Source organism: Nicotiana tabacum, chromosome 7, assembly GCF_000715075.1.
Source record: "Nicotiana tabacum cultivar K326 chromosome 7, ASM71507v2, whole genome shotgun sequence".
NCBI lineage: Eukaryota > Viridiplantae > Streptophyta > Magnoliopsida > Solanales > Solanaceae > Nicotiana > Nicotiana tabacum.
Window position 1 is genome coordinate 114590717 of NC_134086.1, and position 65757 is coordinate 114656473.

The following is a 65757-nucleotide window of genomic DNA, read 5'->3' on the forward strand; positions in this document are numbered from 1 at the left end:
AAACCTTCGGGCACCGCGAGGCGACGGGAGCAGAGAAACCAAAATGAGAGAGTTTGTTTAGTAAAAACTCGCAAAGAGTGCTATCAAGCGACGACAGGAAGAGAAATGAGAGAGGTCGACTAGCGAAAACCCGCAAAGGGCGCTGTTGGCCGAAAGGGTGACTCCACCTCAAGAAGTTTTGGCATGTCCCACCGGTTGGAAAACGCAGATCCGTTTTGGTTCAGGGGAAATGCAAGTTCATTGAAGGTCAGGCGTCCAGCCCAAAAAGCATGTCATGTCCATTTAAAGTCAGCATTTGTTTCCCTCAGATAAGTGTTTCTTGTCCCGAAAGGGACACTTCTCTGCTAAAAATTTGCTTTCTCCGCTTCTTTATTTTTATTTTTCTTCAAATCCCTTTCATTCTTAACCCCAGGTCCCAGATATACTGGAAAAGATAGGTGGCAGGTCTGGCTTCGCGGAGTTCCGTCTCACGAAGGAAAATACCTCGTTTCATTGGTACATTTGTCCAAACCTGATGGATCATGATGTTGTCTGCATTTGGAGTTAAAGTCACAAAAAAAAAGAAAAAGGGAGAGAAGAAAAAAATTTCCCCAGCATAGCCTACCCCAAACAAATCCCCGTCAAGTCCGCCTTGTACAAATCCCGCAGAGTTTCCCTTTGTACAAATCCCCACAAAGGATCCACTTTGTAAATATTCCCCAAAGAGTCTGCCCCAGCGAAATCCCCACAGATTTTCCCTCTTGTACAGATCCCCACAGGGTCTCCCTTTGTTAATAATATAAAAAAAAAAAAGAGGATTTCCCCAACAAATCCCCAGCAAGTCCCTTTGTAAAGATTCCCCAGCAAGCTTACCCCAACAAATCCTGGAAAGCCCGTTTTGCAACAAATCCCCAGCAAGTCCCCGTTGTACAAATCCCCACAGAGTTTCCCCTTGTACAAATCCCCACAGAGTCTCCCCAATAAAATCCCCGTTTGAAATCCCCAAGCAAAACCGGATGGAAAAACCATAGCCTTACAAGGCAAATCATCACAGAATCTGGAAACGCAAGCCTGAGTAGTCCAAAAGGTTTTTTGCCATTCGAATCCAATCAATGGCGGAATTTCTCAACAGAAATAAGGACGCAGCAAAGCAACTGGAACAATCAAGGTCACCGAACCAACCGCCATTTCCAAGCTAACGATTGTTCTTTGTTTGAAAAGTTGAAACAGGTATGATCTAAGACAACCGTGCAAGAAGCAGGTGTCACCCAAAGAAGAAAAAATGAGTACAAGAAACAGTTTGGCAATAAGGAATCCACTCGAAAGGTAAGTTTCCACGAAATTCTCTTTTATCTTTTACTAGAACAAGAAAATTCAAAAAAAAAAACCGGTCAGTTAATATCCTCGAACTTTCTCCCTTTAGTCAGCATTGGGGTTTTAAACCCTGAACTGAACTCTTTCCTTTAGTCAGCATTAGGGTTTTAAACCCTAAACTGAACTCTTTCCTTTAGTCGGCATTAGGGTTTTAAACCCTAAACTGAACTTTTTCCATTCAGTCAGCATTAAGGTTTTAAACCCTTAAAGTGAACTCTTTCCTTTAGTCAGCATTAGGGTTTTAAACCCTAAACTGAACTCTTTTCCATTCAGTCAGCATTAGGGTTTTAAACCCTGAACTGAACTCTTTCCTTTAGTCAGCATTAGGGTTTTAAACCCTAAATTGAACTTTTCCATTCAGTCAACATTAGGGTTTTAAACCTTAAACTGAACTTTGCCATTCAGTCAGCTTTAGGGTTTTAAACCCTAAACTGAACTTTTCCTTTAGTCAGCATTAAGGTTTTAAACCCTAAACTGAACTTTTCCTTTAGTCAGCATTAGGATTTTAAACCCTAAACTGAACTCTTTTCCATTCAGTCAGCATTAGGGTTTTAAACCCTGAACTGAACTCTTTCCTTTAGTCAGCATTAAGGTTTTAAACCCTAAACTGAACTCTTTTCCATTCAGTCAGCATTAGGGTTTTAAACCCTGAACTGAACTTTTCCTTTAGTCAGCATTAAGGTTTTAAACCCTAAACTGAACTTTTCCTTTAGTCAGCATTAGGATTTTAAACCCTAAACTGAACTCTTTTCCATTCAGTCAGCATTAGGGTTTTAAACCCTGAACTGAACTCTTTCCTTTAGTCAGCATTAAGGTTTTAAACCCTAAACTGAACTCTTTTCCATTCAGTCAGCATTAGGGTTTTAAACCCTGAACTGAACTCTTTCCTTTAGTCAGCATTAGGGTTTTAAACCCTAAACTGAACTTTTCCTTTAGTCAGCATTAGGGTTTTAAACCCTAAACTGAACTTTTTCCATTCAGTCAGCATTAGGGTTTTAAACCTAAACTAAACTTTCCCTTTAGTCAGCATTAGGGTTTTAAACCCTAAACTGAACTCTTTCCTTTAGTCAGCATTAGGGTTTTTAAACCCTAAACTGAACTTTTCCTTTAGTCAGCATTAGGGTTTTAAACCCTAAACTGAACTCTCCCCTTTAGTCAGCATTAGGGTTTTTAAACCCTAAACTGAACTCTTTTCCTTTAGTCAGCATTAGGGTTTTAAACCCTAAACTGAACTCTCCCCTTTTAGTCAGCATTAGGGCTCCAACCCTAAACTGAACTTGTCCCCAGTTAGTCGGCATTAGGGTTTCAGCTCTAAACTGAACTTTTCCCCAGCTAGTCAGCCTTAGGGCCCCAACCCTGAACTGAACTATTTCCATTCCGCCAGTACTAGGGTTCCAACCCTTAACTGAGCATTTGTCTGTCAGCCAGCATTAGGGCTCCAACCCTGAACTGAGCACTTGTACCTTATGGCAATATTAGGGATCCAATCCTGGAGTTGCATTTTGTAGACCAGAATTTTCCAATCCATTCATCAACTCTATAAACTTCCTGGCAACTGACTCACGAAATTTTCCTAGTAGAACTGGGGCAGAAAATTTCGTTCGTTTGTTTTTCCCCGTAGGTCTGACCTCGAGACACACGGATCGAGACAATCCACGAGACGAGTCTCAACTCAGAATAAAAGAAGAAAAAGACAAAAAGAAGATGTTCCGAGATATTCGGAAAGGCGAAGGGCGGATCGCTCAAAGGTTTGATCAAGGTCCCGAGTTCTACCAATCCCGTCTTACTCATAAACAGGCGCCTACAACTTGCAAGCATCAAGATTCGGATCGAAGTCTATAAGCAAAATCAGCTAAGACCCAAGATCAAGTTGCAAAAGAATCATAGATAGGAATCTTGTAACTAGCGGTTGACATGCATACATAGTTCGTTCAGTTTTAATTTTCCTTTGTTTGTAATAAGGGAGTCGGTAAGCAATAGCGACAACAGCAACAGCAGTAACAGCAAGCATTGCAGTCCCATGGTAGTCCCAGCTACCAAAGCTTCCCGAACTACATTGACCTGATTCCTGTTTAGCCCAGGATATGTAGGAAATCTTTGAAGCGAAGATTCGGTCAAATCTTTCAAAATGTGCTTCACACGGAGTATTCCAATAGGCAAAAGTCGCTCATATCCGCTCACTTTATCTTTGCACGAAAACTCTTCGTGTTTCCGAACAAAGAGGGGCAGCTGTGAGCACGTGATTTTTGTTTACGCGACAATCACTCCAAAAAGAAATAAAAATAATGGCAAATGGTCTTGCTGTACAAGTTTTGGATTTTACGTGGCGTTCTTGTTAGTTATTTGTGATCTTGTTCGTTTTTATCAAACAAAATACAAAAAATGTGCATCGGGTATAGTTGGACCATAATCCGGTTATTTAAAGGAAAATCACAAAATATGCATCTTTTGTCCTATTTGCTGCCTTAGCGTGATTTTACCTACTTTAAATATTTTTAATATGTGTGTAATAATTACATTAAGTGTTAATTAATGGTGTTTAATTTTTATTTAATTAGGTTTTGTGTTTAAAAATTAGAAATAAAATAAAAGGGAGCAATTTGTTTTAAATAAATTTGGGCTGGTTCCCCATTTTAAAATTTGAGGCCCAAACGAGCAGCCCAAGCCACCGGTCCAGCAGACCCATCTCCAGGCCTCCAAACGACGTAGTTTGACACCAAAACTACGTCGTTTCAGTTGGGCAACTCATCTCAGCCGTTCAAGCAACCCTGATCTAACAGCCCTCATCATATCCCCCGTACCCACAAAATAAACCCGACCCGTTCTACCCGAACCAACCCTGACCCTTACTAAGCCAAACGACACCGTTTCGTTTAAACCTTTAGATCCAGGCCGTTGATCTCGATTGATCTAACGGCTGAGATCAAGCCATCCACCCCATATATAAACTTTCATCTCATACCCCACCCCCTATCCAAACACCCCTCCTTCGTCCTCATCCCCTCTATAGACCCCAAAACCTTAGGAACCCTAGCCGCCCCCTTTCCCCTCACCATTAATCCCGGCGACATGGACGCCGGTGACCCCCACCTTAACACCATAGGACCGCCTCAACACCCTGAACATAGATCTGTTGTCCTTTTGTCTCGAATCCCCTCCCACCTTCTCGAATCTTCATTTGAAGATTCGAGTCGGACCTCGACTTACACCGATCTACCCCAGTTTCACACCAGACAGTCCCCGGACCTCCCTTGTGACCAAACCATGCTTGGTTTGGTCCGAATCTAACCAGGGAAACCTAGATCCCAAATCTACCCTTAGGAACCCTAGAAGTCCTGATGCCTGGTCTGTGTCCGTTTGAACTAAATGATTAGGGTCTAATGGACCTTAATCTAAGTGTTCTCAGTTGATAACACTTCGATTAAAGTCCGTTCAACCCCAAGAAAGGTCTATTCAAATCCGAGCTAAGGCTTTCTGATTTTTCAAGGCTTTAAGGTAAGTTTGTTTTTCTTTTTTTCTTTATCAGTTCGTATGTTTGTTGTAGTTAGATGTTTGTTCAGTACCCCAAATGTTTGTTTGATTTTATTTTTTGAATTTTTGGTCCACTGCCCTGTCCACCTTGCCCGGACCTCTGTATTTGGTCAAGTCTTTCTTCATTCACTGATAATGTGTGTGTATGTAAACTGTATAATCGACTGAATTGAAATTGGTTGAGTAATCAATTCCCAAGGTCATCTTTGTTTTGACAGTGCAGTCTGAACCCTTTGTGCAATACTGTTTGATTCCAATCCTTGGTTGTTGATTGTATATGTTATAATTAGTATAGTCGATTCGATACATGTCGTCGAATAGTTTCAGCTGTTTGAATGATAACAATTTGATTTGTTTTCCTGCTAAACTTTGTTTGAATCAAATTAAGAATCGAGTATAGGTACTTATAGTTGTTGTATTTGAGTCAGAAATGTAAGGATTTGGTTTGTTTAGTTGCAGTCTGAATTGATGGCATGTGCACTTGTGCACAACATGTGCATTAAGGCTGTTTTTAAAGATTAAAATAGTTTGACAGCATATGCTGTCAGGTTATATTCTTGCTGCCCATGTCTGCTTTTAGTTTAATAAAATGATAAAGGGGACTGTCAGGGAATGTCATGGGAGGGGTTTTATTTTAAGTAGTTGAGTGGAAAGAAAACAGACCACATGGGAGAGGCTTCTGATTGCTTAACAGGCTGTTAAATGGTTGCTGCTAGGCTTATAAAACAGGCAGAACTTCCATTAGTGGAGAGGGAGGACTGGATTTGGAGACTGACTTTTTAGACAGACATATTCAAAAAAAAATACATAGAGAGAAATAGAGAGACATACACACATTGAGAGAAAAACACAGATAGATAGAGAGGTCAAGAGATAGAAAACATACAGACAACGATCAGGAACTGTTTCCTCCTATTATTGTTTGGGTTTCATTTGTTCAACCTGTTCAATCAATTCTGATTTCTTCCAAGTCTCAACTAAGTTTACTGGTTGTGGTTTGCATTGGTTTGTTTTCCTGGACTTGGTCTGTCTTGGAGCTCTATTTCTACTGCACTGCTTGCTGCTGTTATTTTGTTACTGCTTTTTCCATCGGCTATAGTTGCATCTTGCACTGGGATTTGTCCTGTTGTTATCTGCTGTTACTGCTGTTGTTTGGTGTATGCTATTATTGCTCTACTGACTCTCCTGCTTCTTCATTGTAAGCATTTCCCAGGTACACATTTCGACCCCCACATTGGTGTAACTGATTGTAACAATGAAAAGCATGAATTGAAAGATCTGAAGGAATTATAATCATCTGATGTTTTACTTACAGTCTTTTGTAAATGTTGTTAAGTTGTGTAAATTTTAGTTTGTAGTTCAATAGAAAATACATTAGCAAGTTTGTATTTAATTGAAGCTTATGTTGATCTATACCACGATATGCGATTCGTTTAATGGTATACGGGATGTAACTATAATTCATGGCATATGCAACCATTAGCATGATTGTTAATTCAAACTCGTTCTTCAGCATGTTTTGAATATGTAGGGTGGACGGTTCGCTTCAATTTTGCAAAAAATACAATACAGTTTTAGATTCTCGAGTTTCAACTTCATTAGGCAGTTTATAGGATGAGTTTCAAATATCATTAGTAGCATCCTCTAATAAGTGGTTTTAATTAATCCTGTTTAAATGAGTTAAATTTAATTCAAGGAGCGCTTGTAGTTAGTTGTAGCGTTTCATCAATCTTGTATGTAACTTTCATCAAATTAAAAGCATGTTCCATGAGGTCTAACATCCTTCATTTTGTAAATAATCAATCAGATAACTAATAAGAGGCCGAGATTAGCCAAGCATGCAATTCAATCAGCATACATTTTCTTTCTTCTATTTTTAGAGACGAACGTAATAGAAATGTAGTCACTTTAGGATATCCCTTCTAAAATAATGAGATGAGCCTCGCCAAATAAAAATGCACACTGCGGGGCCCTCAAAAATTGATCATAATAAATACTTAGATTTTGGGATGGATTGTTTAGTGAATTTCACTGCCTTCCCCAAAGATAATAACGCGTTAGACTCTTTAGGCGCGGCTTAATTAAATTACATTCTTAAATTCGGGTGCGCATTTATGTGACCCAAATTCATATCTCAACGAAGTCGAAATGTGTTAACAACTACGGGTGCATTGATTGTGACGTGGTTCGAGATGCATTTTCGCGACGTTGCAATTCTATAAAAATAAATGATGGTAATAAAAGCGGTTTAAACTTAATAAAAGCACGTAAGTCATAACATGTATTTAAATCAGATATTTAGCCATTATAACAATTTAAGCGACCGTGCTAGAACCACGGGATTCGAGGGTGCCTAATACCTTCCCTCGGGTCAACAGAATTCCTTACTTAGAATTTCTGGTTCGCAGAATTCATTTGGAAAAGTCGAAAATTTCCTCGATTTGGGATTCAAGATAAACCAGTGACTTGGGACACCAAAAGCCAAACCTTTCCCAAGTGGCGACTCTGAATTAAATAAATAATCTCATTTCGAATATTGTCACTTAAATTGGAAAAACTCCCTCGCGCATCTTAACCATTCGGGGCGGGCACGTAAAAAGGAGGTGTGACAAAGCACATAAAAGATCTTCAAAGCAGTAAGCATAAACTTCAATTTGTCCTTCCATTTTGTAAAATTTGCACCATCGAATCGATCAAGACGGACAAAGTACTGGTTCATGAGTTTGATTGTATTAGTATCCATGAAAATTAACACAAACCAAGTTCCTTTTAATTCCTTTGATGTCAACAACAACGAAACTAAAAGGAACAATGGTGTTCGAAACCGACGAATTCAAAACGTAACAGAGAACTATGTCTTTCTAACAGTGATGAAAAAACTCAATAACTAAGAAGAATTTCCTATTGTGCATAACAGAAAAAATGTCCAAAATATCGCTTTTAGATTGTTAAAAAATATGAATAATGACCACAAATTAGAAGGCTCGAAACACATACGGAACGTTTTCCTAAAAGCGATATTTGCACCATCTCCTCTGCGAGATTGCTATGGGATTATTGGCAAATAGCTTTAGTGAATATGACAAGCCTATGAATTTTCACACTAAACAAACAGTGGAGAAATTCTATTGGAAAGCAAGAACTATGAAACTTGATCTTTAGAATAGGAAGTTGGAGAAGAAAAAGTATTTTGCCGAAGATTGTAAAAGAAAAAAGTCTTGTGAAATTTTTATCTTTTTTTTGTATCTTTTTGAAAATAATACCAACTGTTTAAATAGAAGAAGCAGTTGCAGATGCAGGAAACAGATACACCCTTCCAACAAAAGATACACCCTCTCGTTTAAATTTCTATAATTTAAAATTTAAAATATTAATAATAATTATATCTAAACAATAAATTCTAACAGTGATTACTGGGGCGGATTAGTTCATAATGGTGGTTAGTGTTAGGGGTTGGTGATGATGATTGTGAGGTGAAGGCTGGTGATTGTAATTGTTTGATTATAGTGGCTAAAGTGATGGTAAATCACATGAACATGATGAACATCTTATTCGTTGAGATATTTTTATTTTTACTTTAATACTATGTGTTGAGGAAATCATAACGATATTGAGTAAAATATAACATGATCAATTAATGAGCCTTGTCATATATATGTATAAAATTTATTTTCTGTAATCATATCCAATAATCTATCTTTCTTTGTCTATGTTGATATGGTCAAACTTGTTGTATTCGAATTATACTAACTACATACATCCTACCTACATAATGCAGCTATTCTTGTCTGATTATTAAGTCATAAATCTTCTTATATAACACAACACATGGCTATAGTTAATAATGAGAGGATTTTAAAAAAAAAAAAAAGAACCAGAGGACTAATGCTTTACGTAAAAAATTAACGGTGGATTGTTCTCGTTATGATATAAACAGTAGCTTTTGGCATGTAGAAGTAACGCGAGTTAGGAACTGTATGGATGTTGGTTTAATTAATTTGGAATCATGGGTTGGGGATAGGATAAAAGTGATATTTGATATATTTGGGACCATCTAAAAGCTTTCAGAACATGAAGGACGAAACGGAAAACTACAAAACCTTGTGGATGAAAATTGTAATAACTAAACTATAAGAAGCAATAAATCGGTAACTGTGATTTATAATCGCAATTGCTAAGTACAGTCTATAGGTCGCATTTACTAAACGCGTTTCATAATTCGCACTCCCAATACAAGTGTAAGCACCATTCGGCAAACGACAAATGATCACACGTGATTTATGTTTTATGCACGGCTTCGGGCTTCTTGTTTGGGCTCACAACAATTGGTCCCCGGTTTAACACTTTGTTTGGATGATTGTTCACCATCGTTTCATAATGTATTGTATTATATTGTGTCGTATTGTATTGTATCGTTTTATAAATACAATAAATTATATTATTTGTTATTGTTAAATAATATTTTACTGTTCGATTTGACTGTACCGTATTGTACTGTAATTGATATGTTTACTAAAATATCCTCAATTATTTAAATATTAAATTTATCAAAAATTATGTATAAAAATCATTTAAAACACAATAAATCGTAGAACAAAGGAGCAAGACAAAAGAATATAAAATAAATGAGCACATCTAGTTAGAATTGAGTTAAAAGTAAATTAGAAGAAAAAATAAAATAAAAGGCGACAAACACCTTTAACGTTTCTGAAAAAAAACAAAGTAAGTTGTAGGGCGAAGATTTGAAATTAAAATAGGAAAAGATATAAAGAATAAAATAAAATTGTGGAATAATAAGTTTGGAAAGAATCAAAAGAAGCATTCTTTTGCAACAACGATACAATACTACAACGGGTAACAACATCCAAACAAGCTGCTCTCCCGTCAAAGCTCTGCAGTCTGTGCTATATTAATACTGTACCCTGCTCATTGTTAAATCGTCCTTCCATCGCCATTGTTATTTCTTTCTCCCGCCTATTTTCTTCACAACATCTGAACTATAAGTTTCAGATATGGCACCGAAGAAGAAGAAACCTCAATCATCCTCATCCAAAGGCAAAGCTTCTTCTTCTTCCACTGGTCCCAAATTGCAAATATCTGCCGAGAACGAGAACCGGCTCCGACGGCTGCTGCTTAATTCCAGCCGGTCTACACAATCTCCAGCTCCAATTCCGGCAGAGGATGCTCTCTCTAAAGCACAGAAGGCCAAGAAACTTCGTTCTATTTACGAAAAGCTCTCTTGCGAGGGCTTTTCCGACGATCAAATCGAACGCGCTTTATCCGCTCTCAAGGTACTAATAAAAAAAAAGTCTCCACTCACTAAATTGAGTACTTAAATTCTCCTTTTTAACCTGTCAATTTCTCAAAGAAAAAAAAATGTAAACTCTATTTGGCAAAATATTGATTTCAAGTGTTTGAATTAATAATTGTTTGTATATGATTACGAAGGAGAGAGCTACGTTTGAAGCTGCTTTAGATTGGCTATGCTTGAATTTGCGAGGGAATGAGCTTCCTCTGAAGTTTTCCAGTGGTACTTCTCAATTGAATGAAGGTAGTATTGATGAGAAATTTTATGTTTAATTTCCAGAATTGGCAAGTGAGGAAAAGTGTTAGGATATAGAAAGTTAAGACATGGTCGTACATGCATTTTGGCAGGTTCTGTTGGTGTCATATCAACTGCTCGAGAAGATTGGGTTCCTTCAGCAGATTCATCTGTGGCAGAAGTTAAAGATGAGAGAAAGCCTGAAGTTTCAGTTGTGCCGAAGGGTCGAAGTGATAGTGAGTCTCTACGTACAGTCGAACGTGCACAAGCAGATTGGATCCGTCAGTATATGGAACAACAGGAAGAGGTATTTCTACTTGAAACTTCTAGTTCAACAAAGAGGTATGTAGGTTATGCAGTGAAACTACTGCAGTTTATCTGATTTCAGGTTTTGTGAATTTTTCTGATTACAGGAAACTAAAAGGTAACTGAGAGAGGTTCTGTAGGGGAGTGCGTATGCCTAGTTAACTACTGCATGCCTTACACTTTTACTTATTGTTTGGTTCGGCAGCTAGCTGTTGTCTTAGAAAAACTTAACTAAGGATGTAATTGTGTCTGCAGTGAACCCTCCTACATAAGGTGCATTGACATTATCTTTCCACAAAAAGACAGAGACTTTTTACAGTTGATACAAGCAATTGTGTCTGGCTTAAGTCACCTTTTTCCAATCAATGCACCGTGTAGTGTAGGATATGGCGGCTGGACGCTGTCCAATTCTCTTAATCCCATCTGGATCAGTCATCAGAAATAAATTACTCAATCTTTTAATCTTAAAGTGCCCAATATTATAAATATAAAAACCACTGAAATTCGAAGTATTTAACTCTGAGTCCATACAATCTTCTTTTACTATGAATTTGCAGGATGAAGCTGAAAGTTGGGAATCTGGTTTGTTTGACGATGGTTCCCTAGAGCAGGTAAATCTCATGGAAACTTTTTTCATGTTTTAACCCTAATAGAGCATTAGTTCACATGATATGTGTTACATCCTCTTTAGTCATGACTATGTGATGATGTAAGGTTTCCTTTCCATTGTCCAGTTCATTGTTATTATGTTTAGGCTTTAGATTGGGCTGGTGGGTGGAGTAGATATATGGTCTACATTCTCTGAAGGCTCGTACTGCTATTTCTCTTGCGGGAATGACCTGTTAATTTTAAAGTTGAATCTAGATATAGTAACAGGTATTTCCTTCAAGCATTTATCCTTTTTTCGTGTTGTAGCAAACTGAATTTTGTCTATTTTAGTGATGCAGAGTAGATATAAGGTCTAGATCCCTCAAGGACACTTAAATGAAAAATCTGAAAAGCATGCTATTGTCCTTGATTCATGTTTTGTTGGTCAACAGGCCTCGCGAAAAAGGCGTAGTATTGAGTCTATTGTCCAAGAATTTCATAATGCAAGGCTGGAAGCTATTCATGCAAAAGAGCGTGGTGACAAAAAGAGCCATGAACAAGCTAGCCGAACCATTCGGAAGATCAAGCAGGAGATATCTGCTCTAGGTGGGAAAGATTTCTATATTGGGCTTTCATTCCATTACATTAGCAAGGTTGACTTACGAAATTTACTATAGGACTACCGGATGATATCCTGGAATCTGCACATGAAAGTGCTTCCGACCATGCAGTGTTGGACACATCTTCAGAGAAGCTTGATGTTGATAATGTTCCTTCACACAATTTCAGAACGTCAACTACTCATGAACAGGAGATCGGAATTGATGAAAAGGTGGCTGTCAATAGCAGTTCCAATGAGTTCACTGAAAACAATCCATCAAGTGGTCCTATAGATGATAAGGTGGCTCCAGGAGGAGAAGCAGAAGACGTAGAGCTTGGTGATTTCTTATTTGAAGAAGTTTCCTCTGCTGATGTGTCATCTACGATACTAGAACTGCAGAAGAAAGAAAAGATGAGAGAATTATGTAGTCAGAAAAACTTAGAGAAGTTAGAAGGTATATGGAAAAAGGTAAAAGTTTGGTACCTGATCTTATGAGTTAGTTATAAACTTTTCACTGTAGACTGTAGTCTAGACCTCTTTAGTAAAACCTAAAGATGAAGAAGATTTAGAGCTCCTCGTTTCATATAAAGGAGGATACAACAGGATAAAGATGCCTAGTCAATAGTGTAATCTAATAGTTGTAATCTAAATTGGGTGACCTCTTCTCGGCGGAAGGAAGTATGTTTTCATTGTTTTCCTTTTCTATGTAATTACTTTGGCAGAAGAAGGTGTAATTGCCCCTAAGTTCATAGCTTTTGAAAGAACTGATAATGTTATTGCACCCGAGGGTGTGGCCTGACTCTCAATGAGGTGGATTTTCACCTTGGAGACTAGGGTTCGAATTCTAGCCAACACCAAAAACACTAGTTGATATCTTCCAATTTGCCTAAGCCTTGGTGGGTTGAGTTACCCGGTATCCTGTGTTGGTGGGACGTAGGAGATACATGGTGGAATAGTCGAGGTGCACCGAAGCTAGTCCAATTACCACCGTTATCCTAGAAAAAAAACTAAACAAAAAGAAAAAGGAAAAACTGGTAGTGTTATAAAGGTAAACTGATGTTGGTACGAAGGTTAATCTTGGATGAACCTGAGCGGACCTGGCCTGCAGCCTGAAATTAAATTGCCCCCTCCACTAGCAAAAATGTGAACTGCGGTATACTTGTGTCTTCCCTTTTCTACTTGAGGTCTTCTGGCTATTATTCTTAAGTTTTTGTTCCTTCCTAGAAAGTTTTATAACTGTTGTCATAATTGCAGGGAGATCCACAAAAGATTCCAAAAGCTTTTCTTCACCAACTTTGTCAAAGATCAGGGTGGGAGGCACCAAAATATGCGAAAATACCTGGAAAAGGAAATAATTCACATTACACTGTTAGTATAATGCGAAAAGCCAGTGGGAGGGGTAAGAGCAGAAAAGCTGGAGGGCTAGTAACAATCGAGCTTCCTAGTCAGGATCATACTTCTTCTACTACTGAGGTAACGTCTAATGCTTTATTGATACTGTATGCAATTGTATGCCCATAAAAAGAAAGGAAAGAGAAGTCAATGATTATTGCACTAGTGCTATTTGGCCGCTATGCACACGTTTCAGATTATGGGTGTAAAATATACCATAATGGGTAGAAATGTTGTACTCACATGAAAATAGGAGTGTGTTATTTATCCCTTTGTTTCTTATGAGATAGCAGGGAATATGTTTAGCTATATCTACATTGTGTTGAAGTGTGTGACCATTTCATCTAAAAAAATTAGGCTGTTAGAGAGAACATACTTTTATTATTTAATTATGTCATCAACACGTCCCCTAACGTGCAAGCCTGATTCTTTTCTTTTTATGGGCAAAGTACGTGGAGATTCTTTTTCTGATAATAGGTGGCGATGAGACTCGAATTTAGGACCTCTGCCTACTCTGTGACCATGTTGAAGTATGTGACCATCTCATCTAAAAGCTTAAGCTATTAGAGAGAGGATACTTTTATTTTTTAATTATATCTTGACACATTGTTTGTCCCTCTAGTTTAGCAGACTGAATTCTTAGTCAGGCTGTGATATGTGAGGGCCCCTAGAACTGCACTACCGAATGATATTGAAAATCTTTGGTGTTCTTATTTGACCTTTTTAACCTTGTTTTTTACTTAAGCTCTTGATCAATTTCTCTAGAGTTTTTTCAGTTTGCCGTTTAAGCTTGTCCAGTTTGCACTTTGTCACTGCCCAAAACCACACTTCAATTCTTAACATGGTTGCAAGAAAGAAAAGGAAAGTGTGAAATTATTGAAACCATGAAGGGTAAAGTGACAGAACCCCAGTTATTTTTCGACTAATGATGTTATTGAAGTGCATTATCCTGGCAAAGCAAGAAAAGAAATACTGTTATAGGAGCTCTTAACCCCTTTGCGGATCCCTGGTGTTTCTTAATCCGTCTGAGTGTTTAACTGATAGTTCATACAATGTTGATAAGAGGCAGTTCATAGAGCTCGTAATTTCTCTTCTCTATTTGCTTTTCCCATGGTTGGCAGGACTCTGCCATAACTGTGATGCCATTCTCTTATAGAAAAACATATGATAATTTTTTCCATAGGTCTTACTTAATCTGAAGGAATGACATAATTGGAACTTGGATGACCATACAATCTATGTTGTAGTTTGGAATGATCAGTGGTCAAGTTTTAGTAAGAGCATAAAGGGAAAATGGTAACTTCTGGGCTGAAGCTGCACATTGAACCTTTTTTTTGGAAAGAAGAGATTGACTGAAAGGGAAACATTCCCTCTACAAGAGGTATATTTCAAAGGAAGCCGACAATGAGGTATTGATAGTGTTGTTGTCACGACCCATTTTCTAAACAAGCCGGGACCGGTACCCGATCACTAAACATGACCGAGCGAACCATCTGCGCTTATAAAATCTATTATAACTTCAATACTGTAACCAAATACTTTTAATTAATTTTAAATATCTAAAATAAACCGACTCCAAAACTTTATTCGTAGTAATCACTGAAATACTGCTAAGTTATTATCAAAAACATCTGAATCTTAACCCAACGACTATGTCTATGAAGCCTCTACTGATAAACTGATGCACTGCTCAGGACATGAGATTTCTTGACCAGTTCTCTAAGTAAACAAAGAAATAGCTAAATAAAGATGACTCTAAGGAATACTCCACGAACAAAAGCGGAGTTCACCAATAGTACTGGAAGTGAGGGAAGTCCTAACCCGTAGTTTGCTCGCCTGCAGAACGGGTTCCTACGTTCTACCGCAGACCAACGTAGGTTCCTAAAAGAGAACGTCAGTACCATCCATTGTACTCAGTGAGTCTTAACGACAGGGGACGAGACTTTAATAACATATACATTACGAGCAAAGATTCTAAATGCATGTAAAACATAAAGCTTATAAGAACAATTCTAAAATAATTGCATAATAGCAGTTTATGAATATTCTAAAAGAAATTTTTTTCTTTTTCTTTCTTATAAAAAAAATACTTCACTTTATACTTTGGGAGTTCCAACTATCCTGACCTATTTCTGTCTTAGTCACCGTGTGATCGGCACGGGTGCGATCCCAACCTGATCGAATAGGCCCAATCAACGAGGTGCCACTCGTTCCATGGTTCTCAGCACTCATGTACCATACCTTAGCCTGACTTAAGTAAATTCTCAGCAACAAGACCCTCGGCTCGTGTGCTTCCTACTTTGGCACGAGTAGTTTCACGAAGTCAACGCCTTGGTCAGGACCCTCGGCCTGGACGATGACCCCTTCTCAGAATAAAGGATACTCCCAAAAATCTTTTCTTTCTAAAACTTCTTCTTGTGATTTTTCAAATTTAAATCTTTCAAACATACTTATTCTTGAATCCTTAAAGGTAAGGTATGGCATAAGAATGAAATAAATATTCAAAATTATTTCTAAAGATTTTTGCTTCTTCATGAATTTTCAACATGAAAATGGCATATAAGAATAACACAAAAAATCTGAAAATTTATGCACATATATCACAATAATCATCTAAATTTTAACTAGAAAATAATTCTAAGCTAATAGGTACTTACTCACTCCAATTAAGTATATATTAGCTCTTTTATGCAATTCATCAAACACCTTGTATGCGTGCTTTTGTGAGTTAAACTACTTTAATAAAGGGGTATATCAACTCACCTCAAAACTCCTTGAGCCAATACGTAGGCCCCAGCCCAATTTATACCCGTCAAATAATTGATTCTACAGCAACCAGTGCATTTTAATTAATTTTAAAGTTTCATACCTAAACATGGAATTTATTGTCCATATAGAGAAAGAAGGGAAGGGAATTAACTATTCATTTCTTATCTATTACTACTGTAGGGTAATTGACAATAGAAAATTTTACATACCTGAGTTCAAGAATTAGTGATTTGTAAAGAATCCTAGATCTTCCGTTGCCTGCATGAGTAAACAGCCTCTGTTTCGTGGCTCTCTACTTCGTGAGTTAGTTCTGGATTTTGTCTAAGGCTTTTGCCTTCTAACCTTTTTCGTGGATGACAGAACTTTGTTCTGTTTTCTGAAGGCTTGAAGTTTTATTTTCCAACAGCCCATTTTATGGGCTTTAGGCCTTTCTTGCTCTTTCTTTTTTGACTTAACAAGTATTTAATGATACTCACTTTTAATAATTAATAATATAAAATTATTAATATTCCCCTAATTGTATATCCAATTATTTATAAATAGAAAAGTAACTCAAAAATCAATCACAAGGGTTTAAATCCGTAATAGAAGTATAATTTAAGATTAAAAAATTTAAATTCTATATTTGGCGTGTCTTGAAACTTTTATAGATTTGAGGAGTGTTAACAGTTGTGAAAAGTGTGAAGCGAGGAAAAGCAACAAGCCCCTTTTCGCTTAAAGCGAGAACGAGAAGGGAAGCGCTCGCTTTTTTGAAGTGAAGCGGAATTTAAAAAAATAAAATAAAATAAATACTGCACAACAACACATATAACTGTAAGCAAATGTTCAATACTTCAATGTAAAAACTAAAGAGTAGCATCAGTTAAAGCACAAAATGAGCATTAAATGAAATAAAAAAAATGGCAGTAAGTATACGAAAAAAATTGGGCAGCATTTCGCTGCAATTTATCACTGAGGAGGAGGAGGAGGAAGAGGAGGAAGTAATCACATACCTGGGCTTGAAGTTGATGAACTTTTTAAATTTTTAACGTTGGCAGTCCTTAATATGTAGAAGCGCTCGCTTCTGTCGCTACTGTCACTTTTACGCTTCTCGCTTTTTTTGCAGAAGCACTTGCTTTATTCAACCTGCTACGCTTCACATCACAGAAGCTGCTGAGGTCTTGCTTCGCTTCGCTTCGCGCTTTAAGTGCTGAAGCGAGCTCTTTTCACAACAGTGGGTATTGCTTCCCGCAAGTCAGTCTAGTCATCTATACCTGTTTGGAGAATCATTTGTGCACCTAAAATATCTAAAATTAACACTCCGTAATTGAAATAATGGTCGTTTCGTCCCCTCAAAAGCCTTATGATTTCTTCCTTTGTTTGAGGGTCACACCCATGCTCTATTTTCTCCACTCTGCTTCTATCACATCTCTTAAGCCATTTCACCAATCTGATTAAGAAAAGCCCTTATCACAAAATTCATGATGTAGGTTTCTGAAAGCAGACATCGTGTCAATTAACTAAGCAATTGTCTTGGTTAAGCATATAAAATAACTTGGTAGTTGCAGAGATTTGTTGTAAAAGTACTTGTCAACTTTTTTGTTAATTTGCTATGTTTTGTTTTGAAATGTGAATCTGAACATGATTCTCTTCTTTTATGAACTCTGATTTGCTCAGGATGCACAAAACAGAGTTGCAGCCTATGCTCTCCATCGCTTGTTTCCAGATCTCCCAGTTCACATGCCAATTACTGAGCCATATGCATCACTTATTTTGCAGTGGGAGGAAGGTGATTTTCTTACTTCACGTGCAGTCACATGTTTAATAATGATATTATATTAAGCATTTTGGTGCCTCAATTTTATATTTCACCCTGATCAAACTGTGAACTCTTGTAGCCATAGAGCCCAAGATTGTTTATCTTATCTTTTTACTGCAAACCTTGCATGATAAACATTGCTCTTTTTTGATTGGTGAAACTTTCATAGAGGTAATACACCCAATAAACTTGGTCCATAGGCAAAACTAATGCTACAACTTCTTTCCAAACAAGAACAAAGATAAAAGGAGTTTATTAAAACAAATCCCATGAAAAAAGAATAATCCCTCCAAAATCTATTTCAACCCTTAAAAACGGTTTCGCTGAGCAGTGCTAACTTATCACGTTCTCTATCAGCATTTTTCAAACATGTAGTCAGCACTAAAGGTGCAGGCATCAATGTTCATATTTTAGCTTGTTGCTCATCTTCTTTCTCTTCTGTTAGTTTTTCTTTCCGCCGATCTCTCAGTGTTTGCACGCTCTCATTCACAACCTGCAGAGCCCGATTCTGTAACAGTTGCATTCTCAAGGTCTGATCTGATATTTCCTCCTCTTTCATGTGCATGGTGGTGTTTTTGGGGACAGGTGATTCCGTGATAGATATAGTGGATGATCAAGTGGAACGAAGGGCCTATTTCGTGGATTCATTACTAGATACCAGCGGTTCTGAAAACATAACTCATTGTGATGTCTCCAATAATGCTAGTGATGAAAAGTTTTTAGAGCCTCACGCCACTGAAGATAAAACAGCAATTGCTGATTTTACAGGTGAATTATGCTTATGGATTTCTTTTCTGGTTTGCATCAGGAAATAACTTCAAGATGTGACCTATTTGCTTGAACAGTGCAAAATTTTTGATAACTCTTATGCAGCTAGGCACTGCTAGTTTTTGAACATCTTTTTTGCTTTGATTTATTGATTTTGTGTCAACCATGGATCTAGATCAAGTAAGGCTGAACATTTTTTCTTTTGCGTTCGCTTTGCTGTTCATTAGCTGGCAATAATAGATTTATTCTGATGTCTATTGCAGTTCAATTTGTGCCCTTTTAAGTAGATTGATTTTCATTATTTCCTTCTTTTGGGGAAGATATAACTCATTGGCAAGAAAAGCCAAATAAGCAAACTAATTGTCTCGTGTTGGGGAAAATGAAAGTACCTCAAATAGATAATGCTTTCTGTTTGGGTATAGGTTCAGCATTGCCCTTAGGGACGGTAAAGGGTGAATTTGACCGTAACAGAATCTTGTATACCAGTTAGTTCTTGTTGGTTTGGAGGCATTTGGGAGTTCACTGCTCTTTCAGAATGTAAAAGGTGGTTTTGCTGATAACCTCTTTGTTTTTCTGCAGACAGAAACCCAAGTAAAGAAGCAGAAAGTTTCTCTCTGAAAAAGGAGCAAGAGGGTAGAAAGAAGTTAAAGAAGTACCAGGTTAGAGTCTTCCTAGGTCTATACTATTAAAATTATGTTGTCATTCGTCTCGGGCTGCTTGTTACACTTTTAAATAGCTATATAGACATCACAAATGAATAACTCAGATTTAAATGATGGAAGAACTTGAAAGATGACAATGAATAAAAGGTAGAAAAGATCCTGAAGACAGAAGAAAAAGAACTAGAGGGCTCTAGCGGTTGCAGTTGGAGCTCCATTTTACTTGCACTGAGGGCTGTAAATATATCTAGTCTTTCATTTTCCTTTTTTGGGTTGGGGGGTGGGGGTGAGGGAATTTGGAGTTTGTTGCAAGTTAGGGTTAATATATGATTCTTTACATTTTTTAGTTTTAACACAGTTGCTTACAACAACAATCCAATGTAGTCCCACAAATTGGGGGGTGGGAAGGGTAGTGTGTACGCAGCCTTACCCCTACCTTTTGAAGGTAGAGAGACTGTCTAACACAATTGATTTTTTTTTTGCTTTGTTATAGAGCTTGTCTGCAGCTTGCTAAACCTGGGTTGGTTTCTCACTTTTTCATGTTATTTCGTTATTTGGGTAGAGCTTTTATGACTAACAATTGACCGGGGGCAGTTGTTCGCTGGGATTCTGAGGTTTCAGGTTATCCGCATTCACTGAAATGGTGGTCCAAGTGTATCCAGCCTTATATCATGCACTTCTGTAGGAGTCATTACATAGTGGCTTTCCTTATTTCCCTCTTTTCTCTTCATAAGTTTTGAAATATTTTACCATTGATGTCGTTTACCTTCTTGTCTGCTTTAATTTGTGAAGATATTTTATTGTGTCTTTCGTGCAGGAAATGTTGAAATCACGGGCTGCCCTTCCTATTGCTGACTTAAAAGGCAAGATTCTGCATTCACTGGAGGAGAATGATGTTTTGGTCATTTGTGGGGAAACAGGTTGCGGGAAAACAACTCAGGTGTTGAATTCATAAATTTTGCCTTTATATTTTCCAAATTACTTCAATACTGCGTTGCGCTGCAGCTTTCACTTGTTTCGGTGCTACTAATTATGTGCTTTGGTCATTTTTTTTCCCACTCGTCGGACAACTTTCTTTCCCTATTTTTAAGCAATGATCCTAGTTTGACATGTTTTGTCAAATTAGCGGAATAGCAAATCAGTGCTTTTAATTCTCAGATAATGAGCTAATAATAAAATTTAAAAACTCAGATAGTGAGCTGCGGAGACAGTTGCTAGAGAAATAAGTCAGCAGAAATACTATTCCAAATAAAGCTAATTGACCTAAGAAGTCAACTAAGATGATTTTTATGTGCAATGGAGGGTATCCTGTAAATTTTCATTCGTTTCTGGAAACACTGAAATTTTACATTTTGATTTCTGTAGGTCCCTCAATTTATACTGGATGACATGATTGAATCAGGATGTGGGGGACATTGTAACATTATATGCACACAACCAAGGAGAATCGCGGTCAGTGCTATCCTTCAGTAATCATATATATGCTTGCACTGGCTGAAACAGTGGCTCTGGAAGTAACTTTTTTTTAACTTTCTGCTTATTTGACTCAAAATAAAATGTAATTTTCCTACGCGCCTGTTCTGCTGACATTCTCAACTTCTATGATAACACTTGTCACTTTGTATATCTTTCACGGAGATGCCAATACTACTTTGTATATCTTTCACGGAGATGCCAATACTTTTGCAGCTTTTAGCTGGTTGTGAGAGTGAAAACTGGACTCAGAGGAAGTGACTATTTATGCTTTTGCAGTTTTTCGCTGATTGTGAGAGTGAAAAATGAATTCTAAGTTTTTGTTATGGTGGGACTTCAAAAAAGGAAGAATAAAAAAAAACTTCTATTGAAATTGGTGGACAACAACATGGCTCCTTATTCTCATAATTAAAAAATGTGGCCCCTTATGTAGAATTCTTGAGTGTCATGAAATAAGGTAACTTTCATAATTATGGGATAATCAATATGAATAAACGACAATTATATTCTTCATGATTTTCTTGACTTTTAGCATAATTATTAAGAATATTCCTCATAATAAACTATTCTATGATACTTAACACACTCCCTAAAACTCAAAGTGGTGAAACAACTTGAGTTTGTTTATTTCTAAACAAGTAATACTTAAAAGCCAGCGAGATAATAAGCAGTCACTCGAATAGTGTCCTGATAATTGTGAAGAATCACTAAAAAGAAGAGCTGGATTCTTTTTTTGGAGAATTGCTAACTTGCACATTGAAAGAAATTGCTCTTTGCAACACACCGGAAACAAATTTATTCTCAGTTACTGAAAGGAGATATGGTGATGCAAATCTTCTTGACATCATTGACATAGCTTGAATTGTCGATCGAAGAGTAAGTGGAAAAGTTGCTGGCACAGTGATAAGAGAATTGTTGAACTCCCAGAAGAATAATCAGATAGTGGGCAGAATAGGAAAGCTGTCGTCACAACGGCTTTTGGAAAGAATCATGGTGGCCATCGACAATTGCTAGATGCCAAATTGTGAAGGAAGGTCTTTCTCCCTGCTCAGTCTAGTTCTCTTCAAAGGGTGGAGTTTAGAGCACTATCAGCAATCTTTGGGGTGAATACAGCCAGTTTGTACAGTTGAAACTGCGGAATGGTAATAATACTCAATTGTGGTCTGATGTATGGCTTGGAATGAAAGCTTAAGAGCAAAATTTCTAGTTTTATACAGTTGTTCCACAAATCAAAATGGGAGAGTAGCGAGATTTTTATTCAAGCAATGGTTGGCAGCTGATCTGCAAGAGGGGTCTCAATGATTGGGAAGTAAACGAATTTGCTCAGTTGATGCAATAACTGGACACTGTCAGTTTGGAGGATAACAGGAGAGATTCATTGATCTGAGCAGCAAGCAATGATGGAAATTTCACATTCAGCAGATGTTTTAGTCTGTTACAGAAACAACAAGGGTTATATGAATCAGAATGGCCATGAAGAGCAATATGGAAGACAAAAGCACCTGTTAAAGTTGCTTGTTTTGGATTGGTTGCAGCAAAGGAAACTTGCCTAACTCAGGAGTACCTGCAAAAGAGAGGAATACTGTAAGTAATAGATGTTATATGTGTTGGGAGCTCTTCCGAAATATGTCAAGTGGGCAATGCCCCCCAGAGTAAAGAGCTTGTTGGAGACATGGCAACTCCAAAGAACGGCAAATAGTCAACAATCAATATGGAGAACAATCCCTCTATGTGTTTTATGGAAAATATGGCTGGAAAGAAACAGGGTCTCTTTTGAAGGGAAAAGGCAACATATATCCAGGATTCAGAATAGATGCTTATTAAATTTGAATCTCTGGTGTAAAAGAAGTACTAGGGAAAATATGGAGCAATACATGGATTTTTTAGAGGATATAGGAGATGTGTAGTTGCCATGTTAACGGTAGATGCTGGTCTTTTGTAACTACTACCATCTTGGTAGTTGGTACCTTTTATTAATAAAATCTTACCTTGTTGAAAAAAGGATTAATGTTGTAGTTAGTTGAATTGTCGGTACAGAATATTAGTTGGACTTCGTGAAGCACTCCAATTTAGAAGAAGTCTATCACATCAAGGACAATGCTAGTTTGAGCTCTTGTATATTGGATCTCCTGCCACATACACAAGAAATCGATCATATTAGAAGCACACATGCATGGAGCTCAGAAATTAGGGTAGATAATTTTTTCTTCTTTTTATTTTTTTTGGGGTGGGGTAGATACTTGTCAACCACTACTTGAGATTTTCTCTATTGGTTTCGGTAAGATTGGATTCTCTTCCTCTTCATTTTTATTTGTCATTGGGCAATGCTTTCATCTTGCTCTTTACACCTACATATCTGGTTTTCTCTCACTTAACAAGATCGCTGATTATCATTTTCTCTTTGCTAGGCTATTTCAGTGGCTGAAAGAGTTGCTGATGAGCGTTGTGAATCTTCACCAGGTTCGAGTGACTCCTTGGTTGGTTACCAAGTTCGCCTCGATAGTGCAAGGTATTGCTTCCCAAAGTCTTCATTTTAAATGGATACAAAAGCACTTTTTCCCAACAAAAAAAAGGATACAGAATCATGAAATTGGATGTCATGTTGACTCAAAATTTGCTCATGTTTGGAAATTGATTTATATTACTTGTTTAGGTAGATGAAGCTACCATTGCTTAATAACATCAGTCATTTATCTCTAGGTGGCTGCATGTATGGATTATGCATTATCATTTCACTTGGTTTGTGCATGATCATCTCAGTCGATCACATTAAATATGTTTTAATCTGGTCTACCACGCATGGCTCGTGGGAGGAGTAGGAATATAAATAAGACATTGCTGATTGGATCGAGAAATAGAAGGATTTAGGTCTCGAATTTTAGGATACTCGGGTTCACATGGATAGCCAATTTTGTGCATAAATGCTCTGCTACTTTTCCTGCTGACCGTAGCTTTCCTTAAGCATTCCAAGCCTGTTTTTGCTGAACTTTTTATGGGTCTGGTTGTCATCATATATAGACACAGGAATCTCCCATCAGTGGTCTACCCAGAATAAGTATCCTTTTATACTCATGCTTTAAAAACTATTATTATCATTAATACTGAAGTATCATAATGATTCTGTTATTCTCTTGTGATTATTATGTCAAAACATCATCTATTAATTCTTCATTCTCTTTTAGGAATGAGAGAACAAAGCTCCTCTTTTGTACAACTGGCATTCTTTTGAGAATGTTTTCAGTAAGTCGCCTACTAATTATTGCATGCTTACTGACTGCAAGTTCTGTGTTTTGAATTTGTTCGTCGTAATAACATGCTTTGCCCACTTTACTTTTTTAAATATATAAATAAATTAGCAGAATGTTAAAATATTAACCAATAACTTTTGCTGCTATATATTAAATGTATTATTTTACAGGGAAATAAAAACTTGGCTGGTGTTAGTCATATCATTGTTGATGAAGTCCATGAGAGGTCACTTCTGGTGAGTTTTTTGTGCACTGGATGACATTGTTGATGAATTGTGGTGACCAACTATATTTTATTGTTAGTTAATTGCCACTACTGGCTTATAATATAGATCAGGCTATCAAAAAATTGACCTCATGAATATGAAAGCATGTTGTTTAAATCTTTTCTTATGCTGATTCCAATGACATTAGGTACCTACTAATGGTAGCCGACTAGATATAGACCATTGTTATCCGGTTGGTTATACATGTTGAAAGTTTGAGGAAAGAGGAGAAGATAAACCAGGGAAATGCATGACGTAGTGTCTAAACTAGTATTCATTGTGATAATTGGTTACGTCCATACTAATTCATTCTCCTTTTTGTTTTCTGATAAGGTAGATAATATTATTATGATGGGAAAATATCTCGTATACATATACCAAAAGGTAGGGAACCTACAAAAGAATATGCTCTCCCAAAAAGATACCCAATATTTTTAATACAAATCGAAACCTCATAGGTGCATCGAAAGAGATGAAAAATGAGAGGAATAAAAGAGACGAGAAATGAGAGGCTATTCTCTCTTTAGAAGTTCTCGTATTCCTTTCTTTTCATAAGACCCACATGAGTGCTAGTGGCAATATCCGACGTCCTTTGTCTTCTCTTCTTCTTCTAAAGGTCTAATTGGATGGTGCCTCCTTCACTGGGCTCAATCATCCTCCATTGTATCTCGATCCATCTCAGGATCTCTCACCACAGGCGAGTTGCATCCTGACAATGCAAGAGGAGATGTTCAAGTCTTTTCTTGTTTTTTTCTTTTTTGCATATATAACGCACAGCGACATATGTAATTTTCTTTCTTGCTGCCAACCGACTAAAAATGCATGCCTTTCTTGGCGCCCCGTGAATCCAAATAGACAAGTGCAGGAACCCTGACTCCATACTGGCTAAGAGCTTGTGGTAATATGATTTTAAGCCATAAAAAATGGTTCTTGTATGTATAGATGACTGGGTGGCTTTTGTAGTGAAACATATTTTGATCTTGGTCTCACTACGTTTTGGTATACTTCTTGTATATGGGGATTTCCCCAACATTAATAAAAATATTTACCTTGTAAAAACAGCATATTAAGAATTATTAATTTGACAAATTTGGAAGAAGTACACAAGGGTATGCAAACTGTAAAGAAGAAATTAAATGACTTCATCGTTGGGCGTTAGGAGAATTTAGAATAAAGGAGCGTTTGCTCGCTGCATATTCACTGGATGACTAGGACCATCAAACTGAGGAGGGAAAGAGCACTTTTTGCTGTGGTCTACATTATATACTAGCAATCTCAGATTCATCCTCTTTTTTTGTTGTATATTAATGGATAAATAAATTTGGAAACCAGTTGGAAGAAACACTAATCTCTTTGCACAACAGGGTGATTTTCTGCTCATTGTCTTGAAGAGTCTCATCCAGAAGCAATCTGCCCTTGGTACTGCAAAACTGAAAGTTATACTCATGTATGGTTTGGTTTCATTTATAAATATCTCGTACCCATTCTCTTGTTCTGTGTCCTTTTTCATATTTATGACTGTTCATGGTGGAATTTATTCTTTATTTTACATTATTTAGGTCTGCAACAGTAGATTCACATTTGTTTTCTCATTACTTCGGTCACTGCCCTGTAATTACTGCTCAAGGCCGAACACATCCTGTTTCAACATATTTTCTCGAGGATATTTATGAGAGTACCAACTACCGCCTTGCATCCGATTCTCCTGCTTCTTTGAGCTATGGTACATCTACTAGGGAAAAGGTATTTCAGTTTACCTGCCTTAATTGACATTTTAGATGGACTGAAATTTGAAATTTTCTTTCTTTGCCAAATAATGCTCTCATTGGCAATTTCTGGCTTCTGCTTTGGAACTGTTTTGAGGTCATCTCTTATACCAATCTATACTTTTAGCTTCTAACTAATCTCTGATCAAAATCCATTATTAGTAGCGAATGGATCAAAATAAACCATCATGAGTGTTGCTCTGGTACTGACTTACAGTTGAAGTAGATCTTATTGTTATTGACTTGAAGTTCAATGTGTTAGCTTTTTGTTTATGTAGCTTGAGAGCTTCTTATATCTTCCAATTGGATGGCTGCAGAATGCTCCTATTGGCAATCACAGGGGGAAGAAGAACCTTGTCCTATCTGGATGGGGTGATGAATCGCTGCTCTCTGAAGAATATATTAATCCCTATTATGATCCCAGTAATTATCAAAACTACAGCGAACAAACTCAAAAAAATTTGGTAATTTTTTCTTAAAAGTTTCTGTTCATTGATGCAAATTAAAATCCTAAAACACTTTACTGAAAGAATACCGTTATGAACCATTTGTCAGAGGAAATTGAATGAAGAAATTATTGATTATGATCTTCTCGAAGACCTGGTATGCTACATTGATGAAACATACCCGGAGGGTGCTATACTGGTTTTCTTACCGGTAAGTCCATCAATTAACACTTAAATTAGGTTTTGATTTTCTCTTTCAGAGTTTTATGTCTGCATAAAAAGGAAGTTTGACTTGTGAAATATATTCTGCTGCAGGGGGTAGGAGAAATACATACCTTACTTGATAGACTGTCGGTCTCCTTCCAGTTTAGTGGACAGTCTTCTGAATGGATTCTTCCTTTGCATTCTTCTGTAGCATCCGAGGATCAGAAAAAAGTGTTTATGAGACCTCCGGAAAACATCCGTAAGGTAATGTTTTCTATTTAAGCTTAGGTTCTTTTGTTGTAGACATTTATGCTATCTAATTCCACTGTATGCATCTTATCTTCTTCAGTTGGGGTTCTTTTCCCTCTGCGCTTTTCTGTTCTCTTTCGCGTGTTGGTTATACGGTGTCTTTCTTGTGTTATTAATCTGCATCATTGTCTGAACACAATTAAATCAACTAATACTGGAAGATGGTAAATTGCTGTTTCCCTGTCTGTAGTGCAGTAATTCATTTTGATGATTTATTTCTAATGATTTGCCCTTAGAAAATGCTTGAATGGAACAGATACTTGGGCTTGCAAATTACCTTCTACCAGAACTAGCAATTGGATCTCCTTTTGCTATTACACATACCAAGTAGAAGGGATATGAAGTCTTATAGACTTTTAGCTGAGAAGAAACTTCCCTTCTTTGCATATCCTCTCATTGACCACACAATGCTCTAATTGCTCTTGCAATCTGGCACCCTACCCTAGATCTTGTACTGATTGTTAATACCCGAGAATTACATTTTGATTAAAACCTATGTGATGAAGCCAACAAGCTTACTGTCTTCATCCTAGCTTTCCCATGCTCTTACTGCTATGTCATTATTCAAGTACTTGCTGCTCCGCTCCTACAGAGGCCTCATCCAACAACTTCTACTTTTCAGCTTTCGTTGGCGACTACCTTTCAATTTGAATCAAAACCCTTGTCTACTGACATAATTCACGTTTGATTTCAAATGATATGATTGGCACATTTATCCATCTGGTTGTGTGACTGGTACATGATATAATAGAGTTCAATTACTCCGTTTCACACCCCTAATTATTAAGTAGTGCCAGTATGACATCCTTTTATTGTTACTGGTACTATCTTCATAGAGAGCCGAGAAAGGGCAACCTTTCTTGATGTCGTTTATAATGAAGAACCGTGTCAGGAAGGGTTCAAAATGGTGTGCAAGGTCTCTTAAAAATTGAAAGTTAGAACTTCAGTTTGAATCTTGAAGCTGCTTGGGTGAGTTTCTTCTCAAGAGTGATTCAGCAAGAACACATTTACAACCATGTGGTGCATGATATGAAGAATGGAAAGGTCCAAGATGGAACGAGCTATGTTTATTTTGTCTTATTGCAGATAATGCTGAACATCATTCTACCTGTCTAGATATGCATGCTCATCATTTACTCCATGAGTTCTTGTTGGACCATACTTCCTTCAATTGATAGTTGTACGGAAAGGACCTCTTCTTTGTCATCGCCATTTTGTTTATTCTTAAATGATTAATTTGCTTATTGTTCTGTATTTGACTTGGGAATTACCTCTTTCAGGTTATAATAGCCACAAATATTGCAGAGACTAGCATAACCATAGATGATGTAGTTTATGTGGTAGACTGTGGAAAGCACAAAGAAAATCGCTATAATCCAAAGAAGGTAGGTTTTCTGCTCTCTTTCGTAGCTAATGCCAAGGCTGATTATTTCAGAAGATTGTTGTCTCAACATACGGCAGCTTATTTGCATGTTTGCTGTTCTGTACTACAATAATTAATATAAGGGCCCTCCATGTGGCTTCATGCTTCTACATGAATTATATCTAACATTTGAAATATTTTATTTCATCAACCTTTTTAGACTTTTCAAGTTCTGGCCCCGCAATACAAGTGTTACGACAACTCCATCTAGATAATGGCTGGTGCCTAGCGGTACTGCTATAAAAAATGTTTGCATGTATCTATGGAGGCATTTTCGATCATAAGTTTTCTGTCATTTTTAGATTTTGGTGTGTGAATTTGAAATTGGCTGCAAGACTTGTTCAGCATTGCGATTTGGATAGAGAAATATTTTTCTATAGATGGTTATGAGCCTATGACTAGGTCCAGAAGTATCAGCAGAAGAAAAGCTTCAACTCACACATATATTGTCATCTCTGTTAGGTAAATAAAAGCTCATTAGATGTATTTCTGTGGCAAACTGGTTTAGCTGATGAAGTGGTTTCGACAACATCAAAACCAGAGAGAGGACAAAATTATATTTTTGCTTGGTGATGAGGTTAAGGCAATGATGACTTGCATATCATCTGGTTTTCTAAATTGGGTTTTTTAATCTTTAAATAAAGTGAAAGGCCTTAGTTCTTTACTCCTTTAGCATGCGATAAGGATACCAGCCTGTTAGGCTTTTCTAGATCCAGTCATGAGCTTTTATTGCTGAATTTCTAAATGACATGATTTACTTGTCGGGACCTCTGCTTTTGCGTGTTTCGTCTAAAGAAATGTCAATTCCCTTTGCTTTTTGTCTCCAGAATCTGGTGCACCAGTAATCACATTTGCTATTGTTTAAACTTCTTGATTTTAGAAATTGTCAAGCATGGTTGAAGATTGGATATCTCAAGCAAATGCAAGGCAACGTCGAGGCAGAGCTGGACGTGTAAAGCCAGGAATCTGCTTTTGTCTCTATACTTCTTACCGATATGAGAAGCTCATGCGACCTTACCAGGTATGGGGTATTAGTGGTTTTTCCTCGTTACTTTATCTAGTACTGCTGTTCTTCGTTTCAGATAATCTTCTCTCTTACATTGCGCTGATGTTTAATTTGGCCTTGCTAGATCCCGGAGATGCTGCGAATGCCTTTGGTAGAATTGTGCTTACAAATCAAACTGCTATCACTTGGAAGCATAAAGCTATTTTTGTCTATGGTGATTTTATTATATTTTTAAATTTTATTCAGATGCAATTTTATGCATTTTGTTCTATGGATTTTCTAACTCATTTTTTCTTCCCAAACTTCGTCTTGTTAGGCTCTTGAACCTCCAAAGGATGAAGCTATTGCGTCAGCAATTTCTTTATTGTATGAGGTATACCCCATGTAGATTAATCTGTCTTTTGGTTTCTTAGCATCAACATAGGTGCTATAATAATGACATCATAAGTGAATGACAGGATATGGAAGTTGATCGACTCTCCCAGGAAGAAATAAACAATGTTTATCAAATATAATATTTTTAATAAGAGAGCCTAAGAAGACATTTAATCCTTCACTCGGAAGATACTTATTTAAAACAATAAAGTTTGCACATGGGAGATCTATTTACATAAAATATTTCTTTTCTAGTGTTGTGGTTTTTACACACTTCCTGGAGCTTTCTTTTTTTTGATGAAGTAAGTGGAATTTTATATATGGCATCCAGAAGATACAAGAAGTACAAAAGAGAGAACATAAAAGACAGTCAGCTATGAACAAAAAAGAGCTAAGCAAGAGCTAAAGAGCTGACAATCAAAAAACTTCATATGACAGTCATTAGGAGCTAAATTGTGCCAACTATACAACCATAGAAGACATCTAGCCTTAAGCACCATAGGAGGAGTTGATATCCCGTCAAAACACCTGCGATTCCTTTCTGACCAGACACACCAAAAGATGCAGGCAGGAACCATCTGCCAGATTTTCCTGATGGACTTATCAACTTTCCAAAGAGACCAGCATTCATAGGCTTCCTGGAGCTTTCTCTTCGGTCTCTTTCATTGAGAGCATCTAGTTACCTTATATATTTATCCCTCTGTCTCAGTTCATATGACACTTTTTCTATTGTTGGAACATCCTAAATGTTTGACAACTACCCCATTTTTATACAAAATTCTCAACTTTCAAGATTCAAATTCATGAAACTACTCAGTTTTGAAACTGCAGTGTAATGTTTTCTCTATCAAGCTAACTTTATAACTAGTATTTAATTTTTTTCCCCTACTATCACCGGTATAATGTATATGCTCATATTAGCATGTTAACGCTTTATCTGATCAACTATCGTCATATAAATGGGATGGGAGTATAAGTAAGCAGGATCCATACGCTCTACCAAGTCTTGTGTAATTTGAGACATCTGCTTTTGTTTCATCTATGTCACAATGTACTTTTATATAGGTTTCTACTATGCTTCATTTGTATTGAAGCTACATTTGTCATGTCTTTGGGTGGTTCCATTTTCTATGATGTCATTTATAATGTTCATGCAAGATGGTACACTGTCTTGCATAGCTTGGTTTGTTACTTGTACTGCACTTACATTCAAAATTTGTTTCCTAAATAATCTTTCACCCACGTTCTTTCTTCTTATGCTTTTAAAAGATACTTTCCTGTGTTTCCATGTAAATTTGCTAAATTCGCCATATTGTTTGTGCATGAATGCCAGTTGAACTGCACAGTTCTGTGCTATGTGGTGATGGTCTCATAGTTTAATTTATGTTCAGGTTGGTGCCGTTGAAGGGGATGAAGAGTTAACTCCTCTCGGGTATCATTTGGCGAGACTTCCTGTTGATGTGTTGGTTGGAAAGGTAGTTATGTAATTATCCCCATTCTTCAACATCTTATATATTTCCCATTACAACTCTAATTCACAAACTTTTTTTTTTGTAAATAATTTTATTGATGATTTCTTTTAAAGAAAAGTTAATGATGGAGAAATCTCCTGTATAGAAGCAGTATACTAAAAAGTAGAGAATTTGCCCAAAATATGATTCTCTACAAGTGATACTCAATTTTCAATATAAACTAAAATTCCATGGGTGCATCAATTGTCTGGCTATTTGGGCTTTGTTGACCATTACTATCTTTTTAAATAGTTTTGCAAATGTGGAACTGTAGATGCTGTTATATGGTGGAGTATTTGGCTGTTTGTCACCAATTCTATCTATTTCAGCCTTCCTGAGTTACAAGTCTCCATTTGTTTATCCAAAAGATGAGGTTTGTATCCTCACCTCTTAAAAGTTTTTTTGATGTGTATATGGAATTTAATTATGTAATGATATGCATATCACAGAGGCAAAATGTTGAAAGAGCAAAGTTGGCACTTTTGAGTGATAAGCTTGGTGGTGAAACTGACTCTGGCAGTGGTAACTGGCAATCTGACCATCTCCTAATGATGGTAGCGTATAAAAAGTGGGAGAAAATTTTGCGGGAGGTTAGTGATCTACTAACTTGCAATTGCTTATGAAATAACTGATTGTGCATCACATATTAACAGCCCAGTTGGACGGCATAGTTGATTGTTAGTCGAATAAGAATTAGTAGAGACCTAGTGGATTAGATAGGAAATCATTCCATGAGAGAACATTCAGTCTACTGATAGAATGCTTAAATGTATTTCAACACTTATTACTGGTAAAAAGTTATTTCTGGACATTTAATTTATGCATTGTCATTCTTTGAGCCATGCTACTGATGCAGTTCATTTTCATTCTGGCAGAATGGAGTCAAAGCAGCAAAGCAGTTTTGCAGTTCAAATTTCTTAAGCAGTTCTGTCATGTATATGATAAGGTATGATTTTTATGCCATACTAAGGACATCCCTCGTTATTAATCCATTCCTCTTTATGCAGTGAATCTCAACAGATAACAACATTTTCTAAAGATTCTCTAACAAGGAAAGAATGTCCTGTAGCCCTTGGGGTACTATTTCCTACTCTGGAATGCCTGACTTATTTGGAAAGAAGTATCATGTAGCTCAGTTTTCTTGTAATTCAAAAGTGATGGCGGTGCTTTGTGCCTTGGGGCTCTAGAAAGGATCAACTAATGGAATTATGGTTGTCATTTTCCGCATTTTTTATACTTGAAAGGAAGCCACTACCTGATCCTGATTCCATTCGTTAATTTTCTGAAATTAAAATGGTAATAATAAAGTGCATATATAAGATGAGGTTAACACGTAATGAGAGAATGCATAGGATAAGAGGGGGAAAGCAAAACCTCCTCCCCAGCAAAGAGCACTTATTAAATCGGAATAGTCTTTACCACCATCAGCATACACTACCTACCGGTATTATTTTTTATGTAGCTGGCCACAACTACTTTCACCGTCGCCATTTATCATAATAATCATCGGCACCAATCAGCATGTTAAACTTATAATGACCCTTGAAAAAGTCTGTGGAAGACAATATGCAACAAACTCTAAAAACAGGATATGTACTTGTGGTTTGCAAAGTTTAGTTCTTCCATAATAAGACACTGAGCTGCGAGAATTATGCTCCTTTTTCCGGTTACCTCTCTTTTTAGACCTTGAATCACTTTCAACTTCTAATACATGTCTTATTGTGCCAGAGACATGAGAATACAATTTGGAACATTGTTAGCTGACATTGGACTCATCAATATCCCAAAAAAGTCTCAGGTATTTTTTTAAGATGCCTATTTATCAAGTTTGCAGTGTTAATGTTATGAGTTTGCATTTTCATTTTCTAAATTGGTTGGTAATAATTTAGTGAATCTAATGTATAAAACTGAACTATGAATTACCTACTTTTTCTAGATATTTAAAATGAAGGGAACAATAAAAACACGTCAGGAGGTATCTCGTGGACAATGTTAGACCATGTTGACTTCAGGAAAGGTTAGGTATCTTAGGAACTACTGTTATATGCGCATTCCTAGCCGACTCATCGCATAGACAAGCTGCAGAACTTTTTAACAACTTGCATTTTGGGTTCATGATTGCAACCTCTAATTATGTTGCATGTGACTGCGTATGATCATTTCTTTGTGTAATTAGCATTAGCTTTGATAGGCCCCCTTTTCTGTCAAATTTATAAACATCTTCTTTTTGGTTCATTCCTTTTCTTTTCGGGGGTTTGGGGGGGGGGGGGGCGCTTGCGAGGGGGCAAGGATATCTTCTGGAGTTTAGTCTGCAAAAATATGGCACTATATTGTCACAGCAGGGAATTGCTTGATTTCAGTTTCCTGATTTAAGGGTGGTTTGGCTGGTTATAACTTCTCTCCTACTTACGTGCCAACTCTCTGGTTAAACTTGTGGACTCCAATTTATTCCTTCAGCTTCAATGTATATACATGTTTTCATAATAGTTAAACCTGTAAAATTTACCAAGTATTTAGATGATTTAGTTTCTCTCATCTATCCCTGTTGTAAGTCATTTTACCCAATATTATGGTGTTTTAACTTTGAAAAAATTGTTGGATGCAGATTGATTGGAAAAAGAAAGAGAAGCTTGACAGTTGGCTTTCAGATATATCACAACCTTTTAATACAAATTCAAATCATTCCTCAATTCTTAAGGTATATTAAAGATTATCTGTTCCTTTTCACTTCAGAGTCTCAAACTTGAAAGGATATGGCTCGGTATAGGTCTCGCCTGTTGGTTTCCTTCATGCCAGCAGGATGTCAGTGATTTGCCCTTGAATCTACTAGTGGGCTTCAGTTAGAACTCAAATCGTCCCATTCCTGATGCTAGTCTCTTAAAGATATGGGGGTTGTATTCTTATTTCTGGGTTACAAATAGAGACATAAAGAAATCATTAATTAAAATATAAGGATCTCCCTAAACTTGGACTGAGAAAAGTCCTTGGTAAGAGCACCATGTATTAATTTTCGTGCATAGCATAAAACAGAAAGTTGAGAACTTTCTACACACACACATATACACAACATTGCCGCCGTAGAAGAATTTGTTCCACCATACCAAATTGTTTGTTGATTTGCTGCATTGGTGGCTACCATGAACCAAAACCATTCGAAGATAATCGTGTCACGCCGATAAAAAATGATAATAATCACACATATCAACTGTGAGAATGCACGGGAGAAAAATCTACTATAATGATACAACGAGCCTATATATAATACATATTCTACTCCTACTACATATGAGACTAGGATATATTTTACCTGCTACATATGGGACTAGGACTATTTACACATAACTATCTAACACTCCCCCTAAACACGACTCTCAAATCCCATATGGCTACATTGTGGATGCTACTGAATGAGAAGGAGGAATCCTCAATTTATAGAAGCCCAAACCTTTTCCTACAAGAAAAAGGGACTAGCCAAATATGGAAGAATAATATTTTCCTTCTAGGAAAAGAAAAACCCAATTATGGTAAATATGCTGTCCTTTCCTTCATAGGATAGGAAAACCAATTGTGGCAAGAAAATCTGGACAAACACCTAACAATTCTCCCCCTTGGCCTGAATTTTCTGACAAAATAAACTTGATCCACCTTTTTCACATAGCCTTCAACAGGTTGCATCTCCAAATCTCCACCACAAAGTTGTCTCAACGTGCGTATCACACCGGTCAAATTTCTCAGGCAAAAATCACGATTATCGTCAAATATGTTGCGGCTAGAACTAAACCCGCCAAGATGATCCTGTCTTGAACCTCGCTCTAATACTACTTGTTAGGACCGAAAAAAGTCAGATGTCATGCGGAAGCTAGCAGAGCAAACGTTGAACGACGATAAATCATGCAACAAAGAGAAATATACCAAAAGAGACAAATATTTAACGTGGTTCGGTCAATTGACCTACGTCCACGGGCGGAGATGAGCAATTCACTATATAAAAAAGAGTACAAAATATCGAGAGAACAACCTCACGAAGAGGCAAACACAAGTGACACACTAACAATGATACCATTTTACCTAGGACTAGGACTAGGACATATTTTACCTACTACATATGGGATTAGGACTATTTACACATAACTATCTAGCATTAACATTAATAAAAGCAATGAGGTAATAGCACAATTAGCTCCAAAGGGCTATGAGTTTAGTTCAGATCAACTGCAATCAATGAAACCAAACATCGATGCAAAGTATCTCAACTTCTATGTAAATTTCCATTCCGGAAACTTTTTACACCTACTTGTATTCCAAATACAACACTGAGGTAATTCTACTTTCATAGAGTTATAATGAAAGTTCTTACACCCTCTGGATTCTGTTTAAGTGACCACTATCACTTATCTGAAGAGAGAGATCCAAACCAGACTTTGTAGTTTCAAGATCAAGCTTTTAGCACACGTGTTGTGAGATATTCCAAGCCCTGCATCTACTGATTTTGACATTCCTCTGTTCGAGTAGAAGGCACTAGATCTAATCAAAATTGACCTTTCGGCCATTATAATCAGCTTTTTTACTTTTCCAGAAAGATTTTCTGCTTGTTAATATCCTAGCTGTTGCAAAGGCAGGTCGCCATAAAGCCTATAATGACAATAAGGCAGGTCGCCATAAAGCATACTGCAAGCTAAATGCATTTGTTCAAAATGCCAAATATAATGGAGTGAAGGATATTATTTCAGTCTGGTTATTCTTTCTGTCGACTTGCCTGTTTGACTTGTTTGGATGCTCACCTCTATAAATGTGCCTAGGCCATATTGTGTGCAGGTCTTTATCCCAATGTATCTGCCAGAGAAGAAGGCATTGCTACAACTGCTCTTGGGAACCTAAAACAGAATGCAGGTCTTTCAGCAAAGAGTAACCCTGCATGGTATGATGGAAGACGCGAAGTTCACATTCACCCTTCCTCAATCAACTCTAACTTAAAAGATTTTCAGTACCCATTTATCGTCTTTCTTGAAAAGGTTTGCATTTTCTTAATCTTTTACTCTGAAAAGCTAACATTCAAGATTTTATCTCTCTGACCTTATCTTTGAATGCCCTCCATGCTTACAACAACTTTTGCTTCTTTCCATCACTTTAGGCTAGGAATGGGTGGGGAAAGGAAATTTTAGGTGCCTTTTCTTTATGAAGTTCGTTGTTTTCATGGAATCCTTATATAATGAATAAGTGAATCCTGAAAGATCGTAATGCCAAATTCTATCAAGACATCAGAAAGCTGTTATAGATGATGGAATCTTTAACAGTTACGCTGTTACTTCAACATCTCTATTAATAAGATGATAAAATTGTAGATTCAAGAGATGATGCCTTTTTGAACTATAGAGAGATTAAATTGGAGCATTGTATATGAAATGCAAGATTACAACTTTGCAGGGTGGAAAAGAATTTTTTTCAACAAAATATGCTCCCAAAACTGAAAAAGAGAAATTTAAAGAGGCGCAAAGATGGAGTAGATCATTCGCAGAATTTGAATAAACTATTCTCTTTAGTAGTTATTAGATGATACATTGGATAATCATATTCTCTTTAAGTAATGGACATTCTACTATAGCAACTCTGCTAATTAAGCAATTCAACAATTCATCACTAAGTATTAGTATGGACTCCAGTGAGTCAATGATGACCGGAGAGTGTGCTGAAGCTTTAGGATAGTCATGGGAAATAATCTACTTGAAGATGCTAGAAGAATCATTTTGAGAATGTTGCTAACGCCTCTTAAAAGTGGAAGCCAATTTTGGGCTACATTTCTATAAGATAACTCAAATAATGCATTATGTTTGTATTTACCTTTCGACACTGCATCATGACCGAGAAGAAGAATTCTTTCAGGATCTAATTGCTATGATTTAGAAGAGCAAAGTTTTGTTGTTAGCATCTTATATATGTCTGAGTTAGTTCTGGCTTGTGAGAGAATTTGAGCATCCTATAAAAACTTTCAAGCTAATGGGTTGAGTGTCCCAGACCTGTATAATCCCTTTTTGAAGTCCTAACACAATCTATCCATGAAACTACATAACTCCACACTCTCTTGCACCAGTAACCCGACTTTTGGGGTTCACACATAGATTTTAATGACTATTTATGAGTATGAGGAATCAGTTTACCAAAGGTTGGCTCCTATACCATGTGAAAGAATCTAAGCATCTATTCCAATACATTAACATAATGGGCGGTGTAGCCCAAGGTATAGTATGATGAATAACTCAAAAAGGATCAACGTTGTCATTCTAAAATAGTTGAGCAATAATTAGAGGTTACATTGGAAAAGATCTCTTAAGTTCCCATGGAAATACACTTTGACAAACAAACACTACTTTAAGGACTCTAGAATTCTAAGAATGGAGCTGGTATTTTCTATGTTCATCCGTTTACTTAAAATATTGTCTTATTTAGTAATCGTGGGCTGAAACCTTTTTGTATCCATGGTGGAAGAATATCTAAGAGTTCAACTTGGGTAAAAATGTGTGTTTTTTTCTCTTTGTGAATCCATAGCAAAAATATTCAAACTGTTCATCTTAACTATTTGACTCATTTTTGAGTTTCATAATGTGTTAAAAAGAACAAGGGCAGCACGGTGCATAAAGCATATGTTGAAGACATAATTAAGTAAATAGAAGTGTGCTCTCTCTAACGACTTAAACTTTTAGATGAGATGGTCACACACTTCAACATGGTATCAAAGCAGGCAGAGGTCCTGGGTTCAAATCTCACCGCCACCCAATATCAAAATCAATTTTCACATGCTTGGCTCACCCAAAAGAATCAAGCTCGCACGTGAGGGGGCATGTTGAATACATAATTAAGTAAATAGAAGTGTGCTCTCTTTAATATCTTAAGCTTTTAGATGAGATGGTCACACACATCAACAGCATAACCGCGTTCACGCAGGGTCCGGGGAAGGGTTACACCTGTGATGTAGGCAGCCTACCTAATGCAAGCGTTAGTGGCTGCTTCCACACTCGAACCCGTGACCTATAGGTCACACTGAAACACCTTTACCGTTGCTCCAAGGCTCCTTTTCGACTTTCAAAATTATCGATTGATGTTTTTATATAATCAATTGTTGTCTCTTCATATATTTTGTTGAAGCGTTTTAAGATATAATTCTTATTTATGCTACAATTTCAGGTAGAGACTAACAAGGTATTTTTGCGAGACACCACTGTTATCTCTCCTTATACTATACTTCTTTTTGGTGGCCCAATAAACATTCAGCACCAGGTATCTTCTGTTTATGGTCATGCTTACCCTGCTTTTTCTTTTCCATAACTTGATAAGCTCTTGTTTCTTATTTCTCAAGGAACAGTAGGTGTCAATTTCATTTTTCAATTTTTGTCAAAACTTTGTTGCTTGAACTTTGACATTGTACACATGAGCATTTTCTATCTTATGCTGTCTAGTGACTAGAGGGACAAGAGACTAACCTGCGAAAGTCTGAAAATTGAAAAGAAACGGAACAAGAAGGGAGAAATGTTGAGTGAAACTATGATTTGCTTTTTCCTATTTAGCATGGAAGATTGAGCATTGTGCTATGAAATGCTAAAAACAAACATGCTATATTGTGCTCTTCTGTACACCCTCCTTTACGTTGGTTTGCTCTCCATGATTTTCAATGCAGAAGTAGGGTAACACCTATTTTAACCCTTATTCCCCCTAAAAGGAGGAAAATAAAGTGGAGATTGGAGAAAAGTACGCAGGCACAATCACTCTCAAAGCATCCAAGATATCTTTTTTGTATTTGTTTAAGAGAATTGGGAACAGTTTCCTATTGTGGAAGCTGGTATCAAGTGCTAATTTTAGTAAGTAGCGTGCTTTCTCTGAGTCCTTTGGGGGACATCGATGAAAATGGGAAAGTGGCCTACTTTCTCTGAAGAGCTTTCCTTTTGGCCTTTCCAATTTTGAAGGCAATGATTCTGTGGAAAACTAAATCAGCTTTTACCCGGGGTTCGGTGGACCCAGATGTTAGCAAGATCTTACCAATTCAGTTCTTAATTTATTGCAGTTATATGCAGGGAAAAAAAAGTTAAGACCAATTTTCATATGTTTCTACAATATTTAAATTGCAATAAACTTGTAACAATTTGTGCTTTTTGAGGAATATTTTCCTGTTGGGTCCTAGTCCTGTCTCCCCTCTGTTTCTGTAGGATTTTTGTCCTTCTAGCAGCATTTCATTTTCCTAAAAGAACATGTATACATATCTCATCACTCAAGGATAGGGAATTGTGGACTAGTTTGCAGTTGGAGAAATAAATTATATGGTTCTCTTTGTGAACCCTGGCTTAAGGAACTCTATCTGCCCCCCTCCTGATTTCATCTTTTTCCTCACTAATTGTGTGTAATTGTTCTGTTCCAGACTGGAAGAGTTACCATAGATGGATGGTTAGAAGTTGCAGCACCAGCACAAACAGCTGTGCTATTTAAGGAACTCCGGCAAACTCTTCATGATATTCTCAAGGAGCTTATTCGTAATCCTCAGGTAGATTTTTATCTCGTTCAAACAGATAGTTCTGTTTCAGAGCATTTACTGTTACTTTCTGGTAGCATTCACCTAATTATTGATGAATAAGTCAGGAACACAACCTGATACCTTCATACTTGTGGGCATTGCCTTAATAAAAGTATGAGAAACAGATACTTTATTGCATTAGTTCTGATTTATCACCAACTCAGACTATTTTAACAAATCCGAAGAGATATAGTTGATGTACATTGCGTCTTTCCACCATAACTTTAGACCTATGGTGTTCGTACTTTCCAAAAATGCTGCCGCACTAGATATGTGTAAATAGTCCTAGTCTCATATGTAGTAAGAGTAGAATATGTCTAGTCCCATATGTATTATGAGTAGAATATGTCCTAGTCTCATGTGTAGTAGGAGTAGAATTTGTATTATATATAGGGCTCATTGTATCATTGTTAAAAAAATAGATTTTTCTCCCGTGCATTTTCACATGCTATCAGAGCTTCAGTGAGAAAATCATCGTTGTGCGTCATTCCAGCAACATCCGGGAAGAAAGATCTCATTGCCGTGCAATTTTCCGGCAACTTCGTCTTGTTCCCAAGGTTCATCATTGCTGCAGTGGTACTGTGCATATACTACTACCACCATCAGATCTGAAACCCTTGTGCGATCAAACCCCAGAAACCTCAGTCCCATCGGAACAGAAAAGTCAGTCATCGTGACTCAAGATTGATTAGCGTTATCTCCTCATTGGTAGGTGTTGTGCGAAAACCAACACTACCGTCTTGTTCGGAGAAGTCAGGCGACAAAACCCAGTCAATCGCTCCTTTAGAAAGTCCCTCACGGGCCGCCACAACTAGGGTTCCAACAAGCTACAATAACTTTTTCGGTGCGTGTGAGCCATTCCAGCCACTTTTTGACAAAATTTCTTCAGGACAACTTACTCGTCCAGTGATCTTCCGGTGTGAACACTGATATCCAGAAAAGTTTCTGTTTTCTGGTGGTGTTTTAGAACCTATTTTGTAGTGTGGAATTCAGCTTAGTCTTCAAAATTTTCCGGTGACTTTTCGGCCAACTTCTGTTTATCAGCAACCACCTGGTTTTGTTACTCGGGGGGAGTCTAGTGGCCTTATATATCGAATGATCAGCTTACAGATATTTTCACCAAGCCCATCACTAGTCCTCGTATTAGTTACATATGTAACAAGCTCGGTACATATGATTTGTATGCACCGGCTTGAGGGGGAGTGTTAGATAGTTATGTGTGTATAGTCTTAGTCCCATATGTTGTAAGAGTAGAATATGTCTAGTCCCATATGTAGTAGGAGTAGAATATGTCCTAGTCTCATGTCTAGTAGGAGTAGATTATGATACATAGGGCTCAATGTATCATTGTTAAAAAATAGATTTTTCTCCCGTGCATTCTCACAGATCCGAACACACCCGGTGGCATTTTTGAAGAGTCTGAGCAAACATAGAATGAGACATGGAATACTTTTCAAATTTATCTCACTGCTAGCAGACATGGAACCTCAAAGAGAGATTTCTTGATGATCTTCCTCTCTCTCCACAACCTTCCCAACCCCCCAACCCCCCACATTTTTTTTTTAATTCCAGATCACTACCCTGTTGAGTGAATGGTGTGCTTGCCTTTTGGCACTTGATCTGCTCCTTTTGGGCCATTCCTACAAATATCGTTAGTATGTCCTCTATCCATATTTCTCTCCAGAGTGTTCTCAATCATTGACGTTTGCTAGGACACTCCATGTGTTTTGGCTATTTGTAAAGTAAAAAAGAAAGTCTTAGATGTTCCTATCCAATGTCCTCTCTTAAATTGCTGTCACTGACATTTGCTAGGACTCCACTTTCTTTGGCTATTCTTTCTTGAAGGTAAAATTTCAAGCACATGCTTCTTTTTCCTTCCAACAATGGGAAAGTTCTGCACAACCTTCCCCCTTGACCTCGAAAGTCTTCCCCTTGTATTAGAGGCAAGATCTTTCTCACCACTATGGAAAGTTCTGCACAACCTTCCTCCTTGACCTCGAAAGTCTTCCCCTTGTATTAGAGGCAAGATCTTTCTCACCACTATGGATAATAGTTTGGCTCAAGATTGTAAACAACTTGTAGAGGCACATGGAGTCTTTTCATTGTTTAGACTATTGGCATTTGTTTGCATATCATTTTCTTTTGTGCCAAGAAAATTTTCGTTTCTTTAGGGAGACATTGCACACTTTTACTTTTACTTGTCCATGACTTTGCACACCCCTTAAGAAATACTTCCTCCGTTTCAATTTAGATGAGGTAGTTTGATTCGGTACGGGGTTTAAGAAAAGAAAAAAAAGACTTTTGAACCTTGTGGTCTTAAAAGCCAAAGGGGTAAAAGCTTTGTGGGTCCATGACATTTGTGTAGTTATAAAAGCTTCTCATTAAGGTAAAATAAAAAGTTTAAAGTTGAATTATTTTTAATTGTAGAAATGTGTTTTTGGAACAGACTAATAAAGAAAGTGTGTCATCTAATTTGAAACAGAGGGAGTAATAAATAAAGTGCATAATTTACCATAATACCCATATTAATTGGTGTATAATCCTATTGGATTTGAAAATGATTTGGAATAAATAATTAATGCTGAGGGCAAAACAGGAAAGACAAATTATTTTTCTCTTGATATGCGAAAAGTGACAAGTAAAATGAAAATTTAATTTTAGAATACTTGACAACTAAAAGTGAACGGAGGGAATAGTTGCTACAAAATGCTTTTACGGTTTGTTTTCATATTTTGTTTTTTCTTCAAACTTTCAACCCTTTAAACCTTGTTTTGGATTGATGAATTCTTCTGACACTTCATATCTCAGGTTTCCAGGGTGAATGATAATGAAGTTCTCAGATCTATAATCCAGTTGCTATTAGAAGAAGATAAACAAAGAAAATAACCGCGTAGCCTTGGATCGGTTGATCAATGCATGCCCACACCTAGCAGAACACCCAGGAGCTCAACCTTTCCTACTATTAGAAAAGGAAATTTGCTGATTGATGAACTGTCTGGACTCTGGTCGCTGATCTCTCCTGGGCCAGGTGATGGACTTTCTGGCTGCTGATCTCTCCTGGGCCAGGTGGATAAAAGGAGTGGGACATAATTTGTTCATTGGTTAATGAATCATCTTGCATGATGGGTCCCTCTACCCACCCTGCTATGCTCGCATAATTAATATACTCCCTCCGTTTCATTTTATGCGAACTCATTTGACTGAGCACGAAGTTTAAGAAAAAAGAGAAGATTTTGGATCTTGTGGTGTAAAATGAGGCATATATATTTTGTGTGGCTATAAAACATTGTGTAAAGGTAATTTGTTTCCAAATAAGGAAAGGGGTCATTCTTTTTGACACGGACTAAAAAGGAAATAGGTTCACATAAATTGAAATGGAGGGAGTAACATTTTACAGACATCACAGAGATCAAATATGTGTATTTTCCCAAAAAGCTAATGAAGGAACCATGTTATCACTATCACCGAAATGCAGCGTTTATGGAAATTGCTGCTGCATTATTGTTTTCCCATGCTGGTTGGTAATTGACATCTGAATTGGTGCCCAGCTTTTTTGAGAAATCGTTATGTCTCTTTGTTTGCAGTACCAATGGTGCCTTTAATCTACGCTACTAATTGAAGGAGAGAATCAATTTCCTTGTAACCAATATGTGCTCCCTCTCCTCTTCTGCCCCCACCCGCTCTATGTATTGATTTTCTCCTCTAGTCTAACCATATAAATAGGGGTGTTCATGGTTTGGTTCGCATCTATTTTTTCCTAAACACATTACGTCGACTATATTTTTCTTTTAATAATTAAACCTAGCCAAACCAGTATAGTATAAATTTTATCGGATTCGGTTTTGTCGCTTTTATCGGTTTGGTTCGGTTATTTTTGGTTTGTAGATACGTAGTTGATGATGAATGAAATTGATATTACCTTACATGATAGTTGATATATCAGTATGGAAAAATGTTTCAACTCCATGCGCTTCTATTGCAGTTTTCTTCTCGAGACAGGTAGTCCAGTCAAAAAACTCTGATATAGGGCTGTTTTTACTTCGATGGTATATGGCGCAAAGATAAATCATTTGATCTTACTTGGTCAATGGTGAAGGTCTCTAACACCAGCATTTGTGGTGTCAATTGAAAATTGGTTCGTCCTTACAAAATTTATTGTCCTAGAATTGAATAGAAATACAATAAGATTGTAACATGGCTATGATTAAGTGATTTGTGATTGGGAAAAAGGTCAAATTTATCCCTCTACTTTGGTAAATTGTTCACGTTTATCCCTAGTTTTACTATCGGTCCAAATACATCCTTGCTGTTAAGAAAGTAGATAAAAATATCCCAAACCCTAACGGTTGTCCATTGTGGCAAGGGACCCCTCAATAAAAAATGCCACGTAATTAAATAACTCACCCCTTACCTTTCTTTCTTAATATATTTTTTTTATTCTTTTTTCTGATGCAATTAAGAATTGGCTCTAGCTTGTGAAGATGGTACGGGAAGCTCAAAGGGTTGTACGTAGCCGTTAGAGTCAGTTAGTGACTGGTTTTTAGAAGTTAAAGGGATGAGTAGTTAGGTCCCTCCTTAGTTTCTTTAGTAAGTTTCGTAAATTGTAATTAGGCCCATAGAGGCAAATGGGATTTTTCTTTCCTAGGCTGAGGAGCGTAGTCAGAGGTCTTTGGTGCCTGAATGCTTGACTTAGAACTTGAACTAGGGGCAATCCAGCAACCATTTCAACTGGATACCATCAAGAGGGCAAGAGAGGAGGAGCCTAAAAAGAGAGGAAATTTTATTAATTAAATAAAACTTCTTCAATCAACTTATCTTATACAAAATTTGATGATGAAATATGAAAACAATAAAAAATAAATAGAGTAATGTAATAGAGAGAGTAAGGTTCTACATTAGATTAGTATAGAAAGGATTTGCACAATATCTAATATATTATAGCAACCAAGAAATTGAGTGATTCCTTCTTTCTTCCAACTTTGAAAGTACCGATAGATACTATCATAGAAAAAGAAGAGGTGAGCAAAGCAAACGAAGCATGCCCAAAAGTAAACCAACCCATTGGACTGCTACGAAAAACACCATCGGATTTCAAAGTAGCACGATCTAATTCAAAAATTTCACCCAATTGAGCACGTCTAGCATATTTTTTCACAGTAGCAGGATCACTATAACTGACGCCGTTGAGTTCACCGCCGTAGAACTCAACAGTTACACCTACTTGTTCAACACTATACTTCGATTCTGCCCTTCTAAAAGGAACATCGGCTCTAACAACGTCAGAGTTAGTTATAGGGTTTTGTCTTCTAGTGAATAGTGGCAACTATATGTAATCATCAGTGCCTATCAGCACATTATCAATTGAAACCCTGTTTTTTGCTTTTACCCCAATTTTCTTTGTTTTAGTTTTCTTTCTCTTCTTCACTGTTTCATTGTTGCCGCCATCAATGGTATCAGAGCAGCTCCTTGGCACTGTGGAAACTATGGCTAGAGAATCGAATGAGTTCATGGAACTGTTACATAAAATGTATGTCGATATGTTGAGCTTCACAACTCGTCAGGACCAACTTGAAGCCCTTCAAGTGCAGTCTTGCAAGAACCAAGAAGAGGCTGTGAATGACCTGCGAGAGGTGCTCAACGAGATCGTACACCATGGTAGAAGACCGGAACGAGGAAAGGAATATGAGTCGAGAGGAGATGAGTTGTATTCTCCTAGTGACTTTCCTTTTAGCTTAGGAGAAATGGCAACACCTACTTCCATGGGAGGTAATGGTTCAGCTGTGTCAAACACCTCACTCTCGAGTGGAGTCCAAACTTCGAGTGTCATACCTCCAGTTCGAAGCACTACTATAGGAGTAAACTAGACTGTCCCTGGACCTAGTAGTCAAGCGCAAATGAACCCTAACATACAGAACCCCAATCCACCAGTAAGATCCCCACCTGCTATGCCCTCAACACAAGGACCCTTAGGTCCTTACTAACCTCAACCTAGGACCCTTCATGTTCAATTTCAGCCTCCCACTCAACCAAATAGAACTCATTATGCTCAGCCTTACCAGTATTCAAACACACCTAACAGAGTTCAATATCCCTTTAACTCTTACAATCAGCCATCATAGTACCCTACAGCTTACCAAGTACCAAACCTTCACATAAACCCAACAATATACCACCAAATCCCTTATGAACCACCCCTAAATCTGCATCAGAACACACACAGAAATACCCCCAGGCAAACTGCAAATCACCAATCAAACCCCACTAAACCAAATCTTCCTTTTACCAAATATGCCAAAGTAGAATTCCCAAGGTTCAATGGTAAAGATCTAAGGACATGGTTGTATAAGGTGGAGCAGTTCTTTTCTGAGGAAGAGATTACGATACAACAGAAGTTGAAACTAATGTCCATGCATTTGGAGGGTGATGCCTTGCATTGGCATTTTGGGTACATGAGGATCAGAGGTCAGATGCCCCTTCCCACTTGGGATGAGTATATTTGGGCATTATGTGACAGTTTTTGGGCAGAATACACTGACCCTATGACTGAGATAATGAATGTGAAGCATACTAGAACCATGAAGGAGTACCAGCAAGCCTTCAATAGTGTAATGAACAAGTTGTACATAGCAATAGGACATGCAATCAGTATCTTCCTCAACAATGTTAAACCAGAACTTAGTAATGTTGTCAGAGTGGGGAATCCTAGTACCTTTCCCCAGGCTTACTATTTAGCTAGGTTGCAGGAAGCAAACTTTGCTGCTCGAAGTAAGGCAATCAGAAGTTTGAATTCAGTAGCCTCCATAAGTAGAGGATCCAATGGAGCCAGTCCTGGTCATTGGCAAAAAGACAACTCATCAGGAATCAAAAGATAGCTTGTTGCTAAGATGGATAATAATAGAAGGAGGAGACTGACTCCTGCAGAGATGGATGGAAAAAGGGCAAGGGGGTTATGCTTCTTTTGTGATGAGAAATTTACTCCTGGCCATAAATGTAAAGCCAAAAGACATATCTACTCTTTGGAATTGGACCTATAGAGGAACTGGTAGAGGAGGAAGGGGAGGAAGAGGAACTCTTAGAACCTGAAGAAGAACAAGAAGGGGTAGGACAAAAGATTCCTGAAAATTTTGCCATATCCCTGCAAGCACTTAATGGCACACCAGGATTTAAAATACCTAGGCTTAGGGGTTTCACTAAACAGAAGCCATCGGAGATTTTTATTGATTGTGGATCTACTCACAATTTCATTGATGAGGACATTGTAGAAAAGTTAGGTTGCAAGGTCAGTAACATCAAGCCACAGCTGGTGCAGATAGCTGATGGAAGGGAGGTTCCTATAGAGAAAATATGTAAGGGATTCAAAAGGATCATGCAGGGTACAGTGTTTCAAGGAGATTTCCTAGTATTCTCTGTTAGTAACAGTGATATTGTGTTGGGAATCTAGTGGTTATATCCCTTAGAGGATATTAAGTTCAATTTCAAAAAGTTGATCATGGAGCTTGAGCATGAAGGTAAGTTATTGACCTTACAAGGGATCCAACCTAAATTCAAGACTGTCCAGTCTAAAGCCATGGAGAAGGTTGATAGAAGTAACCCAAGGATATTTATGGTAAAGGTAAGAAATGTCAAGGAAGAAGAACTGGTATTTACATGAGTGGAAGGAGTTGAAGTACCAAGGGATATCAGTGAAGTCCTTAAGCATTATGGCAAGGTGTTTGGAGAACCAACTCAGCTACCCCCTTCAGAGGTGTGTTTGACCATCACATACCCTTGTTGGAGGGTACACTCCTAATCAATGCCAGACCCTATAGGTACTCACCAGTGCAGAAAGATGTCATAGAAAAGCTAGTACAAGAAATGTTAGTGCAAGGAATCATTCAACATAGTTCCATCCCTTATGCATCACCTGTAGTGTTGGTAGGAAAGGAGGATAGAACTTGGAGAATGTGTTTGGATTACAGAGCCTTGAACAAAATGACTGTCAAGGACAAATTTTCAATTCCTATAATTGAGGAGCTGTTGGATGAGTTAGGAGGTTATCAAGTGTACTCTAAGGTGGACCTAAGGGCAGGGTGCCACCAAATTAGAATGGCTCATGCAGATGTTTCTAAAACTGCATTTAAGACCCACTCTGGACATTATGAATACTTGGTTATGTCCTTTGGCTAACCAATGCCCCTTCCAGTTTCCAAAGCCTGATGAATCACATCTTCCAGGTATACTTAAGGAAGTTCATTTTGGTATTTTTCGATGACATCCTAATTTATAGCAAGAGTTTGGAAGATCATGTTCATCATCTCAAAATTGCTTTTGATCTTTTGGTGCACCATCAACTCTTGGCAAAGAGGAGCAAGTGTGTGTTTGGTGCAAAAAGAGTGGAATACTTGGGGCATTACATATCTTCACAAGGAGTCTCGATTGATCCTAGGAAGATAGAATCTGTGGAATCTTTGCCAGAACCAAAGACAAACACACAACTTAGAGGGTTCTTGAGGCTTGCTGGATATTATAGGAGATTTATACAGGGGTATGGTATCATAAGTAAACCCCTCAATGATATTCTCAAGAAGAATATCTTTTGCTGGAATAAAAAAGCTGAGGAAGCTTTTGACAAGCTGAAGGTGGCCCTAAATACTGCCCCAGTGCTTGCCCTGCCAAACTTTTCCTTGACTTTTGTGGTAGAAACTGATACCTGCAATGTAGGCATTAGAGTTGGGCCTTTCTTACCTTATCAAGTAACTATCAACTCAACACCAAGCACTATCAGTTTATGACAAGGAGTTGCTGGCTTTAGTCATGGCAGTCAACAAATGGCCTCAGTACTTGACAGTGAAACCATTTGTTATCAAAACAGACCAAAAAGCTCTTAAGTTCCTATTAGAGCAGAAGTTACACACAGGCAACCAGTTGAAATGGATAATAAAATTAATGCAGTATGACTTTGAGATTGAATATAAAAAGGGAAAGGAGAATAAGGCTGCAGATGCACTTTCTAGACTTCCTCTGGTAGAGCTGTCCTCTATGACCCTATCCACTATGAGGTCCAATTTACTGGAGGCTATTATGAAAAGTTAGGACCTAGATGAATAACTGAAGGCCATAATTCAAACTCTCAAGAACAAGAAACCTAATGAAGCAGGGTACACCTTCATACATCAGCAGTTAAGAAAGAATGGCAAGCTAGTGGCCCTGACCCAGCACTAAGGAAGGAAATCTTGCAATTATGGCATAACTCTACCATTGGGGGACACTCAGGAATAGACAATACATACATGAGGGTATATTCCTTATTCTATTAGAAGGGAATGAAAGAAGAAATTCAAGGGTTAGTGAAAAATTGTGATGTTTGTCAAAGGCACAAGTATGATAATGCTCCCTATCCTAGGCTATTACAACCTCTTCTAATACCTGAGTCAGCTTGGAGCAATATAAGTATGGACTTCATCGAAGGATTGACAAAATCCCAAGGAAAATCTATTATTTGGGTGGTGGTTGATAGGCTTACCAAATATGCTCACTTTATAGGGTTGTCCCATCCATATTTTGCCAATGAACTAGCTAAGATCTTCATGGAACAACTTTATAACCTACATGGTCTACCAGAGGATATCATAAGTGATAGGGACCCTATCTTTACAAGTAAGCTATGGCAGGAATTGTTTGGTATATTGGGAGTAAGCCTCAACACTTCAACTGCTTACCGTCCTCAAATAGATAGCCAAACTGAGGTAGTCAATAGGTGTGTGAAAACTTACTTGAGATGTTTTTGCTCAGACTGACAAAGAGAATGGATGCACTACCTAGGAGCAGCTGAGTGGTGGTACAATACCACTTTCCATTCCTCTATACAATGTACACTATATGAAGCCCTATATGGCAAACCTCTTCCACTACATCTACCTTATGCTGTAGGAGATTCTCATATGGAAGAGGTGGACAGAAGTTTACTTACTAGGGAGTTCAAGGTGCAACTTCTAAAATACCATCTCAAAAGAGCTCAACAGAGAATGGTAAATCAAGCTAATAAGCACAGGTCAGATAGGCAATTTGAATAAGGGGATTGGTTGTATGCTATAATCCAACCATAAAGGTAGGTCACCATGTCAGAAGGACAGTTCTCTAAGTTATCTGCCAGATACTGTAACACCCCGTAAATTTGAATTTGTTGTGAATGTATTAAATAAGTATTAATGTGATAGTTATCAATTGGTTATGATAATAAGTGTACGAGGCATATTATAATAGGTGATTTGGTGTCCAAGGAAAGACCTAAGTCTAATCCAAGTTGGAAAATTACATGATAGATTAAAATTCTAAATGAGCACGCACAAGACTATATTTTGGATGAGCATATATACATTTATATAAGGTGTTGTATGATGAAAAACTTATCAAATGAAATATCTTCTAGTCTAGTTTCTAACGCTTTAAACCGTTCGTTATTTGGACACTCCTACCAGAAATTATGACCAAAAACGCTGGCAGAATTTTACACTACCGCGCCGCCCCATTCGTCGCGCCATGCGGCGCGGCTGTGTAGACTATCAAAGCACCTCCAAATTTCATTCCTAGTCACATATTTCATTACCACGCTGCCCCATGCGGCGCCCCATGCACTGCGGCTGTGCAAATTTCTTTTTTTTTTCTCCAACCCGACCCTATTTTGATATAAAACCTTCGGGGTTATTTTCCCCACTTCAATTGGACGAATTTTAGGGTTTTCCTCCACCCTCTTAAGACCTCCAACCCCTCCCATATTCAAGGTAAGTAATCCCCATTATTTTGGTGTGAATTCCATCATTTATACACTAGTATTTATGAAATCTACACATAAAATACTTAGATCTTCAAGGGATTTCTTCAAGAACTCAAAGGAGGGTTTTGCAAGATTTATTCCAAAAAGATAATCCTACACCCTTATACTTACATGTATGGATTTATTAAGAAAATATGAGTATGAATAAGTATTGGAACTCTTGGTATGGCGATTGGAAACCATAAGTTCCCAATTTGATTACACAACTATTATAGAGATTGAAAGATGTTTATTTAATGGAACTTTGTTGGTTGGGTGTGGATGGATGGTCATATATGTGATTTTGAAAGTTATAAATTGGCTAATAATAATGGTGGGATAAATTGTTGATGAATGGTGGTAGTTAGATGAACTAATTATATGGTGATGAGATGTAGAGATTTATGCCTACAAGATGTTTGGCAATATGCCTAAATGACTTAAGTTATGGAATTTGTTACTAATATTGGGTTCCATGCTATTGTAGATTGAAGGTTCTTAGTATTGTGGATCATTGTAGTATCACTAAGGGACGAAATTGAGGTATCTGAGGCTAACTCTCTATGTTTGAGAATGTTAATGATTCTCCCTACACTACGTTTCTTTTACGATGTTACTAATTGCCTTAGAGATATAGTTTAGCCTAGTTCCTTGAATAGTTGTAGAACTTCTATTCTCTAGCTTCATAACTTGTTCATGAATTTCATTCCGAACATTGTGAGCTCAATGCGTATTCAATATAGACTTGGGTTTGATGCCCCTGAGTCTTAGTATAGATTACTCAGTATGCCATAACAGTTGAAGTTTCAGTGTTCTTAATTAGTTCAAGAATACATGTCTCAGTCTAGTCCTATTCAGTATTTCAGTATTATGTAACTCAGTGTGATCCAGTATTCCAGTATTATGTAACTTAGTGTGATTCAGTATTTCACTATCATGTATTGCAGTATGATTCTTAGTTCCTAATTTTAAATACCTGAATGTCGAACACTTGTATTTGGGCCTGAGGCCGCAGTTAATACTTTATGCATCTTAGGGCCTGAGGCCGCAGTTATGTATACGTATACTTGGGCCTGAGACCGCAGTTGTGCACATATATATATTGGGCCTGAGGCTGCAGTTTAATATTCAGATAAATAGGTTGTTCATCATTCAGAAGAGGGAGTATTCATATGCTTACTTCGTTTGTCCAGTTCAATTACCAGTTATCGGTTCAGTTATCAGTTATCATTTCAGTTATCAATTATCAATTCTCAGTTATCAGCTTAGTTTTAGTGGCAGCATTTATAATTCTTTCTTTCAGTTGCATTACATACTAGTGCAATTCAAATGTACTGATGTCCCTTTTGCCCAGGTCCTGCATCTCACAATGCAGGTAATGATTTACAGGTTGATGATTCCGAGCGCTAGAATTCTCGTACCAGCTATTTGGTGATCCTCAGTTCTTTTGGGGCATTATCATTACTTTACAGTCTTTCAGTATTTACAGATAGACAGTATTTTCAGTACTTCAATAGAGGCTTCATAGACTAGAGTAACAGTTAGACAGAGTCGCAGGATTTTCACATTAAGCTATGTTGGCTACAAATATATTTCAGAAATGTATTAGTATTTCCACACTTTGATTTATATCATCCAGACTTTTAGTATATCAGCATGTATTAGTTTATCTTCTATATTTAGTATGTTATGATATCACATGTTGATTTAGCCAGTCAGTTGGTTCGCTCGATCACATGTAGTCAGGTACCGAGTGTCGTGTTATGTCCAGGCCCTGGTTCGAGGCGTGACAAAGCTTGGTATCGAAGCACTAGGTTCAAGAGTCCTAGAGTGTCTATGAAGCCGTGTCCAGCGGAGTTTTCTTTATATGTGTGTGTCGTCCACTCATATAAACGGTTAACTACCAAGACATTCAGGGTTGTCTCACTTCTTTCTACTCTAGATCGTGCCACAAAGCTTAGAGCAATAGTTAACCTTCTCTTCCTATCGAATTCCAAATGTATTGGATGCCCAAGCGACGCGCAGGAGAAACCTAAGGTCCTAGAGAGGATAATTGCCCATTAGGGTATAATTATGGAGTACATGTTGGTAAATATGAGACTTGAGAGGACGTTAAAACTGGGATGCAATGGATAGATTAGAGCATAACCTAATCAAAAAGTACAAAAACAGTTATCATGTTTTATGATTGTCAGTTTATCTTTGTTACCAGTTAGCAACCTTTCAGTTAGTAGGTTTATGGTTATTCAATATGGCAATTATTTGTTATTCAGTTACCAGATCTCCAATTTTAAGTGTATCCAACGTCTGCTGACTTGGGAGTATACGGTAATGCCTACGGGTGCTAAAAGAAAATATAAGTAACAGTGATTATAGCGAAATCTTCGCATGTTTTAGGGATTAATACCCAAGACTCACTGGATAGTGCATGAAGTGATTTATCAGATATGTATGATAGTGTATCCGTATGTCAGACCCCACGGTGTATCAGGTTAAGAATTCAACTGCAGCGGGCATAGAATTGATCACTATAGTTTTGGACAGAAAGGAGCCTAAGGGAAATATAGATAAGAATAATATGATGTACGAAATGAGAACCAAGAGAAGGCGACATTGAATTTTAGGGAATGATTTTAAGTTGTTTAGATTTATTCAAATCAGAACTAGAAAGTACCATGTTAGTGAATTTGTATACGAAGTGGCTATTATTGTGAGGTAAAAGATATGACAGTTCCCCTTCACATGATGTGACTATGCGTTTAGGCTGGAGGTTTATAGTCTGTAGTGATTTTGAAGTGTATAGGATGTTTTAAGTGAGATATTCCAAGTTTGTTTAAGATAGATGGAATCTCACAAAGTGTAATCCATGTGCATAGTTCAAAAAGAATGATAGTGTACGACAAAAGAATATGGTCAGATAATGAGGGAAGTTAGGATAAAGCTTATACTTCACCTTAGTTATTCAAGGCTGAGCAAGAAAACATGATGCTAGCAGGTGGTCAGTAAAAGAATAGTAAATAAGTTTTGAGTAAATATAATGAATTAGCAATTTCAGCAGAGCTAGTAGAGGTAAGATTTGATTCACTTAGTCAGGTTAACTCCAGTGAGTGGATGACAGTTTGAAATATCGAACATGTGTTAGAATCCAAAGAGTTTTAGTTTAACCCGAAGTACAGTGACAATGGGAAAAAAATCAACTAGCAGTGAGAGAGCAAGCTATAGAAGACCTTTAGGAATTATCAAAATGTGGTTACTCCAAGATTCACAGTGTGAGCAGAGTTAAATTATTAAGATTGTGTATGATAGGTGTGAATACATTAGCTTTTCATTATGTGAATAATTTAGTTTTTTCTAGCTCAGAAGTAAGTTGGAAGATGAGTCGTCATTGACGTAGAGTGCAAAGAATTGCAGAAAATAAGGAAGGTTATTTGGATCCCAGCAAAAATAGAAGGATCCACAAGTATAAGACCTTTGGTCTAAGGGGTGAAGCAAAAATTTTCAGTAAGTCCAGTTAGATATTTGAAACCCGAATAGTTAGTATGGATATGGAAAAGAAAATCAGTTTGGTAATGAGGGAAAATTGTATAATTACCATAAGGAATATGTCTAACATGTGTAAGAAACACAAAGTTAGTAGAATGACCACCGAGCTTAGTTATTGATGATAAAGTGATCACAGATAAGCTATAAAATCATGCCCAATTATATACTACGAGGGCAGTGCCATTGCACGAGACTCTAATATTCCGAGTAGTGGCCAGTGACTTAGCTCACAACAATACTATAAGTGTTTTCATGAAGTGCTTAAAAAGATAATCAAGTGTGGGAAGTATAGCTCATGAAAAAGGTAGAAAAGAGAACTATGTTGAAAGAAGTCCACTGCTTAGCCAAGGTAATAGTTCGACTTTCGGACACCAAAGATAGTGGAGTTGTTGTTTAGAACAAGACCTATTCCTCCTTAGAAGCCGAAGTGAAGGAGAAACAGTTTGATGATCCCTACTTGGTGTAGCTGAAAGAGGGGATTCACATGCATAAGACTATGTCTTTTGGAAAAGGGAAAGATGATGGTACTTTGAGATATAGAGGCAGACTATGCGTTCCAGATGTAGATGGGCTCAGACAGCGAATTATGTCAGAAGCCCACAACTACAGGTATTCTATCCACCTAGATTTCCCAAAGATGTATCATGATCTTAAGGAGATTTATTGGTGGAACGACATGAAAAAGAAAGTTGCAGACTTTGTGTCCAAGTGTTTGAATTGTCAGCAAGTGAAAGTCGAGCAGCAGACAATCAAGTGTTTATCTCAGAACACAAACATCCATTAGTGGAGATGATAAATATGGACCTTATAATAGGATTATCTCGCTCATTTTGAAAGCAAGATTTTTATGGGTGAAGGTGCAGATTGCCAATTAGTTGGTTCGAAGTTGGCGAAACGGAGTTGCTGGGACCAAATTTGGTCAATCAGTCTATGGAGAGAGTCAAGTTGATTCAAGAGTATTTAAAGACAGCTTAGAGTCGCCAAAAGTCCTATTCAAACATGCAACATAGAGACCTAGAGTTTCAAGTTGATGATTGGGTGTTTCTAAACGTTTCACCTGAGAAAGGTGTTATAAGATTTGGGAAGAAAGGAAAGCTCAATCCCAGATACATCAGCCCATATAGGATCCTATGAAGGATCGGGTAAGTAGCTTATGAGTTAGAATTTCCACCATAATTAGCGGTTGTACACCAGTATTTCACGTGTCATGTTATAACATTCAAGTTTCCAGTATTCAAATCTCATGTCACGACATTTGTGTTTCCAGTATTCAGATCTCATGATTTGAACATTCAAGCTAGTTCAGTACTCAGATACTCATGTCAGTCCAGTACTCAGATATTCACGCCAGCTTAATACTCAGATATTGATGTGTGACGACCCGGCCAGTCGTCTCATGAGTTACCGCTCCGTTTTCCCTATTTCTGCTTCTTTATGCTTCGTTATCCGTGTTTTCTGGTATCGGGTTGGTCGGATCGAGCCCGAAATGATTTTGGCAAGGTTTGAGACACTTAGTTTCTTTTAAGGATGTTTAAGTTGGAAAAGTCAACCGGATGTTAACTTATGTGTTAGAGGGATCGGATGTGAGTTCTGATGGTTCGGTTAGCTTCGGGAGGTGATTTATGACTTAGGAGTGTGATCGGAATGAGTTTTGGAGGTTTGGAGTAGATTTAGGCTTGAATTGGCGAAGTTGATATTTAGGCGATTTCCAGTTGGTAGGTGAGGTTTTGATATAGGAGTCGGAATAGAATTTAGAGAGTTGCAGTAGTTTTGTTGTGTCATTTGGGATGTGTGTGCAAAATTTTAGGTCATTCGGACGTGGTTTGGTTGAGTTTTTGATCAAAAGCATAATTTGGAAGATTTTTAGAAAGTTTGGCTTGAATCCGATGTGTTTTGGGTGATTTGATGTTGTTTGAGGTATTTTGGTGATTGGAACAAGTTTGAATAAGGTTTTAGGACATGTTTGTGCCTTTGGTTGAGGTCCCGGGGGCCTCGGGTGAGTTTCGAGTGGTTAATCAGATCATTTTGGAGTTTAGAAAATTGCAGAAATTGCAGGTTCAGCTGTTGCAGGTTTTTACTCTTCGCGTTCGCAAGTGGACCCTCGTGTTCGCGAAGAGTCAAAAGAATTCAGTGGAAGTCAGTAGAAGTTTAGCCTTCGCGTTCGCGAGGGAGGCTCCGCATTCGTGAAGGGGTTGGATGCTCGTGCATCGTGTTCGCGAGATGTAAGTCGCGTTCGCGTAGGGTCTTTTGGTCAGCCGGTCTGAGGTCGTGTTTATGCTTCGCAAGAGAGGGTGTGCATTCGCGAAGGGTAGGGTTGAGGAACCATCACATTCGCGATGGTCATGTCGCGTTTGCATAGAGGAAAAATTGGTCAAAGTAAGATTGTGCTTCGCGAACGCGAGTGTTTGACCGCGTTCGTGAAGAAGGAATAAATGCCTGGGCAGAATGTTTTTAAGCTCGTCTTGTCCGTGATTTTGGGGCTTATTTCCTCCATAGTTGATCATTTTTGGAGATTTTTGAAGGAGATTGAAGAGGGATTCAAGGGGAATGGTTGGGAGGTAAGATTCTTGGACTTAAAACTCGATTATTATGTGAATTTCACCTAGAAAATCATGGAAATAAAATTGAAGAGTTAGGGCTTGGAAATTTGGAATTTTGATTGGGGATTTGGAAGACCATTTGGGGTTGGATTTGAGAACTTTTGATATGTATGAACTCGTAGGGAGATAAGGAATCTATTGGTATGTGAAAATTTCTGATTTTCCGGACGTGGGCCCGGGGGTCGGGTTTTGGTAATTTCGGGATTTGTGCCCTTTATTGATTGTTTTCGCTTGGGCTTTGTTCCCTTAGCATATTTTGACGTCCTTATTCTAATTTTGGATAGATTCGACGCATGTGGAGGCCGATTCGAGGGGCAAGGGCGTCGCGAGTTAAAGATTTAGCCAGTTCGAGGTGAGTAATGATTGTAAATGATGTTCTAAGGGTTTGAAACCCCGGATTGCACATCGTAGTACTATATTAAGGTACGACACATGCTTGATAACGAGCGTTGGGTCGTGCACTGTTGGGGATTGTGACTTGGTCCATCCCGAATGACTATTTTACCGCGTATTTGATTGAAAACTATTTGCTATCATCATTATTTCGGTTGAATGTCATATTTGGACCTAGTGCCAACTATTTGAACCCTTTGGGGATATTTATTGATATTTACTCACTATTTTGACTTTATACTTGAACTCAGTCATGTTATTTTCCACTGTTTTACTACTTAGCCATGTTTACTCAGTTTTAATACTTAAATGACATTTTAAATGATGTTTGAGCTGAGAAACACTGTTTTACTATTACCCGAGGGGCTTGTGAGGATTTTGACTAAGTAAGGCTGAAGGCCTATGTTGTGAGGATTTGACACTGATTATGAGGCCGAGGGCCTGAAATATGTACGCCACGAGGTGGCTTGATTGATATGAGGCTGAGGGCCTAGTTTGATACCACGAGATGGCTTGATATTGCACTTTGGCCGTAAGGGGCCCCTCCAGGAGTCTACATACCCCAAGTGAGTGCGGGTACCCATTGTGATGTGAGATTGAGCCCGAAAGGGACTGGTATTGTTCTGAGATGTTGCCCGAGGGGTGGATTTGTTGATACTGTGCCCGAAGGGCGAACTTCTAATTGTATACTTTGCCTTAACTGCCTGTCAATTACCTGTTTACTTGTTGAAAAAGGATTGTTACTTAACTTTTCACTGGTTTACTGCTTTTAAATGGTTTTACTGCTTCATTATAGAATGTCTTGTGCATTACGTGTTTTCTTAATTTCAGTCGTTATTTACATTTGTTACTCACTGAGTTGGAGTACTCACTTTACTCTCTGCACCTTGTGTACAGATTCAGGCCTAGTTGGTCCTGCTCCTGAGTGCTGATTCATTCCAGCTTCAGGCGGATCTCGAGGAGTCTTTAGGTAGTTGTTGGCGTTCGCAGCTCGGAGCTCCTCCCTAGCTCTTTTCCTTTATGTCCTTAGTTCAGTATTTACACTCTATAGTTACATTTGAGGATTCCGTGTTGTTAGATGCTCGTGACTTGTGACATCCCGGTTAGGGATGTGTCGGGTTGTACTTCCGCAATTACTTGCTATTATTCGCTACTTAGTATCATTAAATCATGTTTTAGAATGTTTTTATGTTATTTAACTATTTTAAAAAGTGAATTGGGGTTTAATTGGCTGGCTTTGTCTTCATGAAAGGCGTCATCACGACCAGGTTCGGGGTTAGGGTCATGACAAATTGGTATTAGAGCCTAGGTTACATAGGTCTCGCGAATCATAAGCAGGTTTAGTAGAGTCTTGCGGATTGGTACAGAGACGTCTGTATTTATCCTCGAGAGGATGCAGAACCTTTAGGAAAAACTTCATATTCTTGAAATTCTTGTCATGCTAATTTGTTGACTGGTACTAAACTTCTGTTATTCTATTCTCTCAATGATGGTGAGGACGCACGCTACTGCTCAGGGTGGATGACCACCAGTACCACCAGCTGTGGCCACTAGAGGCCGAGGATGTGGTCGTGGTCGCGGTAGGGGCAGAGCTGCGAGGGTAGCACCTGTAGATCCACCAATTGCCCCAATTCAAGACTAGGTCCCAGCTATGGACACTCCAGCAGTACTAGCTTAGGCACCAGCTGTGCCTATTGTGATTCCGGGTTTTCAAGAGGCCTTAGCTCAGATCTTATCAGTTTGCACTAGCTTGGCTCAGGCGGTTTCAGCCACTACAGCCGCAGCTACTTCTCAGGCCGAATGAGGCAATTAGACTCACACCGCTCGCACACCTGAGCAGGTCGTGCAGGGACTTCAGATGTTGGGGCGCATCCAGCCCTGTCAGTGGCAACTGCTCAGGACTATGTAGTTCCTGTCATGCCGGAGGATGAGCAGCGTAGGTTGGAGAGGTTTGGTAGATTGTAGCCTCCGACCTTCAGTGGCATAGAGAGCGAGGATGCCTAGGGCTTTTTGGATAAGTGTCAGAGGATGCTTCGTACTGTAGGTATTATGGAGACTAGCGGGGTCTCTTTTACCACCTATTAGTTTTCAGGAGCTTCTTTCACTTGGTTGGAGGATTTTGAGAGGCGTAGGCCTGTTGGTGCAGCACCCCTTTTCTGGCAGTAGTTCTCCGTTCTCTTTCTGTAGAAGTATGTTCCGTAGTCTCGTAGAGAGGAGCTGCGTAGGCAGTTTGAGTGGTTGCATCAGGGGGAGATGACCGTGTCGCAGTATGAGTTGAGGTTCTTTGAGTTGGCTCGTCATGCCATCTGGTTGATCCCGACGGATAGAGCGAGGATTAGGAGGTTTGTTGGTCTTACTTATCAGCTCCGTATTCTCATGACTAAGGAGAGGGTGACTGGTGCTACTTTTGAGGAGGTTGTAGAGTCTATTCATCGCTAGGAGAGAGAGGATAGGGAGGCCAAGAGGCCTCAAGGATCTGGCAGTTACAGTGGTACTCCTTCGAGAGGTCAATTTTAGCACGGCAGATGTCGTCTATTCAGGTCTGCTCAGCAAGCTCGCCTAGGTTATCGTGGGGCATCTTTGGGTCATGGTCATCACAGTTCTCAGCAGGGCCAATCATCACTTAGTGCCCTTCCAGCTCAGAGTTCGACCCGTGCTCCATCAGTTCAGGGCTCTTCTATGCCGAGTGCATCTGCTAGTCACTCTGGTGCGAGGGGTTCCCTTCAGTCCCCTTCTCCAGCACCTGTGAGTTGTTATGAGTGTGGTGAGATGGGTCATATGTGGAGGCAGCGCCCTCGTCGTCTTGCGAGTTCATCTCAGCAGAGGGGTCAGTCATCGGCTTCAATGCCAGTTACTTCACCACCACCCGCCCAACCATCTAGAGGTGGAGGCCAGTCAGCTAGGGGTCTCCCCAGAGGGGGAGGTCGATCAGGTGGCGGTTAGGCCCATTTCTATGCACTCCCAGGCAGACCCGATGTTATTGCTTCAGACGCTGTTATTACAGGTGTTGTTTCAGTCTACCATAGAGATGCCTTTGTATTATTTGATCCCGGTTCCACCTTTTCTTATGTGTCATCATACTTTGCTCGTTATTTGGGTATGCCCCGTGAGTTTCTTGCTTTACCTATTCACGTATCTACCCCGGTGGGCGATACTGTTATTGTAGACATAGTGTATCGATCGTGTGTGGTGACTATTCGGGGTCTGAAGACCCGTGTGGATCTTTTATTATTGTGTATGGTGGATTTCGATGTCATTTTGGGCATGGATTGGCTATCTTCATGTCGTGTTATTCTGGACTGTCATGCTAAGACAGTGACATTGACTATGCCGGGTGTGCCATAGATTGAGTGGCGAGGTTCGACTGATTATGTTCCTCGTAGGGTAATCTCATTCTTGAAGGCCCAACGTATGGTTGGGAAGGGTTGTCTTTCATATTTAGCCTTTGTGAGGAATGTCGGTGCAGAGACTCCTAGTATTGATTCTATTCCTGTTGTGAGGGCGTTTCCCGATGTGTTTTCTGCAGACCTGCCGGGTATGCCACCGGATAAGGATATTGATTTTGGTATTGATCTGGTGACGGGCACTCAACCCATTTCTATTCCACCATATCGTATGACACCAGCGGAGTTGAAGGAGTTAAAAGAGCAGCTTTATGAACTCATTGATAAGGGGTTTATTCGACCTAGTGTGTCGCCTTAGGGTGCGTTGTTCTATTTGTGAAGAAGAAGGATGACACGATGAGAATGTGCATTGATTACAGGCAGTTGAACAAAGTAACAATCAAGAACAAGTATCCTTTGCCTCGTATCAATGATTTGTTTGACCAGCTTCAGGGAGCGAGAGTGTTCTCCAAGATTGATCTCCGTTCAGGTTATCACCAGCTGAAGATTAGGGACTCGGATATTCTTAAGACGACCTTCAAGACCGATATGGTCATTATGAGTTCTTGGTGATGTCTTTTGGGCTGACCAATGCCCTAGCAGCATTCATGCATTTGATGAACAACGTGTTTCGGCCCTATCTTGACTCGTTTGTCATAGTTTTCATTGATGATATTCTGGTGTATTCACATAGTCAGGAGGAGCACACTGAGCATTTGAGAGTTGTATTGCAGAGATTGAGGGAGGAAAAACTTTATGCAAAGTTCTCCAAGTGTGAGTTTTGGCTCAGTTTAGTGGCTTTCTTGGGGCATGTGGTGTCCATCGAGGGTATTCAGGTTGATCCGAAGAAGATAGAGGCGATTCAGAGTTGGCCCAGACCGTTCTCAGCCACAGAGATTCGCAGCTTTCTTGGTTTGGCAGGTTATTACCGCTGGTTTGTTCTGGTATTCTCATCTATCGCATCGCCCTTGACTAAGTTGACTCAAAAGGGTGCTCTATTCAGGTGGTCGTATGAGCGTGAGGAGAGCTTTCAGAAGCTCAAGACTGCCTTGACCATATCTTTAGTGTTAGTTTTGCCATCAGCTTCAAGTTTATATACCGTGTATTGTGATGCTTCGAGAGTTGGTATTGGGTGTGTATTGATGCAGGAGGGTAGAGTCATTGCTTATGCTTCTCTCAGTTGAAGCCCCATGAGAAGAACTACCCTGTTCATGATTTGGAGTTGGCTGCCATTGTTCACGCGTTGAAGATTTGGAGGCATTATTTGTATGGTGTGTCTTGCGAGGTGTTTACTAATCATCGTAGCCTCCAACACTTGTTCAAGTAGAAGGATCTCAATTTAAGGCAGCAGAGATGGTTGGAGTTGCTAAAGGATTATGATATTACCATCTTGTACCATAAGACCAATGTGGTAGTCGATGCCTTGAGTAGGAAGGCGGTGAGTATGGGGAGTTTGGCATATATTCCAATTAGGGAGAGACCTCTTGTAGTTGATGTTCAGGCCTTGGCCAATCGGTTCGTGAGGTTGGATGTTTTGGAGCCCAGTCGGGTATTGGCTTGTGTAATTTTTCGGTCTTCCTTATTTGATTGTATCAGAGAGCGCCAGTATGATGATCCTCATTTGCTTGTCCTTAAGGATAAAGTTCAGCACGATGATTCTATAGATGTAACTATTGGTGATGATGGAGTGTTGAGGATGCAGGGATGGATATGTGTGCCCAATGTAGATGGGCTTCGGGAGTTGATTCTAGAAGAGGCCCATAGCTTGCGGTATTCCATTCATCCGGGTGCCGCGAAGATGTATCAAGATTTGAGACAACATTATTGGTGGAGGAGAATGAAGAAGGACATTCTAGGATTTGTAGCTTGGTGTCTCAGTTGTTAGTAGGTGAAATATAAGCAGCAGAGACCAGGTGGCTTGCTTCAGCAGATGGATATTCCAGAGTGGAAGTGGGAGTGGATCATCATGGACTTTGTAGTTGGGCTCCCACGGACTTTAAAGAAGTTCGATGTTATTTGGGTGATTGTGGATAGGCTGACCAAATCCGCGCACTTCATTCATGTGTGTACTACCTATTCTTCAGAGCGGTTGGCAGAGATCTATATCCAGGAGATTGTTCGTTTGCATGGTTTCCCAGTTTCCATCATTTCAGATAGGGGCACTCAGTTTACTTCACAATTTTGGAGGTCTGTGCAGCGAGAGTTGGGTACTCAAGTTGAGTTGAGCACAACCTTTCACCCTCAGACGGACGGGCTATCCGCGCACACTATTCAGATATTGGACGACATGTTGCGTGCTTGTGTCATTTATTTTGGAAGGTCATGGGATCAGTTTCTACCGCTCGCAGAGTTTGCTTATAACAACAACTACCAGTCGAGTATTCAGATGGCTCCATATGAGGCTTTGTATGGGAGGCGGTGTAGATCTTCAGTTGGTTGGTTTGAGTCAAGTGAGGCTAGGCTATTGGGTACAGACTTGGTGTAGGATGCTTTAGACAAGGTGAAGGTGATTCAGGAGAGTCTTCGTACAACGCAGTCGAGACAAAAGAGTTATGCTGGCAGGAAGATTCGGGATGTGTCCTACATGGTTGGTGTGAGCACGCAATTTTTTGCCTCATACGAATTACTCCAAAAGAATTCCCCCGTTTCGATTGTACTTTAATTAGAAAAACTCCCTTTACATATACCCTTTTCCGGGGTGTAGGTGAAAAAGGAGGTGTGACAGTTGGTGAGAAGGTTTTGTTGAAGGCTTCACCCATGAAGGGTGTTATGAGATTTGGGAAGAAGGGTAAATTGAGTCCTCGGTTCATTGAGCCTTTTGAGGTACTTCGGAGGATTGAGGAGGTGACTTATGAGCTTGCTTTTCCACCTAGCTTATTGAGTGTACATCCGGTATTTCATATTTTTATGCTTCAGAAGTATATTAGCGATCCATCTCATGTTTTGGATTTTAGCAGGGTTCAGTTAGATGATGATTTGACTTATGTTGTGGAGCCAGTAGCCATCTTGGAGCGTCAGGTTCGAAAGTTGAGGTCAAAGGATATAGCTTCAGTGAAAGTGCAGTGGAGAGGTCGACCCGTGGAGGAGGCTACTTGGGAGACCGAGCGGGAGATGTAGAGCAGATATCCTCACCTGTTTGAGGCTTCAGGTATGTTTCTTGAATCATTCGAGGACGAAAGCTTGTTTAAAAGGGGGAAGATGTAACGACCCGGCCGGTCGTTTCATGAGTTACCGCTCTGTTTCCTCCATTCCTGCTTATTATTGCCTTGTTCGGCTGTATTATGTGTCATCGAGTTGGTTGGCTCGGGTTCAGAGAGGTTTTGGTAAGGTTTGAGATACTTAGTCTCTTTTGAGTAAGATAAAGTTGGAAAAGTCAACTAGATGTTGACTTATGTGATAAAGGGCTCGGATGTGAATTTCGATAGTTTGGATAGCTTCGGGAGGTGATTTGGGACTTAGGAGCGTGAGGAATGTGTTTTGGAGGCACATAGTAGATTTAGGCTTGAATTGACGAAATTGGAATTTTGGCGTTTTCCGGTTGGTAGGTGAGATTTTGATATAAGAGTCGGAATGGAATTTCGGAAGTTGCAGTAGGTTCGTTGTGTCATTTGGGATGTGTGTGCAAAATTTCAGGTCATTCGGACATGGTTTGATAGACTTTTTGATCGAAAGCGGAATTTGGAAGATTTTGGAATTCTTAGGCTTGAATCCGATGCAAATTTGGTGTTTTGATGTTGTTTTGAGTGTTACAAAGGTTGGGACAAGTTTGAATGATGTTATGGGATATGTTGGCATATTTGGTTGAGGTCCCGAGGGCCTCGGGTGAGTTTCGGGTGGTTAAACGGATCATTTCAAGTTGAGAAAAATTGCAGAAAATCTGTTGTGAGTGTTGCACACCTTTGGCCTTCGCGTTCGCGAGTGGGCCCTCGTGTTCGCGAAGGGTTAGGATGTGAGGTTGGAGGTTTGGCCTTCGCATTCGCAAGGGAGGTCCTGCGTTCGCGAAGGGTTGGGGTCATTGAGCTACGCGTTCGCGAGAGGGAAGACACGTTCGTGATGGGTTGTGAAGCTAAGTCTTCGCGTTCGCGAAAGGGGAGCGCGTTCGCGAAGAAGGAATAAGTGGTCAACGCCAGGTTGTGCTTCGCGAACGCGAAGCGTTGACCGCGTTCACGATGAAGGATTTTTAAGTGCTGGGCAGAATGTTTAAAAGACTCATATCCGCGATTTTGGGTCTAAATTCCTCCATTTTTGGGCGATTTTAAAGCTTTTTGAAGAGGATTGAAGAGGGAATCAAGGGGGAACACTTGGAGGTAAGATTTATGGACTTAATACTCAATCCTAATGTGATTTTTATCTAATTAATCATGGAATTTGTAGAATTTAAGCCTAATATTAAAGAACTAGGGCTTGTGATTGGAGACCTAAAATTAGGAATTTGAGGGATCATTTGTAGTTGGATTTTGGTGCTTTTGATATGAATGAACTCGGGGAGTGATAAGGAGTCTATTGATGTAATTTTTATCGGATTCCGAGACGTGGGCCCGGGGTCGGGTTTGGCTAATTTCGGAATTTGTGTTGTAATTTGATTTCTTTCGAGTGGACTTTGTTACCTTAGCATATTTTGATGGTTTTGCACTGATTTTGGTTAGATTTGGAGCATTCAGAGGCCTATTCGAGAGGCAAGGACATCGCGGGCTAGAGTTTGGATCGGATAGAGGTGAGTAATGATTGTAAATGTTGTCTTGAGGTATGAAACCCTGGATTTCACATCGTTGTGCTATATTGAGGTGACGCACATGCTAGATGACGAGCGTGGGGTCGTGCACCATTGGGGATTGTGATTTAGTCCATCCCATATGATTGTTTAACAGCGTATTTGATTGAAAACTGTTTGCTATCATCATATTTTGGGATGAATGCCATATTTGGGCCTCGTGCCAACCGTTTTGGACCCTTAGGGGATTTTTACTACTATTCCTCACTGTTTTGACTTTATACTTGTACTCAGTCATGCTATATTCTACTGTTTTTTTATAACTCAGCTATGTTTACTATGTTTTGACATCTTAAATGATATTTTGAGCTGAGCATCATATTTTACTATGCTCACGTGGCTTTTAGAGATTTATGTCTGAGTAGGGCCGAGGGCCTGTGTTGT

At 38.5% G+C, this 65757-nt stretch overlaps 2 protein-coding genes across 5 annotated transcripts; both read left to right on the forward strand.

Annotated features, from left to right (window-relative positions):
- Window positions 1–9617: 9617 nt before the first annotated feature.
- Window positions 9618–43352, forward strand: LOC107822421 (DExH-box ATP-dependent RNA helicase DExH7, chloroplastic). 4 transcript variants are annotated; one of them, XR_012693486.1, is made up of 35 exons: window positions 9618–10175; window positions 10333–10435; window positions 10540–10733; window positions 11290–11343; window positions 11773–11926; window positions 11998–12389; window positions 13176–13394; window positions 17739–17850; window positions 18466–18648; window positions 19228–19307; window positions 20125–20247; window positions 20673–20759; window positions 23189–23289; window positions 23963–24020; window positions 24199–24264; window positions 25659–25741; window positions 25854–26037; window positions 26378–26524; window positions 26616–26717; window positions 26822–26974; window positions 28300–28404; window positions 29323–29463; window positions 29573–29662; window positions 29765–29821; window positions 31215–31298; window positions 31609–31707; window positions 31784–31924; window positions 32210–32280; window positions 32342–32411; window positions 33063–33132; window positions 33940–34032; window positions 36134–36346; window positions 38514–38606; window positions 39739–39861; window positions 42700–43352. XR_012693486.1 is itself a non-coding variant. In XM_075217512.1 (34 exons), the coding sequence occupies exons 1-34, from the start codon at window positions 9897–9899 to the stop codon at window positions 42775–42777; spliced, it is 4332 nt and encodes a 1443-aa protein (XP_075073613.1). In that variant the 5' UTR covers window positions 9618–9896; the 3' UTR covers window positions 42778–43352. The 4 variants fall into 4 exon arrangements, 1 of the variants encoding a protein (XP_075073613.1); XM_075217512.1 differs by lacking the exon at window positions 32342–32411; XR_012693485.1 differs by lacking the exons at window positions 32342–32411; window positions 38514–38606; window positions 39739–39861; window positions 42700–43352 and adding an exon at window positions 33271–33351 and having other exon boundaries at window positions 36134–36152.
- A 5332-nt stretch (window positions 43353–48684) lies between these two features.
- On the forward strand, window positions 48685–49943 carry LOC142162239 (uncharacterized). Its single transcript, XM_075218566.1, has 3 exons — window positions 48685–48894; window positions 49188–49527; window positions 49693–49943. The coding sequence occupies exons 1-3, from the start codon at window positions 48685–48687 to the stop codon at window positions 49941–49943; spliced, it is 801 nt and encodes a 266-aa protein (XP_075074667.1).
- Window positions 49944–65757: the final 15814 nt, after the last annotated feature.

What these genes read in the sequence shown, in the direction of transcription:
- LOC142162239 (XM_075218566.1), top strand. Translation starts at nt 48,685, where the DNA reads ATGGCAGTCAACAAATGGCCTCAGTACTTGACAGTGAAACCATTTGTT. An exon ending in CACTTTCTAGACTTCCTCTG is followed by an intron (nt 48,895 to 49,187) that starts GTAGAGCTGTCC and finishes TTATTCTATTAG; the next exon opens with AAGGGAATGAAAGAAGAAAT. An exon ending in TAGGGACCCTATCTTTACAA is followed by an intron (nt 49,528 to 49,692) that starts GTAAGCTATGGC and finishes TGCACTACCTAG; the next exon opens with GAGCAGCTGAGTGGTGGTAC.
- LOC107822421 (XM_075217512.1), top strand. Translation starts at nt 9,897, where the DNA reads ATGGCACCGAAGAAGAAGAAACCTCAATCATCCTCATCCAAAGGCAAA. An exon ending in GTACATCTACTAGGGAAAAG is followed by an intron (nt 26,038 to 26,377) that starts GTATTTCAGTTT and finishes GGATGGCTGCAG; the next exon opens with AATGCTCCTATTGGCAATCA. An exon ending in CTATACTGGTTTTCTTACCG is followed by an intron (nt 26,718 to 26,821) that starts GTAAGTCCATCA and finishes ATTCTGCTGCAG; the next exon opens with GGGGTAGGAGAAATACATAC.